The sequence below is a fragment of the Leptidea sinapis genome, chromosome 44 (genome assembly GCF_905404315.1).
Source record: "Leptidea sinapis chromosome 44, ilLepSina1.1, whole genome shotgun sequence".
NCBI lineage: Eukaryota > Metazoa > Arthropoda > Insecta > Lepidoptera > Pieridae > Leptidea > Leptidea sinapis.
Window position 1 is genome coordinate 3,079,890 of NC_066308.1, and position 72,089 is coordinate 3,151,978.

Below are 72,089 nucleotides of genomic sequence, written 5' to 3' on the forward strand. Positions count from 1 at the left end.
CGCACTGTGGAGGACCGCCACACATCCAGATGGTGGGGATGATATCCTAACTTGTGGCGACTCGTACGCTCGTATGTCCTCCTATTGCATAAATAATAAAAAAATTACGCATGGACGAGCCATCGTTCCCTTCGCACATATTTGAGGGAAAGAGACGACCCGGCACACGACGCCACCGCAAGCAATGCCATTTCAGTGAGCATGACGAACCATGTTATAACATACCTTCACATAATTACTAAAAAATTACAAAACTAATGCTCACAAACAAACAATTACAGTGGATTTCATATAAACCACAAGAATATATTCATATATTATATAAAATTCATGATACATTCATAAGATTATACCGATTTATGGCATTTAATAATAATAATAAAATATTTTATTTGCAGCTAAAAATGTGTAATTAACAAAAGTAAACTTATCAAAACAAAATATATTACAGGTTAAAATTAAAATGAAACTTAAACATAATAAAAATAAAAGAAGCTCAAACATCAGCTGCAAATAGGCACAAGCTCGGCATATGCTGACACACATCATGTATGTCCCTCGCCGATCTTCCACTTGAGCCATTCTGTGACCTTGAAGCTGTCCCAATACGTATGTACGCTATGAGTTTTATAATTTTTAAATTTGTTGTGAATTATACTTTTTATTTATTTCACACACATAGCAACTATCATTACAGGTATTACCTAATGCAACAGTTACAAACAAACAAGAATAACAAACACAGCAAACAACAATCAAATCAAACTAAAACTAATCATACAATCAAACTACATTACATTACAAATAATATATCACACCAGAAATAGAAAAAACTTAAACATACTACTATTTACCATAACATACTACATATAACAATACCCTTGTGAGTTCACTCCACGTACACTCAAAAATGTCCACTTTGTTGTGGAGTTCATTTATATGGCGAAGGGCTCTAGTTAAAGGCGACTTTGCCAACACATTTGTTCTCGCCATCGGAATGGATAGTAGTGGCGGATGGAGGCAACTCCACACGTACCGGTCCGGCACACGAAGACTCAAGCAGCACAGAACTTTCGGGTTGTGCTCCTTCCCGCGCAACAACTTCACCACATACGTTGCTAGAAAAAAATCCCTACGGACGCTCAACTCAGTATACCCAACCATACCCAGCACAAACAGTGTCGGATACATAAGTGGGTAAAATGGGTATACTCCATATAACTTGAAGTATAGGTGCCTAACGAATTTGTTTTGGACACGCTCTAACATCAACCTGTACTTGTCCTCATAAGGGCCCCATATCGCCGAGTTGTTGTACTCCAAACGACTCCTTACTAGTGCATTATAAAGTACCTTGACGGTTGTGACATTAGTGAACTCTTTAGAGTGTCTCAAAACAAACCCTAAATTTCTATAGGCCTTTTTGCAGGTTTTAATTATATGCTCTCTAAACATCAAGTCCGATGTAAACAAGACACCCAGATCCTGTATCTGCTTCACGCGCTGCACTGTATCCGTGCCTATCTTGTAGTTATACAATATACGTTTTGATTTGCGACTTTCTCGGTGTAGGTGTGGTTGCTTGCTCTGTGGTACTCAAGCGTCCTGAAGCGTCAACCAACTGTCACCTATACACTGTCAACTGTCAAAATAATTACAGGACTTCTAGAGCCACATTATATCAACAAACAATTGTCAACTAATATTTATGTTGCGCTTATTAACAATTACTGTACGCTGGGGTGCCCACCCATTTTGTCAAAAACTTTTATACAATGCTATCGTTCGTAGTCATTTTGATTACGGTAGCTTTCTACTTGAGCCGTGTAGCAAAATAGCCTTATCCTAAAAATCCAGTCCAAATGCTTACGAATCATAACTGGTGCTATGAAATGTTCTCCCGTCAACGCTCTCCAAGTGGAGTGTGTAGACCCACCTCTTCACCTTCGCCGTCAGTACCTAGCCGATAGATTCTTAACTAAAGTAATCCAATTTAGCGCACACCCCCTACTTGATATTATGCACTCTTTGTCTCTAACTATTCAAACTTTTTTATATTGGTCTCATAAAGATCCACCTCCGTTAATTAATTCTTATACTAAATTTAAAGCCTTTCTAGTTCCCATTTACCAATCAGCCTTATGCCCTTAGTCTTTGAAGTAGAATATCAGTCTCTCATTTTCCAACCTAAAATTTTCTTTGACTTTGGAATTACTAAACACTGCCCTGAAGCCAATAGAAAATTTAATTCCATTCTATCTTCTGATTGGTCTGATTGGGTGACGTTGTACACGGACGCATCCAAATTATCCAACAATAGCTGGGTCGGGTCTGCAGTTTGGATCCCTAAGTTCCGTATAATTTTAAATTACAAAAGTCCCCCGCAGAATTCCATCTTTACTGGCGAATCAATTGCCCTGTCAGAGGCGGTGTCATATGTTGAATCACATAAGATCAACAAGGCTTTAATCTTGTCTGACTCATTACGCTGCTTGTTGGAACTAACAAAAAATCCTTTAAAATCTTCAAACAACTTCACAATTAATTTAAGAACAAAGGCATCCCTGTACAGATGTCACATAATGGGAATAGAAGTTGCATTAGCTTGGATACCTAGTCATCTAGGGATAACTGGCAATGAAATTGCAGACTCGTGCGCTAAAGACGCGATTCAGTCTGGAACATTAAAATTTAATTACTGTTTTCCTCGAGATCTACGCGCTATGTCTAAACACTTTCTGGTTGATTCATGGAATGCTTTATGGCAAATCACAAAACAAACTAAAGGTAAATTTTATGGTTCTATCCAACCCTTTATCCCCTCTAAGCCCTGGTTCTTTCCTCAAAAAAAAAACAAAATAAACTTTTCACTTTTGTCATCATACGACTTCGCTTGGGATTTGTCTGTTCCCCAGTATTTTTGGCCAAGATCCGGGTAAGGGACCATTCTATACGTGAATGTGGCCTTGAGGAAGGTACTCTTGAACATATTTTTTTCTATTGCCCTAAATTGTCAATTCCTTTATATGACCTTCTACCGAAGGATATCCCTCGCCCCATCAACATTCCTTTTCTTCTTACTTTATGCCATTCCCCTTTCATAAAGATTCTTTACAAATTTATCTCCCGCAATAATATTAAATTGTAATTTCTTCCTCCATACTTTCTTCGCTTCTATTAGGCACATATTCCCACTTACATTCACACATTTCTCCCTTAAACTTAGATTAGATACTAACAAGGTAGTTAATATTGTTGTGTTATGGGTGTTTATTACTAACCGTACTAACTCTTGTTGCCTATTCTTCAGCTCACAAAAAAACCACAGCTATATCAACCGATCATTTCCTTTTAAATCAGCTCTTTATATACTTCAATCAGCTAAATTAAAATAAAAAATCTCTCCACCTTGACGTGGCCGAATCGTCGACATTCAGTCGACGGAGCCAGTTATATATAAAAAAAACAATTACTGTCAACTAATATTTAAGTTATTCATTTTATATTGTGCATTAGGCTTACAATTTTGAACTAAAAAATACCTACGACATTATATTAAGGAGTTATAAAGGTTTTGTATTCTCCTGTTTTCTCCAAGAAAATTGACCCAACTAAAAAATTTTGATCAAATATTTTCATGAAGAACGAGTCAATGTCCAAACGTTTTCTTTTTAACCGACTTCAAAAAAGAGGAGGTTCTCAATTCGATCAGTTTTTTTCCGTATGTACACCGATTACTCGGAGATTTATGATCCTATTTACGTAATTCGTCCCATAAAATTTTATTTAGTTTGGCCAAGTAGTTTTTTATTTTATGAAAATTTTTGTCTACCTGGATGATATAATTGTTTTTGTGTATGGCTTTTTTAGGATTTTTCATTGTTTTGTTGATAGATGTTGATGATATATTATTATTATTATTAACTGACACTAAAAAGTAAAAAAAACTACATTTAAAAACCGACTTCAAGAACTGATAAGTATCAAATAACTAAAAATGTAATATAATACACCTCTTATGCAAACCTTTACCTTTAATATTAATAACATACTATTATTTATATGTGCTACCTATTGATAGCTTTGGAGTTGTTTTTTTAAACGTAGTTTTTTTTTAACTTGAAACCTTTCCATAATGTTTCATATACGTCTGATTACGGCGGTATAAAAGTGGCATTTAATACGATGTTTGAAGAGTTATATTTTCTTATGTCGTTAGTTGATAGAAATAAGGAAAACGCAGGGACGTAGCATAGCATATTAAGATGCTGTGACAAAAATCACTGCCCTCCAGGGAAAAAAAGGATAACGTTTGTATGGAATAGCGCTGCTAGCGCCACCTCTTAAACTAAGTATCACTTGTGTTAGGCGTCCCAAGAAGCAAACGTTTTTATACGCTTTATATTAGCTTCATTTGTATGTTTGTATGTATGTTTGTAACTGACTCCTTTAGACGCGATTTTGACCCACTTTAACCCGTTAGGAGTCCCTAAGTCATATTGAAGCAATTCGCGTTTCGCGCCATTTGCCGTGAGTCATATTGAACCATGACGACCTCAGTCGGTTTTAAGCCTAATTTCGATATCTGGAAGTTCTATTTACGTTTGAACTTATAACGATATGAAGGCGGACAGTTATAGGTACAATGTGCTACAGTCACAGTTTCAAGTGGTTGGCGTCGTTTCTCAATTTCGAACCCGAAGCGTCAGTCATTCTCGAGCGCCGAACTGAACGGTGGTGCGATCACTGTTTAAATTGTTTTTGTGGTTTTCAAGAGTAATTCCCAATATTTAGTAAGTAACTATTTTTATATTACATATAGATTATATATCCAAGACATTTACATAATTATAATAGTATAATATAGAGAATTTCTTGATAAAATCTCCAGTGAAAATAGCATCTATTCAAATTGAATAACGGCTAAAGATAGACTATGAATTTTGTCTGTTCATTTATAGTGTTTATTTACTTTGAAACATGTTGAAATATATCTTTATTTACTTGACAAATTATCGTTAAATATGTTTCAGTTGTTATTTTGTCCCAATATATCCTAGTTTGACATAAAATCTATTCTAAACACGGGGCCTCCCAAAATCAACGCACACATTCAAATCGCTATCTTCTATGTGTGCGTGTCGGAAGGGAGTGGGGCTTAGTCTGGGTGCTACATTTTTGATCTGAAATATTTGATAGTAAATTATATTTTATATCTGAAATGTTTGATGGTAAATTATCACCGCAGTCCCTATTCACTTGCATCCGAGGAACCACAGGAGCGTTACCGATCCTATAAAGCGTCGAATAAACGTATTTTATAAGTTATAATTATTTTATATATCTGAAATGTTTGATGGTAAACTATCACCGTAGGCCCTATTCTCTTGCAACATCCGAGGAACCACAGGAGCGTTAGCGATCCTATAAAGCGTCGAATAAACGTATAATATAATTTAATTAAAACGATGGTGTAGTATTACTGACTTAAAAGAAAAAGGAGGTTGCCATTATTTTATTATTCTTTTATTTTACGTTTTCCACAGACATGTCCGAAGGAAATCTAGTATTTTCCTATGAAACAAGCCCGCAGGGGACTCTCCACCAAATTGGGAGCCCACGGAGAATTTCACGGATGACATCAGTGCAGGTCCAAGTGTAAGTCTAGTTTCTGTTTTTATTTTTATAATATAAAACGTATACAAACTCACTATAACGAGAATCTTGTTTCAAAATAAAATTTCTTTCGAATTTTCCGATTTTAGGACTGTAATCTAATGATGATATTTGTATTATTTTTGTTGACGAAATTTGGTAAATGAAAATAAGCGGTGTTGAAATACAGCGGTGCAAGAACAACGCCGCCAAGATAAGCGATAAGTAGAAACTCGAAACCCTTCAATTGTTCTAACTGTGGGTCCTAACATCTGCGCCGCGCCGGCGAAATAAATTATGCTGTGAACACTGCTTATTTGAAATCACTTTTTGTAGTTGTAAATATCTAAATAAATACAATTTTTATGTTGCGTTACGTTTGAGTATTTTTATTGCATCACTTTGCATATATGACACATTTGTGAAAATCTATAAATAATTATTGAAAAGTTTACCTTTGTCTTCTTGGCACTTCTTCTCTCGAAATAAGTTTTTAAGAAATAAGTTGCGATACTTAGTCAAATGACAGATTAATATCTAAGATAATTTACTCATAAAACCATTAAATGTATATGTATCTGTTTCAAATTTTTTTTATTCTGTATCTCTGTGTCTAGCGATATCTGTATGTATGTAGCGATACTGAGTCACATAAACTGTAAATAAAATAGTTTTTTTTTGTGATTTAATTTTAATTAATTATCATCCTAATAAAATTGTACAAATATTATTATACTTGTTTTTATACTTATCCGTTACCTACTGAAACGTCCGCGCAACTAGAGCGGCTTTTTTCTTTAGACAGTCAAACGTCCAGGCAACCAGAGTGGCCCAGTCGACTTGCGTATTTATTTTGTGTTTTAATCTGTGGTATGAGTGAATTAGCTTGTCAAATACGATACTATAAGACTCTATGGTAAGTAATTGTGATAGGCTTATCTTTAAATATCAGGTATCCGAGCAAAAATTTAAAAAAATAATTTATTGAAAACGCTTTGCGGGCGGAATTTTTTTTTTTGGCGGGAACGAGTGAACGAAGGAAGGCGCGCTTATACAAAAAAAAATTGTTTAAATTATTGTTCATTGTGCATATATTTTTCATACTTGTAAATTGTTTATCCTGGTTTATAAATATTCGATTTTTGTATATATAAATTGTTAAGTGCGCTTCCCCATCGCCATGGGGAAGCGTACAGGTAAAAGGCCGAAGAACGGCCAGAGCGACGCAGAACCAGCAGACGAACTTCCCCTATCCGAATCCTCGGTATCTGACGCGGAGGTGACTGAACGTCTCATTGTAAGAAGAAAGGATAAAGAGAAGTATACCCCTTATAGAGCGACAAATTATTATAGGTTGTACGACGAAAATTCAAATAAGAAGGAATTTATTGTATTTCTCAATCGCAAGCAGGGTGAAGTCAAAATATCAGACAAGGACAGGTTGGGTCTGTCAAATGGAATCAGGAGGCATTGCGTATCGGGTGTGTTGCACCTGAGGTCCGTTAATGCTTTTAAAGTTGGTGTTACCTTTGACCTGCCTAACAATGCGAATGTATTTTTAAAAAATGAAAAGTTACTTAGCGAGTTGGAGATGGTTGCCTCAATTCCGGCTTCTGAAACGGAGGTCACTGGAGTTCTTACTTCTGTTCCCACTGATTACTCCAACAAAAAAATTCATCAATTAATTGCATCGAGTAAAAAAGTTATTGCTGTGAGAAGGTTCATGCGGCGAGTAAAGGACCCACAGGGTGTTGTCTCCTTTGTTCCAACGCAAACTGTTGCAGTCACATTTGCATCAACGTTGTTACCTGAGTATGTAACACTTGATCACTGGAGGCATGAGGTTAATGTATATGTACCCCCTATTAAACAGTGTCTACGCTGTATGAAATTTGGCCATATTGCTAAATTTTGTAGAAACAATGAAGTTTGTTCCATATGTTCTGACAATCACAATTTTAAAATGTGTCCAAAAACTTTAACAAAATGTGCCAACTGTGGTGGAGATCACATAGCTATCTCATCTACCTGTCCTCTGAAAAAACAAAAAATTGAAGAAAACAAAGTGAAGTCCCGTAGTGTTAGATACTCAGATCTCTTCAATGAATCTGCTTTCCCTCAATTAAACTCCAAGTATATTGACACACACCTGAGCAATCTTATAAAATCTGACAAATTTATGAACCTCTTGGTTGAAGCAGTTTTACAAATTTGTACGAATAAAGATAAGTTAACTATAAATTCAAATAGTATTAAGGAAATTCTGAGTAACACTTTTAGAAAAAAGACATCTAGTTAATTGTTATTATGGATACATTGAATATAGTGCAGTGGAACGCTCAAAGTATTATTAGTAATAGGCTTATTTTTACAAGGTTTTTATATGAAAATCATATTCATATTGCTATAATTTCGGAAACTTGGTTAAAACCACATCAGTATTTTTTAATAAAAGGCTATAACACAATAAGGAATGATTGTGGTAATAAACACAATGGTGTAGCAATTTTTATTCATAATAATATCACATTTTCTAACATAAATACATATTTTGATAGTGCTCTACAAAATGTTTGCATTAAAATTAAAATTAATAACAAAGAACTGAGTATTGTAAGTTTTTACAGTCCTTCCAATTCAAATCCTCCATTTAATAAAAACAATTTAAACAGTTTAATTAAGTCCATTCCAGAGCCAATGATATTTGCAGGTGATTTCAATGCTCATCACATGTTGTGGGGATGTGTTGATACATTGCCTCGAGGTAAAGATGTTTTAGAGGTTATAGATGAGAATGGTCTTGTTATTCTGAATAATGGTCAAGCTACCACAATAGGATCTCCATCTTGGCGTCCTAATGCTCTTGACTTGACTTTGGTAACTCCATCATTGGCTCTTTTATGTGACTGGTCAGTTATTGACAGTCCTCTGGGCAGTAGTTATCATCTCCCTGTAATAATAAAAATGGCAGTAAGTAGTGATAGTAGTAGTTTGCAAAACACATTATGTAATAATCTACATTTGCCCACTTACCCTAATTATAAGCAGGTGAATTGGAATATGTATAGTAACTTAGTTGTTTCTTATTTGGATGATGTTAAATTTGACACTTTATCTTCAATAGATGCTTTTAATTCCTTTTGTAATATTTTACTTTCTGCTGCCAAGCAGTCAATCCCTAGCTGTCTGTTTTCCAAAAGTTCTAATAGTAATAATGTTACTAGTTCTTGTTCACAAAAATCTTTTAAATATCCTTGGTTGCCTTGGTGGAATCAGAGGTGTACAGAAGCAGTTTTAAATGCTAAAAATGGTTACATTAATTTTAAAAACAACTCCACTGATGAAAATTATGTGGAGTTTAAGAGATTGCGGGCTTTAAAAAAACTTATCTTAAAAAGTGAAAGAAGAAATAGCTGGATAGGCTTGTGCAATTCATTTAATCGTTGTACTCCTTTGTCTTCAATTTGGAAATACATGCGCAAATTTAACAAAACTTACATTCCTGACAGTGTGTTGAATGATAGTTGGATTCCAGATTTTCTACAAAAGTATACTTCTGACTTTGTATCAAATGAGTTAACTAACTATGTAAATGTTGTTAATGATAGTAATAAATATTTGATAGAGCCTTTTTCTTTACAAGAACTAAAATCCGCTTTATATACTAGAAGAGATACATCTTTCGGTCTTGATACCATTCCATATATTTTACTCAAAAAACTTAATTGCCACAGTCTCAACATCTTTTTAAATAATCTTAATCGCCTATGGAAGGAGAATACTATTCCTGCAGAATGGAAAACAGACTGTTTAATCCCAGTTTTAAAGCCAGACAAAAATAAAATGTTACCTGACTCTTATAGACCTATAGCTCTCACGTCTTGTGTTGGGAAGATATTTGAGCAGCTTCTAAAACAACGTCTCGAGTTCTTTATAGAACAAAATTGTCTTTTGCCTAATAATCAGTTTGGTTTTCGCAAAGGTCGGTCTTCTAGGGAGAGTATAGCGCAGTTACAGCTTGATGCGCATCAATGTTTAGCAAGTAATCAGTATCTTTTGTCTGTATTTTTTGACATCTCAGGTGCCTTCAATAGTGTAAATATTGCCGTGCTTTGTGACGAGTTATCAATGTTAGGGATACCAGGTAAAATAATAAATTGGATGCAATCCTTTTTGACTGACAGAAAAGTATATGTAAAATTTAATAAACATTTGTATGGACCAAGACTTTCTTCTCTAGGTGTTTGTCAGGGGGGAATATTGTCTCCTTTAATTTTTATTATGTACATAAGACGATTGAACCTTATTTTGGGGCCAAATATAGTAAACCTACAGTATGCAGATGACTTAGTCGTCTATGTATCGGGAGTTGATCTGATTAATTTAGCCGCTACTATTAATAAAGCACTTGTAAATTTATATCAATACTTTTCTTATCTTAATTTAAATGTAAATCCAACCAAATCAAAAGTCTTTGTGATTGGTCGTAAACGCATCATATTGCCTCCCATTTTATACAATGGCATTCCACTGCCTATTTCATGTGACATAAAATTTCTAGGTGTAACATTTACTCCAAAACTGTCTTGGATAAAATATACAGATAGTGTTATAATTAAAGCGAATAAAGCTTATAATGTATTAAAATCTTTGTGTGCAACGTCGTGGGGAGCGGACCCTAAAATATTGTTAATTTTGTATAAATCGCTTATTCGTAGTCATTTTGAATATGGCTTTCATTGTTTCGCCGCAGACAGCAAAATTGTTAATAGTCTGGATAAAATACAAAATAAATGTATGCGTACAATATTGGGTGCACTTAAAACTAGCCTAATAGCTGCTATGCAAATCGAGGCCAACCTTCCTCCTTTGTGTATTAGATTTAGTTATCTTAAAGAAAGATTTATTTTAAAGCTCTATAGCTTGCCGACGAACAATCTTCTTAAGAATCTTATTGCTTATCAATCGTCTTCATTTCAGAGACAGTTGTTTATCTTGCAAGATTTTTCTTCATTTTTTAAATTTCTACAAGATTTAAATATTCATCGGAATAATGATATACTTCCCTGCCATGCAGGTTCTTTTCGATGTAAATATTCTGCAATTAATGTGGTAATAGATCCAAATTTAACTTCAAAAGAGGAGGTTCATGTATTATTGTCAGAATGGTCTAATTATAAATTTATTTATACGGATGGCGCAAAAAACAATAATAATGTTTCTTTTGCAATCTACCTTCCTGAAATTAGGAAGGGTATTGGCTTTAAGATTAATAGATATGCCAGTATTTTTACTGCTGAAGCCGTCGCTATTCTTTTTGCTTTAAAGCATATTAAGAAACAAAATCAACTTATTAAGAAGTGGGTAATAGTTAGTGATAGTATGAGTGTGTTAAAAAGTTTGTCAAATAACAAAATGAGTGCTAACATCAATTACATCATTTTTGCTATAAAGGAATTGTGGTTCGAACTATGTTTAATCGATATTAAAGTGGATTTCGTTTGGGTCCCGTCCCATATAGGAGTAGCAGGAAACGAAAGCGCTGATTTTCTAGCTAGAACTATCATTAATATATCCGATCTATCCCTATATCCTGATTGCAAAGATCTAGACATTAACATACCATATACAGATATAATAATTAATCTAAAACAGCGTATGACTCTTCTTTGGGGAAGATATTGGTACAATTGTACAGAAGTTGAAAATAAGGCTCATTCGTATACTTTGTTAGATAATCCCGTTAATAGCACACCCTGGTTTTGTAAGTTTAAAAATAACGCTCACAGAAAGTTCTATACTACAATAACACGAATGCGTATTGGTCACTATCGATTGAATTTTCATCTTCATCGCAAAAAAATTGTCTCCTCTCCTTTTTGTGACCATTGTAATAAGCAACAAGATCAGTCTCTGGATCACATCTTTTTTGATTGTTCGTCCTTTGGCATACAGCGCCTTGTGCTGATGGATGAGCTACTGGAAATATATGGTGCACCCAATATAATCCCGCTCTCAGTAATAGATCTATTAAAGGACACATCAACTTATATGTCCTTGTATAAATTTGTATGTAGTACTGTAAATACATTGTAATTTGTAGATACATACGTTGTAAATTTGTTTATAATTATGTAAATACGTTATAACTCGTACATATACAACTAGTAATAGCATAGCGCAATTCGCGAACTGAACAGATAATGTAAATAGGTAGGTATTATTCTAAAAAGTTATGCAAACTACACTGGATTTGACTTTAAGAAAAGGGGAAAATTATTAGAGACTATATTACTGGATTTGGACTTACTAAAAGGAAAATATGGAAAATATTCTTTAGAGAATTATACATTAACGGAAATGGTAAAATAACTGATGACTTTAAGACTGGATTGGATTTGATGAAAGAAACTACTATAAATATTCGCTATCGAATATACATAATTGGAAAAGGAAAATGGAAATAATGTAAGATGAAATGAGAAAACTGGATTGGACTTTTTGTAAAACAAAATAGTGAAAATAATAAATACCAAAGAAATGAAAATACTAACGACAAGGCAGTAAGGCCCCTGGCTATAGCCTGTTCGAAAGAACGAATTAATTTAAAAAAAAAAAAAATTGCGGGCGGAATTGTCAATTGTGTGTCAAGTGGTTTGTTATTGTTTTGTGCATCATGTAAGTGTGATATTTTAATTACTTATTATATGTGTTTTATATATGAAATTAATCCTCATGATATCTAGTTTCCGAATTTATATATAAAGTACTTATGTAATTCCTCTTGCGACAGTAAATCGACAAGTTATCACAGTATGACCGATACAGTATTGTTTTAATATCAAACTTTTATTGTAATCCAATTAATTATCAATAACTAATTGCTTTTAATAGGGACAACATATCATAAATAAAATGTTTATAATATTCTACAATCTGGATGTATTGAGACAACCAAGTATTTCATGTTTTACTTGTGCATTCCGCAGATAAATTGTACGTATGTACACAACGGCCATTTTATCGTTGAAATAAGGGTTCGTACAAACTAAAATCTGGTTTGGTGCATGTATTATTTAGTCAGATAAGGTCTTTTTATTTTATATGGTGTGGACCCTTTTCATTATATTGCTTCATCTTATTTTAATTATTTTGCATAACAGATTTTTTTACACTATTGGTTTACTTTAAAACAAAATCAAATTATCATATAAAAATAAATATGCATGAACTAACACTATTCGACATGTTTAAAATTTAACATATTTTGATACAAGCGTGCTTTTATTAAAAGCATGAGCTTATTAATTATATTTATAAGTAAGAATTTAATTTCAGTATTAAAATTTTAGGTCTGAGACTCAAAATAATTATGGTGGTGGGCAATGTACCAGCGGCGAAGCGTCGCAGTTTCAACCGTGAGTATTCCATATAAAAATTATTTGTAAGTAAATATAAAATATCCTTAATTCAATTTGACATAGTTGTTTATAAGATTTTTTTATGGAAGAGGAGGACAAACGAGCCTACGGGTCACCTACTGATCACCGCTGCGCACACATGCACACGAGAGAGAGCGTTGCCGGCCTTTTAAAAAGCTGTAGTCGTGAACGCTGCCGATTTTGAAGGATTTATGTCATATAGTCTGAGAAACAATGCTCAAGGAAATCATTCCACAGCTTGGTCGTACGTGGAGATAACGCCACACATCCCGATGGTGGGGATGATATCATAATTTGTGGCGTATCTTGCGAATATATATATAAAGAAATAACATAAGTGTGTTGGTATTATTAAGAATTAGAAATATTATTTATTAGCGTGCTCTATTATCTATCAACTAAACAAACTGACAAAAATTCAACAACTATAATAATTCCTCTCGCTTACATACTCGATATGTTTAATCGTAAGATTATAACCCAATGCGCTTATTTTACAACTTTTAAAGGACGAGCTTATGATGAAAGTATATTTAATATTGTGTAGATCAAGTAACGATGAGGCTTCTCGAGGACGTGGTAGAGGAAGTGGCCGTGGGAGAAGACAATTGTACGTTTCATTTTTGTAATCTTCAACTTATATTAATACATTATTGTTAAAATGAATGTTTTACGGCGATACCATTGTATTTTTAGGGACTCAAAAGATGAAATTCTAAAGAAGATTCAATCTGAAAAAAAAATTATGCAGCGCCGAATTGATGCTTTACAGGCTGAGTCGCGTCAAGAGTTGATGGCTCGTAAGCGGAAGTCTCAATTGGAGCGCATGCTTCTACCGGACGCACCCCCGCGTAATCGGCGAACAAAGTAAGTATTATTTTGAAACCAATGTTTCATATAAAACATTTATCTACTTATATAACTCACACGTTTTGTATATTATGTAGTCCAAGTAAAGTTAAAGTACATTTGTTTTATTTTCTAGGTATAACAATTATTTGCATTGTCGAAGTATGAGGGTTTTTATCTGTATAAGTATGATTTTTATTTTATAGAAAAGCATCTCCCGAGCGGTCTCCTTGTTTGCTGATGCGTCCTGCGGAAGCACATACATCGACGTCGGGTGTAACGCGATCTAGTGGTACAAAATATTATTATCATTGTCATATTATCAACTAAATAATTACTTTTGTTTTATCTATGTGGGTTGTTACAGATATTCATTCTGCGGAACCAGAGCCATCAACTTCTGGTATTTCATCTTCAGTCGGTAAGATTTTTAATGAAAATTAAGGTAGATCATGTTAAAAATGATTTCATTCATCATTCTATATTATGTTTATTTGTTGCAGTGGTTTCTGCAGAAAATTGTTGGTTGGACGACGAGGGTACGTTATATGTCCATTTTGCCATACATTTCCTCAAGTATACTATTAACAGAGTTATATTTAAATTATTTTTTAATTTTAAAATATTTATTTTCGTTAGATATTGGTGCTGAAGTTGTTATTGGTAAGCCAGCAACTTCTGTGCCTTCAACATCTGCACGGGAAGTTAGTAAGTATAAATTGCCGAAGTTACTCTGCTTGCCATAATGGTTCGGGCTTATTTTCGTGTTTGTTTTAGGTTACAATGACAAAAATTTTGATTCTGTGGTGGAGGAATGGTTGCAGCTGACTAACTTAAGTGATGACGATGACGACTTTAGTACCAACTTACTTGACGACCCTGACTTCATAACTAATAGACGTAACGCCTTGACTGAACCCGCCTGTCTTAGTGACTTGAGCGCTTTCCAAGCGGAAGTTTTATGGACTGAAGATGAGAGAGATGACCGGGCAATACGCGACATTGTACCAGACGACTGTTACTTGTTGGACTGGAACAAAGACAGACAGGTTTTTAAAGGACAACAAGAAGTGTTTACCGCGACATACGGGCCCACTTTTCAGATTACTGACCTGACTCGACCTATTGACATTTTTTAAAGATGTTTGACGATGACTTCTTAGACCTTTTGTGCATTGAGACGAACAGGTACGCTGTGCAGAAGATAGCTTTGTTGCGCGAGCAGAATAAGTTATCGACTCACTCACGACTTCAACGTTGGACTCCTACAAATAGAGACGAAGTCATTAGCTTTTTAGCAATAATAATCTTGCAAGGCTTATATCCCTTACCAGAGGAAGAGGGCTATTTTGGATTTAATGGTTTTGGCACTGTGGCATTCATTGGCAAAATTATGTCTTTCAATAGATTCTTATTGCTAAAGTCAATGCTTCATTTTGTTGACAACGAGACTTTACAGGACACGACAAAAATCTGTCAAATACGGCCTGTTGTAGACTACTTTAACAAAAAGTTTTCCGGCTTGTACATGCCTTCACAAGAGATAGCTATTGACGAATCACTTCTCAAATGGCACGGCCGACTGAGCTTTGCCCAAAAAATTTCATCAAAGGCTGCGAAAGTTGGGGTCAAAACCTATGAGTTGTGTGAATCTTCCAGTAGCTATCTCTGGAAGTTCTTTGTGTATACCGGAAAAGACACATCTACAAATACTGCTGACAACCACATACAAATTAACAATGAGGAACTGACAATTGACAGAGCTGGTGATGACGAGACTAATGAGAGGCCTGAAAGTGACAGATCCACTGTTTTAACCGACAGAATCGACAAACAATAGACTGACCGTCCAACTAACGCTACTGCAAAAATTGTATACACTTTGATCGAACCACTGCTTAACCGCGGACATACATTAGTGATGGATAATTTTTATAATAGTCCATTACTGTTGCGATGTCTGAAGAAACAAAAGACTGACTGTTACGGGACATTACGACTGAACAGATAATTTGTACCTGAGACAATGAAGACACTTACTAAGACTGATCTTCGACATGGTGAAGCAGTGGCGTCGTACTGTTCTGATTTGTCAGTTTTGGTATGGCGAGATGCTAACCTCGTTAGTATGATCTCGACATTCCATAACCTTCAAATTGGTACTACTTACAAATATAACCGACTGACTTATAAAGCCAGTGTTGTACTCGACTATAACAAAACTATGGGAGGAATAGACAGAAAGGATCTATTTCTGTCTGCTCGACACGACTAAGAAATAGAGTCTGGTACAAAAAACTCTTCCGCCGATTGTACAGTTCTGCACTTTTTAACTGCTTTGTGATATTTTCTGGGGTAAACCAAAAAATATCACATCGCAAGTTCAGGACTGTATTGGCAGAAGAATTACTACTACGACACCGACAAATAGACTTGACGACTGAATGCCGACTTTTTAGTGTTGGGAGACATACTGGACAGGTTACACCGACGGCGCGACGTAATATACGACACAAGACGCAATCTAGACCGACAGTTGACAGCAACCATTTCCCAATACGGACAGGATCAAAATACACAGTTTGCGTCATGTGTCCAAAAAAGTCGAGGACTATTTGGAAATGTGAAGATGTAATGTAATAAGTAATGATATAACAGACTGGGAATGAAGCTTTTTAATTATAAATGTTTATTGTACGATATTACATTGTTATCCATATTTATATAAAAAAAAATAAAAAGCCTGCTGAGTTTCTTTCGCCCGTTCTACTCAGGTCTGAGGCAGTATGTTTTGAATGGGTCATAGTTTTTAACGTTCAATAATTGATTTTGAGTCCTATTTTGAATAAAAATATTCTAATTTAAATTTTAAACCACACAAATTCCAACAGTGTTAACATACATCCTCTCGGTTTGAAAGAGACTATTATTAAAATAGCTGTATTCTTACATATTATATTCATATACACATATACGCAGAAGTGGAAATTTCGTTATTTTCTTCCCAGTTATTTGAAGAGATTTATTTTATTTTTGACTGATTACTTCGACATCGACTAAAAGACTTGACGACTGAATGCAAACTGTAGAGTGCCACGATAAGTACTGAAGACGTTTCAACTTTGGTTCCACTTGAGTTATGACTGACATAACCTTAGCCGATAGTTGACAGCAACCACTTACTTCCCAAGTTTAGCTCGCGCTTTGTGTAATGTGTATATGAAAATTATATAAATCCAACAATATTACATACTGAGAAATACTGAATTTAATAGCATTCTTTTTGAATTTGGTTAACAAGAAACGAAACAACGAAAGAGATACATATATACATACATTATATTATATGTAGAAATGAAATTATGTGTAAGTAAAATTATAGAATATACGAAATTTGTACATTTCCAACAATATTAGATAACTAAGATTCTATTTGATAACTTTTTCTTTAACTATATTATAATTATAATTCTATAAATAAGTCTTTTTAAATGTAATAAATAAATTATACTCATTAAAATTCTTTCATTTCTGCTTTCCCTAATGTATTAAATTATTAAACATACTATTATTATTGCATATTAAATAAAATAAAAATATTATTTTATTGTGTGTTCATACGTATGAAACGTATGTAGTAAGCCTAAATGCGGCCAACAGGCGGCCATTTTGCAATATATTTGCCGACGGCCTTGTTAATGAAATTGTTGATGAATTGTTGGTGCTATATTTTAGTTTAAAGCAACAATCCCGTGAGTCGAAGTAATGACATATTAATATCAAAAATAGGTTATATAGTCTATTTTAAAAAGAAACAAGTTTTATTAATATACGCGCTAATATTAAACATAAAAACTTAATATTATGAAAATTTTATCGCATTTCTACCTATAATCTCGAGTTTTAACTTTTTATTTCAATAACTTGGGTTCAAAAACATAATTTAATTATTATACATGTTGATTTTCAATACTTTTAACTACCTGAATGTATTTTTTATATAGCCATAGGTGCAGTCGTTATGTAATTATATCGCTTTTAATAATGATGAATCTTTCGCTCGCCGTCGGATAATCTTTATCGCGTCATCGGGACGTTTCACTACCTGCCAGCTGTCATTGGTCGGACGTTGCAATGGGTAAGCTCAATTCAGACAAAATTTTATTGATAATTAACATGACACTAGGTAGAATGCATTCAAAAATCGCGCAAATCGAGCAACCCGTATAGGGCCGTGTAAATACACGGCAGCTCACAGGTCAAGTCCGCGAATTCCTGTCGGCGCAAGTAGTTTTCAATATTTTTTTTTATAACTTTTTGTTCTATGGTGTATATATATTATACATAATTGAAAAGCTTATTTCATTGCTTTTTCGAACATAGTATTTTTTAACAGAAAACATTAGAGAGTAGATTATCACGACATAATATGAAGAATAAAAATCCTCAAATTTATGTCGTGAATTTCCTACTTTATGAAACATTTTGCTTCATAAGGTATAAGGTTTTATATTTTATACAAAGTATTATTTATTCATAAAAACTAGATTAAATTTCCTATCGTACAGTATAAAAATTTGAAGTATAGATTCTAAACATCTATTCATAAGAGGGTTCTGAAAGTACGGTCATCAACGCGTGAAATATCGTGAATGAATGAATATCTCAAATTATTACTCCCAAGACATGTATATTTTAGTTTTGTATTAGATAGAAAAATAAAAAGGATTATATAACCACAATTACTAATAAATAAAACCAATTTTTTTCATTAAAAATACTCATTTATTCTAAAATATAATTGTTTTTCAACTTTTTGTCGAAAGAAAGGTCTGTGTAAAATAAAAAAATATCACAAATAAAATAGATTGCACACATTATTATTGATTGTTTCAATAGCTTTCAGAAAAAATGCAATAAAATTACTCTAACTATAAGCATTATTTTGCTATAGCTAAAACAATACGCATAGACACGCGCTCGCTCGCGCCAAACTCGCCCGGTATATAAGCGACATTCAACTTTTAGTGGGCTCGTCTTATAACAGGTTAAATGGCCAGATTTCATTCAAATTTAGATTTATCGAGAACGGATGACAATACACTAATTTGATAATATTATTCCATTATTCAATTTGCAAAATAATATTTTTGCCAATTTATATAATTTTATCTACAGTCGATAAGGCAGGAATTGATGTTAAAGTACTTAATAGTTTTAAAAATACGCTTTTATAGAAAATTTTACAAAAAAATGAAAAATAAATAAAAGTTAAAAAAAAACTAAAAAACACGCTTTATATAAAATTCAACTAAAAAAAATTGAAAATAGTTTAAAAAATATATATTTTATTGTAAAAAAAAGCGTGGGGTGGTTTTTAAGATATTATTAAAATAGTAATTCTTTTAAACCCCCACGCGTTTTTTTGTAATGACATCTTATTAATAAAATTCAATAAAATATATATATATTTATATTTTTTTACACTATTTTCAATTTAAATTTATTATTTTGATGAATATAGTATACAAACTTTGTTTTACATCAAAGTTTTATATATTCCTAGGACCGTTTCCTTATAATAAACTAAACGCAATAGAATCATCTTTCCCCTAAATTACATTAATTTTAAAAAGGCTCTTCATGAAGCACTTCAAAATATGTCTATGCAAATACAGAAAAATTATTAATAGCGTTAAAATAATAATTATCTATATTTTATTTATTAACAGTTAACAGTCATTACATTGAAGACATTATTTACTTATATAATTAACCTGTACATTAATTTATACCTCTTTACTTTATTAAGTTTCTCTTTTTTGTGATTATGTAGTTTTAATATAAGCTCTTTACGCCTGAAACACAGGTTTACATAATTCAGGTACAGTGTTAACTAGCTTCTAAGTGAGACTTGTATTATTATTCATATTTTGTAATTTAATAATCTTTTAATAAATAAATTGAAAATTAAAAATAATATGTAAATTTCTTTCGATGATCATCCCACTCTTAATATTATGTTACTTTATTTATTAATACGGCCTTACTCACGTATTTTTATTTATTTATTTGTCGGTGTCGGTGCCGACTAGTTTCGGGCCATTCGGAGGTCCTTCATCAGGGATGAGACTAGGTCTTGCTGATGATGACGTAGTGGACATTGTGAGTACATTCTGTGCACCCGTGGACACCAATAGTGATACAGTGTCAGTGATACCGTGCTGGTTATAACCGGCGCACCCCGCGCTCCCCGCATCCCTCGACCTGTCCAGCCACGCGCTACAAGCCCGCAGTAAGAGGTGGGACGTTATCGCGAACCCTCCACACTCACCCTGATGAAGGACTTCCGAATGGCACGAAACTAGTCGGTTCCGACACCGACAAATACGTGAGTAAAGCCGTATTAATAAATAATTTAATAAAAACTCACGAGAGTTTTACTTGCATCATCGTTTCATAAAACCACACAATTTCTTTTTTTTAAGCACCTACGTAGAGTAAACATTATAATTCTATCCACATAGAAGCGCGGGGTGTCTGTAATCTCAACTGAAAGGAGATCAATTCACCCCATTGTATTGCAACACACGTGTGAAGTAAGCTTTGATAAATATATCGTGAAAATTTATTGCCAAAGGTAACTTTTGTCGCATTTCATCAGTTGAGTACGGTATTCTATGTATATAAATCTAATGCCTGTAACTGTGCATTTACACTCGAAGTACGTGGCCAGCGCGAATGACAATAACTAGTCGGTACGAACATAAGAATATAAATATTAAAAGACAATATGAATAAATAAGGTAATGATACCTCCGGGTAAAAATCAAGAGAGTTGTTTAATACATTACTAGCCCAAAACAACATGATATTCCGACACTACATACAGATAGTACTAGCTTTTACCCGTGACTTCGTCCACGTTGAATACTTACTTACTTAACGTTACTTTGGGCATTTTTTACCTCTTAGAATGCTTTCCAAATAATACACATTCAAACTGCTCTTTTCGCAGTGTTCTTCTATGATACAGCGCATATCCCTTGTCATTGTGGACAGTCTCTTTAACAGTATTACCCTGTGAACTTTAATCTCCGATTTCATCCCAATCAAGTTTCAAAAAAAAGTGTCATGATTTTATCTTCGATAATGACGAATTTCCATAAAAACTGCCATCCCCTATGTTTCGGCCGTTTAGTTTTTACTTACACAATCCTAGAAGGATTCCTTAAGCCTAAGTGGAGGCCTCCTCCTCCTCCTCCTTACGTCGCGACGTAAAAAGGAACGTCAATTAGAAGTTGGAGCGCACGCGTACGTTACTTGACAAAGACGTTTTGGGTGCATATTTGACACTTAAAATTCCTCTGATGAACGTTTAAGACGCAAAAACGTGTGCTGTGATAAATTTTGAGTAATTTGGTGTATTAATGTGGGTTTGGTGATCTTTTTTTATTCGTAAAATAGTGCTACAGTACAAAACGCGACGTATTTTGTACGATTCGCCTGCCTGGCGTAGTAACCGAGGCCCCGGAAGTTGAAGAAAGCTGTACTTAAGAACACTTCAAGTAAGTGCCTCCATTCTTCTTTAGTGAAGAGATGATTTCGGGGTTGTGCTGGGAATGACGAAACGGCCAATACTGGATAAGGAAATAAAAATCGTAATTGTAGAAAATACGGACTTCCTCAAATTGCAATACCCACCCGCTTAAGAGCCTAGAATTCATCTGGAGCTCAGTATGCCCACAATAAGTGGCGCGTACACCCTATCTCACTCAACACTACCATTACATTTTTTGCAATAGAAGGTACTCTATGTCCTTTTTCAAGCTCTAGTCTCTGTATCAAAATTTTATCAAAATCGGTTGGATGGTTTTTGGCGTGAAAGCGTAACAAACTAACTTACATTCACATTTATAATACTAGTAGGGATTGTGCGGAGGAGATACGTCATTCAAGGTATTGAATTAGGTAATTATTTAGCAAGTGATATTGTCAATTCAACAACTACTGTGGGTAATTTTGAAAAGGAACCAATATATATGTCAGTGTAGCCACATTATCGCGACAAGGCGAAGATTAACAATGGCTTCTGACACCACAGAACACTGTCGAATTTTTTTTAACTTAACTTCTAAATGTGGTAAAGTTGTTTTCGTTGTTATTAATAATATTTTTATTTCAGCATAATTTTTGGTTTTTTTTTTGCATTCTTATGCAAAAATGTTATGTTATTCAAGTTATTTAACTTATATATAGTTATATTGTATGATATTTAATGTTGTTTCAGTAGTCAAGAAGATAGAAAACTGAGTTATTAATATTTTAAGCTAAAGCTCATTTCTGAAAGTGGTTTCGCCTAGAGCAGAGAACCAGGTCAACAGAATATGTAGCACATTAGACGGCACCTATTGCTACGTGCATGTCTTCACCGGGTTTGAATTGCTTCCTTCAAAAAGGTCTTTCTTTTTTCTCTATTTCGCCTTAGTTTTTATACGCTTTTTATTAGCTTCACCTGTATGTATGTTTATTTGTAAACGACTCATTTGGGCGCGATTTCACCCACTTTAAACGGCCAGATTTCGTTCAAAATTCGTAGATTTATCGAGTACCGATGACAATACATTAATTTGATAAAATCATTCCATTTTTCAGTTTGCAAAAGAAGATTTTTGTTAATTTTTATAATTTTTTCAATCTATCGTCGATAAGGCAGGAATTGATGTTCATTTTAAATGTCAACCATTATCTCTTCAACTAAAGCGTGTTTTTTTAGTTTTTTAAACTATTTTTATTTTATATATTACATTCCGCTGACAGGTATATTTATATTTGTTATTTTTTAATATATTGTTAGAGCCATAACAATTTTTCTCGATACAAAATAAAAACAAAGTTAACCTTTGTTTTTTACAGATTTTAATTCAAATTCAAATATTTTAATAATAATTAATTAATTAATAATTTTAATATGTGGTTATACGACTACTTTGATGTTACCAAAAAATAACGAAATATTTGAGATTAAAATTAGTTTCAACTGTATCTTACTAATACTTAACATGAAAATATTTCTTATATTGTGTGTACGTTACTCGTACACTGGAGTACTTATTTAAAATGATAATACCGAATAAATTGTCGAATCGGTTTAATGTAAGTACTGATTAATTACAATAGACGTTTGATATAAAAAAGGATGCGAGCAACAACTGTTACGAGTCTATAAAATCAATCTGACAGATGCAACCACAAAATTGTGGGTAATGTTAGAAAGTATTGACGTGTTTCGAAGTACCACCGTGCACGTTTTTAGACGCCTGAACATTGTGTTATATGGCGCTTACGTTAAATGTATTTGGATGCTTTTGTAAGTAGGAATTAGGTGTCACATGGCTTAGGTAAGCTGACTCTGTTTCGATCTAGAATAATTAAATAAATAAAAGTAATACAATAAACAGAGATAACTAACTTGTTAAAGAAAACTTTATGATACATCAATGTCAAAAATAGTTTATACTTACATTTTATGATTTTTTCCTCTATTGTTTCAAGTGGGCATGGTAATGTCACTGCCAAGGCTGGCCAAAAGAAATAGGGTTAAAGATGATCCTTAAAGGCTGGCAATGCTCCTGTGATTCTTCTGGTATTGCAAGAGAAGCTGGGCGGCGGTAATCACTTAACACCAGGTGACCGGTACGCTCGTTTGTCCTCCTTTTCCATAAAAATAAGATGCTAGAAAGCTGAATTTTGAAAGCGACCTGTAAAAATTTTCAAATTAATATTCGATATTGGCTTGATATTAATTCACTTTTTAACTTTAACTAGGTTATCCAAGGATTACAATAATGCAACAAATTTCGCATTCTTTGTTAAAGTCAGCGTTAACATTAAATTTTACTTAAATCTTAACTATAACCACTGGACACGTAAAGAAGGCCATGTTCGTCCTTACCCCGTTAGATTCATTTATATTTGAATTTACATAACTTTCTAAGTTGTTTTTCAACTTCAGTCATCTGTGGCCATGCGTGCAGCAAAGTAAGCAATATTTGGGAATAAATAAATTATTAAGATATAACTGTTTTCATTATTAATAACTGTATTAATGTTTTATTTAAATTGGTACCTAAAATAGTCGCATAAGAAATTTTGAGATAAGTATAAATATTAAAATATTATTTATCTTAGCAGTATAACAGATTTGTTCAACTCACAGGTGCACAAACATCTCGGAAAATTTTAAAATATCATTAGGTATAAAACCTAGATAAGGAAACCTACTAAGAAAATGAAAAATTTATATCGAGCTGCCGGCGCGGTGACTTCGATATAACGAGATATTGATTATGCCTACCATAAAAAGTTATTACTTTCGAGAAAAAACTTTCTTATTGTAACGTACTTCTCTTACCAAAAGGACTTTCATGTTGTATATCAAGGGTAACTTATAGTCAATGTCCACCCTACCAAGTAGTACTTAGATAAGTTATATTAAAATAATTTAATTTTCATACAAATTGCCCTAAGCTATATATAATCTGTATGCATAAACATAATATACATAAAAAGTAGGTGGAACAATAAGTAGAAACCACCGTTGACTTTCCCAGAACTACAGCCTGCCTTCTGTTTATTATGTAGAAGCAAAGACATTTTTTATGGAAATAAGGGACAGACGAGCAGGACGTTCAGCTGATAGTAATTGATGCGACCTGCAGTATGCATACAATGCAGTGCCGCTCAGGATTCTTGAAAAACCCAAAAACTCTAAGCAGCACTACAATAATTGCGCTCGTCACCTAGAGACATAAGATGTTAAGTCCCATTTGCCCAGTAATTTCCCTAGCTACGGCGCCCTTCAGACCGAAACACAGTAATGTTTACACATTACTGCTTCACGGCAGAAATAGTCGCCGTTGTGGTACCCATAATCTAGCCAGCTTAACTATGTAAATCACCTCTGATACCAAGCCCATATGTTTTTTTTAGAATAATGTGATATTATTTATACTTTTTAATTTTTTTTTTGTGTAACTTGCAATGAGCGATTCTCTCCTAACTCATATTATCTAAGTCTAGCGGGAGAGTTTCATATATTATTGTAAATGACAGACCACTCACTCCCGTCGCTGACGGTGTTGGTGCGGCGGGAGACAGCAGCGCGCGCGCGGCTAACGCGACCACTGAGCACAGAGAGCACAACGCGAGCGCGAAACAAATTATGCACGCGACCATTACACGTTCTTTTTTCGTCGTGTGACAGTTGGAGTGACAGTTCTAACTTCCCAACTAACTTGATATTAAAATTACTTAAAACAACTTAAACATAAAGAAAACTTGCAAATAGTGAATAGCAACTGGTGAATAGTTAAAAAATCTATTACGTGAAGTGTTATCTTTTTAAAATACTGTGTTTTTGTGTAGTAAACAGTGAATTGGTGGCCGGATTTGGAGTCCGGCACATTTCTTAACTCCCTACAAGTTCTCATTTTTTTTCGTCTCTAGATAGCCCTCTCCTCCTGGGCGGCCGACCATAGATACGGCTGCTTCGTCGCCGGGCTCTCCTTCTTCCTAATCTCCTCTTCTTCTATTGGTCTTCTTTTCTCTGTCTTCGTCACCGTCTTGTTTTACCCCTCCATCACTCTCCTGACACGGTACTAACTTGCGGCCTATCTCATCAGTCTGGAGAAATTCTCCGCAGAGGATACCAAGTCTTCGTAATAAACTGGTCCTGATTTTGTCCTCGTTAGATGGTCCAGCATCTCGCCTCTAGCTTCCTCGTACAAGCTCCAGTCCCACAGCACGTGGTCGCGGTTCTCGTCCGTCATGCCACATGGACAGGTGCCGTCCCTTTTAGCCCCAGGTCCCTAAGCTTGCTGTTGAACTGCCCCTGCCCCGTCAACAGCTGCGACGTGTAATGGTCGGGATGCACCCACGACACCAGGAGTCTTTCCCCGACACATCGGAAGAAGCGTCTGAGTTCGCCTCCTCTCTCCTCGCGTTCCCAACGCTCCTGCCACATGTTCACCACTTCGGAGTGGATGTCCTTCTTTAACGACGCGAGCTCCTGTTTAATCCTATCGCCCCTGGTCGCCTCGATCTTGCCCGCGCGATAAACTTCCAGGTCTGCCGGCAGTACCCCTGCTAAAACTGGCAGTGCGGCCGTACTCGTGGAACGGTATGCCTTGGTAAGCAGCATCAGCGACGTTCGTTGAGTCCTGAGCAACCAACTCGACACCACATGTAAGAATGCCCTGTGATACCAGGTGCTCGCCGCGTAAGTCAGGGTTGCCACGTATGTCCCCCTGTACAAGAGCTTGAGTGCCTTGTACCGTATGTCCCAAGAAGTCGAAGATACCCTTGCCATTTTGCCGAAACACTTCGCGGCTCGCTCCCCGATATCCAAGGCGTGCTCTGCAAAATATGATCCCTTACCATCATGTGTAATACCCAGTATTTTTACGTTGTCGACCGCTGTGATAGATTGCCGGTCCATTCTGATGACCGGCGGTCGCCTGAGAGTGCCCTTTAGCGTTATGGAATTTGTTTTCCTGGGCGAAAAACTCAGCCGATTACTAATCCCCCAGACTGTGATTCTCTCAAGCGCCACCCGGGCATTGGCCTCGATAACCGCACTGGAGTCCGCCTCTATAAGGAGCGTCACGTCGTCCGCATACGCTACCATTCCCACCCCTGTTGGCATGCTCGTTTTCAAAGGTCGTTTAACAACACGTTCCATAGAGTCGGGCCGATTACTGAGCCCTGTGGGCACCCCATAGTCGACGTTTTCCACACTGCGTCGGCTCAAACGAACAAACCTACTCGGTCGGTTAACGAAGTAGGAACACAGACAACGGTATATGTTGGGTGGGCAGCCTCCTTGCTTATACTTCAGCAGTACCATTGGCCACCACGCATTGTCAAAAGCCCCCGATATGTCCAACGTGATCGCGTGTACGTACTTGTGTGTGCTGGTGTTTACTGTTAATTGAATAGCGTTCAGGGCCGTTATCGTAGACCTCCCTTTCATAAAACCATAATGTCCCGTTGATATGCGACTGTACAGACCCGGAGTACATTCGCAAATCAACTGCTCAAGCACCTTATCCAGTACTGACAAGAGGGTGATACGTCTATACGCCTTTGGGTCAGTCACCTTCCCATCACCCTTTGGCAGTACTATCAAACGGCCTTAATTCCATACATCGGGAAACACGCCCTCTTCTATACACTTACCGTACATTACAGTCATCTCGCTCGCGGCCACCTTCCACGCTGCCTTTACTATCCGAGCGGTGATCCCATCTATACCCGGCGCCTTGTTCGGTAGGCTCCGGATAATTTGGCCGATCTGTTCCCTGGTGGGAGGGCCCACCGTTCGACTGGGCACGCATGCTGCCGCCAGGCGCACCTGTGCATGATAGTCGGAGTCAGCCGCCCGATCGTCGTCCGGACACATCACTGCCAGTATCCCTCCCATAGCGCTGTGGATGTCAACAGCGTAGCCTTGCGCAAGCTTCAACCCATTGATGACGTTCTCGGGCGGGCGCAACCTGCCGGTAGCGGCCCGGTACGCCATACCCCACGGATCGTCACATCCACTGTCGGCTAATTTCGAGAAGTGATTGGTCTCCGCTTCCCGCATAGACTTCCTATATATCGGTCGTGCTCGATGGAAGCGTCCTCTGCAGATTTCTTCTGCGAGTCCGCCCGCGCACCGAGACTATTGCCATTCCCGACGCAACCGGTTGTGCTCCCTACGAAGATGATCAAGTTTTCTTGCACACCATTCGTGACCCCGCACCCGATTTTTCCCCTTATCTACACCTAAGCACTCCCCAGCTGTACGATCGAGCGTCGAGACAAACTGCTTGCACAGTTCTTGTGCTGGCTTTCAGTAGTCCAGCCTACCTACACGCCACGAGAGTGTTGTACAAAACCGATCCCAGTCCACACTTCGATCCCGGTACCTCGTTGGCTTTCTCCCTGGTGCCGTGCGGCTGATGGGTCGTCCTTAGCGATGGAGAACGTTATCAGTTGATGGTCACTGGTACTCTCATCCTCCCTGACTTTCCACTGTATTAATGGGACCCCTCTGGTCGTAAGTGTGACATCGATGTTGGAGTACCGTTAATCGTTTTGAAGGTATCCGGTTCCCCCGCCTTATTGTGCACGAGGATTTTTTTTTTTTTTTTGAGAGGAGGAAATACTGTTACGTATTTACGCCCCGGAACGGGGCGTAATATGTCGGACTCGAGTGTCCCATACCGACTAAAACCTCCTCTGTGCTGTTAGCAGCCCTGGCTTTCACAGCGAAGTAGGATGTGGGCCGTGGAGGCCGCAAAGACTACGCAACAACAGTCGCGGGGCGTCTCCTAAGGAGACTCGAACCTCAGACCGGCTGTGTGCTTGTGGGAAGGAGAGAGAATGAAAATGAAAATGAAGATGAAAAGATGAGAAGAACACACTCGCCGGCGAGTGTGGTGATGTTTAGTGTAATGTACGTAAGTGTGTATGTATGTGTTTATGATTGTATGTATGTATGTTTGTATGTGTGTAAGTAGTGTAAATGTTAGTGTGCATGTATGTTTGTGTTTGTGTCTGTTTGTGAAGTGTGTTTGTGGTTGTGTAAGTGGTGTATGTCAGTCCGTCAGTCAGTCCGTGTGTTAGTGAGTGTAGTGAAACGATTACAGGACGAGGACTAACGTCTCGTCGGGTATCAAAACAATGTGTGGTGTATCTAGGGTGCGGGCCGCTGGCCATCGTCAGAGTGACGAGTGCCAGTGGTTTGCGGTGGTTGACCGCGCCTACGCCTGCGAAGGCGGTGTGTGCGTGTCTGCGTCGGTGTTTGTGTGGGTGTCGCGTTCGCGATGGTGATGTCGTCATCCGGGTCTACCGTTACGTGTCTGGGACGTCTTATTGGGTTGAGACTATGGTGAAGGGGGGTGTACCCGCATGCCTTCCTAACCAAGATGTTGGGATGGTTAGGCGCCTTGTCAAGGAAGCTCTAGGTCGCGGTGAAGGTCAACGTTTCGGATGAACCACGGGGCTCCGGTTGCCATGCGCGTGAAATTATTTTGAACTACTTGCAAACGACGTAAGTAGCTCGGTCGGGTGTGCGCGAAAACGACGCTTGCGTATGACAGTATGGGCCGTACGATGGTTTTGTACAGCGTCACTTTGTGTTTGAGCGGAAGTTTGCTTCGCCCACACACAAGTGGATAAAGGCGACTGAGGACAAATCGGGCTCTATTGCATACCGTATCAATATGTTTTTTGAAGTTCATATTGCTGTTGAACGTGACTCCTAAGTATTTGTAATCCTTCACCCACGGTATGGGTGTTTCATACAATTTAATGACGTCGGTCGGTCGTTTTTTAGCGCGGATGCTATTTGCGTTACCGAAGAGTACCGCTGCACTCTTGGTGGGGTTCACTTCAATACGCCATTTTCTGAACCAGTTGCCTAGTTCATCGACGGCGGCTTGAAGCACTTTAATGTTCCTGCTCAAGGTTGAGCGGTTCAATAGAGCGGAGCCAAAGTAGAGTGCCGTATCGTCAGCGTACTGAGCGAGCTGGACATTCGGAAACTTGGGAATGTCGCTCGTGAAGAGCGAGAAAAGAGTGGGAGAGAGGACTGAACCCTGTGGCACGCCAGACCTGATGGGTCTGGGTGAGGATAGGGTGCCCTCTACTCGTTATCGGAAGGAGCGATCAGTAAGGTAGGCTCGTATGATGCGCACGAGCCTGTCTGGCACTCCCAGTTGATACAGCTTGAATATTAAGCCGTTGTGCCATACCTTGTCGAATGCCTTCGCGACATCGAAAAACACGGCTGCCGTGGTAGCGTGAAGTTGACGCCGTACGAGAATGTACTCGGTGAGTCGGTGAGCCTGCTGGGGACACGAGTGAGCGGTTCTGAATCCGAACTGTATGTCAGTGCACGAGGAGCCCCCTCGAAAGTATAAAGCTCTCCATCGCTGTCCTCCTCCTGGTTATCTCTGCGCCTCTTCCCTCGAACTGCTCACGGCGACTGTGCCAGAGCGGCGAGTGGGTATTGGTATCGGCCCCGATGACAACTTGCTTTCCCCGGAGGACTCCAGTACGCGGTCCAAGTGGTGAATGTTGATATCGATGTTCTCGCTGTACTGGAAGTACGCCGATACCACGTAGATGTCGCCGCCGTCCCCCCGGAAGTTACTATGTATAAACAAATAGTAGTAGTATCCAGCAACTTGTAAGCCCGCCGTTTGCGTCATTTCTACTTGGTGCCACGCGTCAAGCGCCACGTCAGCCAGCATCAGCAGAATCTATCATAAGGTATCCGGGGACGTAGCCACGTTAAACGTATCATAGAAGAGACAGTCAAGTAAGAATTTTCCATTTTATTTAACTTTAAATTTTGATTTTTTATCTTGAAATGGAATTATTATATACCACTCAACTTGAGACAAAGGAGAAAATTAAAAGGTTACTGAGTAATTTTAAAAAAGATAGTGCAGAGCGTAAGAATATCGAGTATTGTAGACAGCGTACAGGAATCATTATGGGATGAATGTCAAAAAACCCACGAGATGCATTTACCGTATGAGTCAACAAATCATCAATATTTTATTAGGGAAGAATTCGAAAACATTCACGAGATTTATCTTCGAGCAAAAGAAGCAATAAGTGACCTATATGATAATTTGCCATCCAGAGCCAAAAGCTGGTTAAATAGCAAGTTAGATGACTTATTTCGTAAGCAGGAGGTCAACTTTAAAGCCTTTATGAGAGTCATCAATAATATTGATATAAGTAGTTTAGAGGAGAAGTGGGAATATGAGGACGCCCTTCGTATTCTAAGCAATCGATGGACAGCTGTGGAAAACCTCCATTGGGAAATAGTAGTTGAACTTGAAGAAGAAGATAAGGCTTACGAATTACATTTCACAAAATGTGAAAAAATATTTAAAAACTCAAAAAGGGCCATCAATAAAAAATGTGTGCATCAAATCATAGAGATAAATCAACTCCGCAGATGGATATTCCAACATTCTCGGGCAATTATCATTAATGGGAATCATTTAAGGAACTTTTTAATGAAGCGATACATAAAAACACATCGATATCGAATGCACAAAAAATGCAGTTTTTGAAAGCTAAAGTGACCGGAGAAGTCGAACGCCTCATACAACACTTACTTAGGGTATAAACTGCGTTAAGCGTGCCTCTCGCGTGTCCATACAAAAACGACCCGCGCGTGCCCATGCGCGTGCACACGCTCGTGAGCCCGTCGCGTGATACTTCCGTGCAATGGGGCACGCATGCACGCGACGTGATCACGCATCACGTTGGACGGGTCCACGCGCGAAGCCCGCTAGCGGGTGCACGCGCGTGCTTGTTCAGTTGACAGCGCTATCTCGAACCGACCGCACGCGCGTGCCCGGCCCATAACAAAAAATGACAAATTTTGATACAGAAAGGGTAATTGTTGAAGTTCAGTGTCGTCCTGCCATATGGGACCAATCAAGCGAAATATTTAAAGACCGGGACGCTAAATCAAAAGCATGGCTAGACATTTGTAAAGTACTGTTTGAAAATTTTGATGACTGGAGTGAAGCAGAAAAAAACATACAAGGTAAGTACCTACACTCTTTTTTTATTTTATAATAACGTAGGTTAGGTAAACTATTCTTTGCGCCTAATTTTTATTTTTAATAATCTATGCAATTAGTTATATATAATTAGTTATTTCAATTGTATTTGTGTCAATTAAATGTTTTCAACAATTAATCCAACTATAAAATTAAAACTCGGAATATTTACAATAATTTACCTATGTAAATATAAAATCATGCTTATATTCAAAACTAGTGCAGAGATACTGCGTATTTCTGAACATTGTGAAATTCGTGTGAACAATGTCCCATAATATTGGTATGGTTTTATATAATTATTGCTCGATAAATTCCAAAGTTCTTTCTTTCGGCCACGCGGTCGCCGCCATTTTGCGCGTCACGAGACAACCAGTATGTTCACGACTGCGAGCTTCACACTACTTCACACTATCGGTGTATTTAGGGTTCAAAATCATTTTAGGGCAGAAACAGTGGATCGGTAGGTAAATAAATAAAACAATTATCAACTAAAATATTTATTATATTGGTTTTAGAATTGGGCTAGTAACTTTGTAAAATAAGCGTGCGTTTTGTAGTTTTGTAGGTTTTTCTTTGACATCTCTCAACTTTAGTTTACAACAATCTAAGTTATTTGGTTACATCCTATGATTTTATATAACTAGATTAGTTATACGCCCGCTTTCAAAGGCAAGAGCAATGGAAGGTAATTGCCTACCATGCAGTTAGTCACGCTCCAATCGGTGTCGCGTCTACATGTGTTTGAGTACCAATAATATTTTAGTAAAAAAGATGCCTACTTGTGTTTTTAGACACTGTACAAACTACACATCACTGGATGTGTAATGAAAGAAAAAAAGTTTCATTTTATGCGTAATTACATAACATTTTACCTATTTAATGTAAGAATACTGAATTTCTTATAATTTTCGACTGTCATGGCGGCGCAACTGGTTACATCCGATGAATTTAACAAATAAAATCATTAGGTATAAAATGTCTGCTATGCTGCTGTCAAAATATGCCTGCTATGTTAATAAAAAATGTGTGGTAAAAAACCGTGAAAATTCAATTATTGAATGTACATAAATTATAAAAAAGCCTTCAATAAATACTGCGATCTTGCCATGACAGCTGTCCGTCTGCAACGAAATAATCTGCGAAGCTATCGCGTAATGTATACGAATCTCTGTGGGTATTTCCAATTAACCCCCGAACTGAACGTATATGGTCTGGTATAATGACAATATCATGAAAGTCATTAATTTGACTTCTTGATCTTATAAAATTATGCAAAATACAAATTGTTTTAAGAAAACAAATTGCTTTGTCTTTTCCAACGTTCAATGGACGATGGAGTATGCGAAATTTATTAGCCATGATACCAAATGTACACTCAATATAACGTCGCGCTCTCGTTAACCTATAATTGAATATTTTTTTTTTGTAGTTTAAATCGAGAGCTCGAGCATATGGCCGCATGACATGGCTAGATAACCCAAATGCTTCATCTCCTACAATAATATAGGGCAAAGCTGCGGTTGCAGCAATGTTGGTTGGTTTATCATTGTGTATTACGGGCAATGCTTTGGCAGGAGGAATATCTATTAAGTCATTGTTGATTTGTTCGTACAATCGGCTTTGTGTGAAAATTGCGGAGTCAGATTCTTTACCCTGCACTCCCACGTTTATATAGGTAAACTCATAGTTGGCGTTACACATTGCAAGCAGTACAATAGAATAGTAATGCTTATAGTTGTAATAGAGGGAACCACTATGTGGAGGTCTTATAATGCGTATATGTTTTCCGTCTATTGCACCTATGCAGTTAGGAAACTGGGCTTGCGTTAAAAAACCTTTTTCAGTCTCTACCCATAGCGCACGGGAAAATTTTGGTATACATTCTTCCTTTAACCTTTCAATTATAATTTGACAAACTTCTGTTACTATTTTTCTGACCGTGGTTAGTCCTGTCTGATACGCCAGATGAATATCGACGAAGGTATGTCCACTAACTAAATATCTGTAATAAAATAAAATACCTGTGTTATTGTTTCAGTGAAAAAGCTGCAGCAAAGATGGAAAACTGCAAGAGACACTTATATAAGAGTGAGGTCTACTAAAAAAAAACTTAAATCAGGCTCCGGTTCCAGGGCAAATAAAACATACGTTTACTATAACATGCTGTCATTTTTAGATTCAAACTCGAATACTCAAGGAGAAGAATCGGCAGACAATTTTAATCAGTCAGTAGAGCAAAACGCGTCACCGAGAACTTCACAAAATAATACGATTATTGAAGAAGATTTGATTAATGTACCTAGCACCAGCTCCAGCGTTACCAAAGAAACACGATCTTCCAAGAAACGTAAGTGCGAATCGCCAACTGATTTCGAATTAGAGTTGTTAAATTACGTGAAGAATAACACTGCAGATAATATGGACGAAGACTTGAATTTTTTTAAGTCATTATTACCAACTGTAAAAAAATTGAGTTGCTTTAAAAAATTATTATTTCGTACGAAAGTATTACAAGCTTTAATTGATATTGAAAAAGAAATGATTATTACCATTGATGACCTTTCATTAACGCAAAATACGGTAACGAATGATTTAGAATCCTTAAATGTAAGATCAGATACGAACAATGAATAAATAGGTAACAAGAAAGACTTTGAAGATTTGATTAAGACTGTTTAATTATTAAGAACAAAAGAAAGAGAAGAACATGAAGAACTATTTAAGTTAGTAAAAAGCGCAATTTTATATTTATATTTTTCTGGTCTCATGTGCAATTATTATGATATACAAGGGCATTCGCCAAAAGTTTACAAGCCTTGAGGTGTCATGTTCATAAGGAAAGAAACGGGGTCGATTCGGACACTTTTATCTTAAACCCTATTTTGGGGTCAAATAAAAAAGTGTATCAATAGACCCCTTTTTTACTTAATGGACCTTTTTTTTGAACCTACTCATAACATTGCTCCTTCATATGTCCTCTTCTTAAATTTAATCTTTTATGTAGTAAACTGTGATTATGATTGTGATGATAAATAAGAATTTAAAATAATATTAGTACCCGATCTAGTAATAGAAGGGAATAATTAATAAGGGAAATATTCATATGTAAAAACTTGCAATCAATATGCGTTATTATAATTAAGACATTTAGACTTATTGTACTGTTTTAACTGTTATTGTGTTTTTTTATTTTAAACTTGAACCTGTGATTTTATTAGTGTATTTCAAATGAATAATCAATGACTAATTGTAACGTAGCGTTTATGCAAGACACTGTGATGACTGTTGTGATTAAGTATATAAAAAAATAAGTGAATAAGTAGGTATAGATAAAAAAAAACGAAAAAGATAAAACTGTGTAATTTAGAAATAACAAAATATAATTAATAAATATAAGAAACTGTGATTAATATGATGATTAATAAGTGTGCGGTTATGTGTTTCGGTCCGTGAACCACATCAAGAAAAACATTTTAAGCCATATTCAGGTGTCACTGCCGAAACAATAAGAACTTCTTCTTCTTTCTTGCTTGATGTGGCTAAACAGTAATGTGACTTACATAAATTGGCAAAAAATATGAGTGTTCTAAACTTTTGTTAAATAATGACTGTTTTTTTACATGAATAAAGATGATTATTAATATCGAAATGTCTTTACTTACCGCAATGTCATTGCAAATCGTTCCATTGGTGATACGATTGACGTAGATTTCAATCGTAGATTGTTAGTCTTCAAATAGGGCTCCAGTTTTGAATATAATTCATCATAGACTTGTAATGAAACTTTAAAATATTTGAAAAAAAACCTTTCATTTTTTCTTAATATACCAAACTTCACCACGAATTCCCCGCACAGTAACCTAGATTCAACGAACGGGCTTACTGGCTGGCGTCTTTTTTTGGCAATTCGTCGTCGCCGTCGTCTTGATAAATAATACAACATTAATTTATCCATTATTACTTATTCGACTGTACACCTCCAACGTCAAAATTGTACTGAGAAAACTGCGTACGCGGATGCACGCGCCGATGCCCGCGCATAAGCACGCGAACGTGCTCACGTGCGTGCACCAGAAGCGTGGCCCGCGACGTGCTCACGTGCGTGCACACGCTTAACGCAGTTTATGCCCTTAGTCTGTTGGAACATCCTTAATCATCGATTTGATAACAAAAAGTTAATTTTCATATCTCACGTTAACATATTTATAAATTTGCCTAATATACAGCAGCAATTTCACTTAGCAATCAAGAAATTACATGACGTCACATTGGAAAGCCTCCACGCTATAAGGAACCTAGGTGTTGATATAACTACGTGGGACCCGCTATTGATACATATATTAACACAAAAATTAGACAGTGAAACTTATTCGGAATATATATAGAATCATTGAAAAACTCTAGAGAGCATCCGGTATTACAAGAATTTTTGGATTTTATAGAAAATAAGTTTACATCCCTTGAATCATCCCGACGAAAGCAGGACTCAGAAGCGGAACAAAGATATAAAACATCAAACAATTTATCATCAATTAACAGACGGTCAATGCAGTTTAATTCATATCATTCAAATAGAAATAATTATAACTTGAATAACCCAGCTAAGCGGTCATTGACGCCAATGCATACATCAGCAAATAAATGTCCATTGTTTAATTCTGATCACTCGCTAACTACTCGTAACTGTCAACAATTTATAAAATTACCTATTACGAATAAAATTCAAACTATAAAGCAATTACGTTTTTGCATTAATTGCATTTTTGATCATAATGGTAATAAATGTTTTTCAAATAAACGGTGTCATGTTTGTGCTGGCCCACACCATACATTATTACATTAATGTTTTAATCAGCAAAAACCTAGTGATAATTTTAGAAATAAAAGGTCAATGTTTAGTAACAAAGAAAGCGAAGTATATGACAGCAACAAAAATCAATCTAACGCATCTCAGAAAAAAGTTCTCTTAGCCACTGCATTAGTCAAAGTAACCGCTGAATCAATCATGGCAATCATGCAATGCGAGCCCTGATCGACCAGGTGTCACAGATTAGTATCATTACCGAACGTGCAGTACAACAACTAGGTTTGAGACGACAACAAAGCAAGGGGATCGTCCTTGGAGTAGGAGGATAAGAAAACAACTGTCGGTGAAAGCTTCTGATAAACTGTCAGTATATATACTCCGACTTTACATTCAATGTTAGCCCATTCATTATGACTAACCTTATCAAAAAATTACCTAATCAATCATTTGAAAAACCCTACTGGTCTTAATACATAGAGCACTTAAACTTAGCTGACCCAGTGTTCAACTCCAGTTAAGTTTACTCTATGTGATCATAGATGGCGCTGTATTTTATTGTGCATTAAATGAAACACGCTATCAAGGATTAATCTAACATTACCTACTATGATTATTTTTTATTGATCTGTATTCACATCAATCCTAAACCTTATTGTACCGTATATTTCAACTATCATTAACTCCAATAGAATATATGCAAGTGACCAGTGCCAGTGTTTGTGTATCATTGAACCTTCCCATGTCGTTCATGGTGCTTCGTGCCGGATTAAAATAAGTAAAGTGTTTAGTCGTGTCAAGTGTCTGTGGTGCGGTGAGTACGTGAGTATAAGTGCCCAAAAACTGTAAGTAATTTGAACTCTATTCGCTAGGAAAAAATAACTTAGAAAAATTAACTCGTAAATTTGGACTTGTAATATTTTCAAGAAATAATTTGAACTTAGTAAATTTTCAAGTGTTGCTTAGGACTTAGTAAATTCAGTGCTAAAAGTTAAATACGAGGAATCCATGTCGAAATTTTTTAGGGTAAAAAAGACTTGTAAAATTTTAAGCAGATTTGTGGACTTGTAAAATTTCAAAGTGTTGAACATAGAAACGTTTAATAGTTAAAAGTTTTAATGAATTTTTATTATACGTATTTAGTTTCTCTTTAATAATAAGGAAGGCCTTATTTTACTTCAACGGGATTTGCAATCGAAGATTAATAATGGCATTTCTAATTTTAAGAAAACCCCTAAGTCTAGAATAACTATACCATACGTCGAAACAAGATTAGAAATTTTAGAAAGTTATTGGTCTAAATATGAGGTTAACCATCGCGAGATTCTGTTAGAGGCCGATAAAAAGGGTTTAACAAAGGAACCATATTTTACACAAAATTTATTTGACATTGTGGAAGATAGTTATATAGAATAGAACACTAAAAGAAACTATAGTAAAATTAGTCAGAATCAGCTACACCGAGTTCTAATAATGACACTATACAAATTCAGGAAGGTTCGGCAGCTGTCAAACTACCAAAAATTATATTGCCTCAGTTTTCTGGCAATTATCTGGAGTGGATAACATTTCATGATTTATTTAACACGCTTGTTCACCAAAATCAATCATTAACCGGAGTGCAAAGGTTACATTACCTTAAATCACACCTTATTGGAGAAGCAGAGCAATTACTTCGTCATATACCAATAAGTGAATCCAGTTATGATCAATGTTGGCAACAACTGAAGAAGAGATACAATATTAAGCGGTATATAGCTAATTGCGAATTATCAAGGTTAATGGGGCAAAAATCATTGACAGTGGAGAATTCTAATGGAGTTAAACAAATCTTAGATACTACAAATGAATGTATTCATGCGTTATCAAATATCGGAGTAAATGTTGAGACCTGGGATTTAATTATAGTACATTTAATTTGTGCAAAATTAGATAACGAAACTCGAAGACAATGGGAACACAGATTAAGCGATCAAGCAGACGAGTTACTAACATGGAAACAATTTAGCGGTTTTCTGGAATCACGTTTTAGAGCACTTGAGTTTTTAGAACCGAACACTCAAAATAAAGAAATTAAATTGAAAAGAAAAGAACAAGTTGAGAAAGCTAAAGTTTATTCTATTGCCCGTTTTGTTCTGAAAAGCATATGTTATATCAATGTAAGAATTTCGCTATGGAGAACTGTAATAGCCGGCGTGAATTTGTCCAAAAGAATAAACTATGTTTCAATTGTTTTGGTAACAATCACCCAGTAACGCGTTGTAAAAATCGAATTAGTTGTCGTCGATGTGGCCGTAGACACCACAGTCTATTACACCAAGAGAGTACTTCAGCACCAACTAATGTTAATATATCTAGTAATTTTGCCCACAATCCAAATGTATCCCCTAGTCAAGTAATTTTAGCTACAGCTTTAGATAAGATTAGTCATAAGGGTATTTGTCAGACATTTCGAGCTTTACTGGACCAGGGTTCTCAGGCTTCATTTATTTGGATTGGGATTAAGTAAAAGTTCTATCCAGGGTGTAGTATCGGGTTTAGGAGAACAACTCAAATTAAGCATTAAGCATGCGTTAAAATTTAAATTACAGTCCATTCATACATCATTCAGTTGTGATGTGACAGCTTATGTACTAAAGAATCTTTCTTCTACTATTCCTAGTAATGCTGTTCACTATCATGATTGGCCTGAGTTACATGAGTTATCATTGGCTGATCCACATTATAGAACTCCAAATCGGGTAGATATGCTATTGGGGGCGGATTTATATGGGCTTATACTTTTGGATGGATTGTCTAGAAATCCTTCAGGTACTTTAACGGCACAAAACACTCAACTTGGTTGGATTTTGTCGGGACGTTTAACCATCCAGAATCGTCTAACTAACCTAACAGAATCATTTTAATTTGACAGATTTTAAATTTATTTTTAACAGAATCACCTAACTAACCTAAACAGAATCATTTTAGAAGTGGGAGAGTCACGAAGCCGTCTTTTTACGTCAGCACAATCGGGCGAGACTCGTCCGGGTTAATTACCACACTCGCACAGAATACCGGCGTGAAGTAGCGGCCCCAGTGCCGCTATGTTTCGTATAGGTTAGTGTCGGGGGCCCCCCCCCCCCCCCCTTTTCCCCAACAAAGATTAGAACAACAAGATAGCTCGGGCTGCCCTTCGTATTCTGGGGAGGGCACAGTACCGCGCATGACCAAGGACAAACGAGGCAGTAACACCACGGCACCCCGCTCCACACTCAACGTGGACTTTTGCAATATCAGGGGAATTCACTCCAACTTAAACGCCGTCCACCACCACCACCTTGAGACGGCGAAGCCGGCCTTGTGTTTCCTTACGGAGACGCAGATATTTGGACCTAGCGATAAGTCATATTTAACGTACCCCGGGTACAAAAATGAGCACAATTTTTTGCCTCATGCCGGGGTATGTGTGTACGTCAGGGAGGATATCTGCTGTCGCCGTCTCGGCAATTTTGAGGGTAGGGACCTGTCCACTCTCTGGCTCCGCGTAGATTTAGAGGACCGCGTCCGCATCTATGCGTGTGTCTACAGGTCCCATAGTGGTAACGCAGAAACCGATCATCTCATGGGCTGCGTTCAAGCGGCAATTGACGATGTGCTTGCACAGATCCCCTCCGCTGAAATTGTAGTCTTGGGCGATTTCAACGGGCACAATGCCGAATGGCTTGGATCACGTACCACAGACTACGCAGGGCGATCTGTGCATAATTTTGCATTGGCGTATGGTCTGTCCCAATTGGTTGAGTCGCCAACGCGGCTCCCGGATGTGGATAGCCACATGCCGTCCTTATTGGATCTTCTGCTGACTACACATCCCGATGGTTACCAGGTCTTTGTCGACGCCCCTCTCGGAACGTCCGAGCATTGCCTGGTCAGGAGTGTAGTGCCTATCCGACGCCAACGTCGCAGACCACCAGCGACCCGCCGCGTTTGGCACTACAAGTCAGCAGATTGGGATAGGATGCGTTCCTTTTTTGCATCCTACCCTTGGGGCAGGGTTTGTTTCCCTTCGGATGATCCTAGTGCCTGCGCCGTTGCAGTAGCCGATGTGATACTACAGGGTATGGATATTTTTATACCAAACTCTGTAGTACCGATCGGTGGCAGATCACAGCCCTGGTTCGATGCGTCAGTTAAAGCAGCATCTGACTGCAAAAAACAGGCGTATCGAACTTGGGTTGCGGCGCTGGGCACAAAGGATCCGAACTGCATAGTAACTGACAGTGACAGACTCTCAGCGTGTCATGCGTCGCGATCTCCCTTAGGGCGTCGCAACTATGACCATATCGTGAGAAGTCCGTTCGCGCACTGTATACAATATATCTCAAAGGCATACGGTGCGCGTTGAACGAGTGCCGGACAGGCTCGTGCGCATCATACGAGCCTACCTTACTGATCGCTCCTTCCGATATCGAGTAGAGGGCACCCTATCCCATCAGGTCTGGTGTGCCACAGGGTTCAGTCCTCTCTCCCACTCTTTTCTCGCTCTTCACGAGCGACATTCCCAAGTTTCCGAGTGTGCAGCTCGCTCAGTACGCTGACGATACGGCACTCTACTCTGGCTCCGCTCTTTTGAACCGCTCAACCTTGAGCAAGAACATTAAAGTGCTTCAAGCCACCGTCCCGAACCCCACCAAGAGTGCAGCGGTACTATTCGGTAACGCGAATAGCATCCGCGCTAAAAAACAACCGACCGACGTTACCACAAACACACATACCGTAGGTGAAGGATTACAAATACTTAGGAGTCACGTTCAACAGCAATATGACCTTCAAGAAACATATCGACACTTGTGTGTGGGCGAAGCAAACTTCCGCTCAAACACAAAGTGACGCTGTATAAAACCATCGTACGGCCCATACTTACCCATACATGTCATACGCAAGCGTCGTGTTCGCGCACACCCGACCGAGTTACTAAGGTCGTTCGCAAGTAGTTCAAAATAAATTCACACGCATGGCAACCGGAGCCCCGTGGTTCATCCGAAACGTAGATCTTCACCGCGATCTAGAGCTTCCTACGATACCTCAACATTTTAAAGAGATCTCGCGACGCTTCTTTGACAAGGCGCCTAACCATCCCAACAACTTGGTTAGGAAGGCATGTGGGTACACCCCCCTTCACCATAGTCTCAACCCAATAAGACGTCCCAGGCACGTCACGGTAGACCCTGATGACGACATCACCATCGCGAACGCGACACACACACAAACACCGACACAGACAAGCACAAACCGCCTTCGCAGGCGTAGGCGCGGTCAACCGTCGCAAACCACTGGCACTCGTCACTCTGACGATGGCCAGCGGCCCGCAAACTAGATACACCACACATTCTTTTGATACCCGACGAGACGTTAGTCCTCGTCCTGTAATCGTTTCACTCCACTCACACTCACTCACGGATTGACTGACATACACCACTTACACAATCACAAACACACTTCACAAAGAAACACAAACATACATGCACACATACACTCATAAACACATACATACACACTTACATACATTACACAAAACATCACCACACTCGCCGGCGAGTGTGTTCTACTCATCTTTTCATCCTTCATTTTCATTTTCATTCTCTCTCCTTCCCACAAGCACACAGCCAGTCCGAGGTTCGAAGGTCATAGCTCACTTACACGCCTACGCTCCCACCCGGCAAATAGAATGTGATTCAAATAAGGGCTTTAAAAATCGCTCTTTAGATATATTTTACATTGGCATGATAAATTAGCAGACAGCTCGCTGTCAGACTGCTCGGTAGTTGACGCCTCGCTGGCAGGCGAGCGGTCGGCGCGGTGCCCACGCGCTTACTACTAGCAGTCGCCTCGCCCTCGGCGCTCAGTCACTCAGTATCTACCAAGCAGTCCGCACGCTCGATCTCTTTCAGAGTGTTTTCGCAGGTATTGAACGTATCCATTATGAACAAAGAAAAACTTATAGAAGAAGTGCGAAGGTATCCCTAAATGTATGATGCCAGTGACGCAAAATACGCAGATTCTGTCAAATGGGATCAACCTATATTAGGCTCATATTCTAAAAGGTTACTTGGTCATCAAGTAACGCTTAAGTAGAGATTTTCCATACAAAATCTTTACTTAAGTAACAATCTATGACCAAGTAATGTTTTAGAATATGAGCCTAAGTACAATCTACAGGGTGTAAGGGACAGCCTTCCGATTACGAAAACCACGTGTTCTACTGATCAATAGCAACAACTTTTACTATATGACCAATTTCAAGAAACGAAAATTGTTTTTCACATTTCCATACAAAAGCTGCCAGCCGAATCGGCTGAGCCGATCCAAAAATTTGTATGTTAAAATATTGTCATATCCCGACATGACCCCATGGTAAAAGTTGTTCCTATCGATGAGTAGAACACGTGGTTATCGCAAACAAGTCTGTCCCTTACACGTAGTACTTATACTAAATTTAAAGACGTGGTGGAGATAAAATAGTATTTTTTTATGTTCGATTTTTTTTTAAACATTTTCGCTCCATAACCTTAAAATTATGATTTCTGTCCGTTTGTCCGCTTATAACTCTAGAGGAATTGTTAAACTAAATTAAATGTTAAAAAAATAAATTTTGTTGTAGTCTAAGATATTTATTTTTCATAAAACAAAATTATGATTATATTTTTAAAATGAAGGATAAAAGTTACTCCTCGTTATTAAACATTTTGATGCAGCCACGAAACTTGACCTTCAGGAGATTGAAAGTAAGATGAAAACAAGTCCCGAATATTAAAAGCATTTTCGGCACTGTTCATTCCATTTGCTTGTATTGGTTGCAGTAAACCATTATTATTGTGATGTATTGGTTGCTGTATCTCATGTTGATTTAGATACTCTATTTCATAACTTCGCATAATATTATGTAAAATACATGTCGCTAGTATCAATGTCAACGTGTATTGGGTTCACATTAATACTTTTGTTATAAATTCCAAATTTCTGGTACAATATTCCAAATACATCTTCCACAACTTTGCGTGTTCGTGATAGACGTTCATTGAATATAGTTTGTGCTTCAGATAAGCCACGACTACGAGGGTATGGCCTCATTAAATTTTGCATTAGAAGGAAACGCCTCATCTCCTATGAAAACATGTGGTATAGCTCTGTTACTTTCAGGTAGTGGTTTATCGTTTGGAATATGTAACGAGTTATTTTCAAGACGTTTCGCAAATTTCGAAGATGCAAAAATTCCACCGTCACTATTTCTACCGAAATCACCCATATCAACTACTATAAATCTATATTTATCATCAGCCACAGCCATTAGGACAACAGAAAAGTGCTTTTTATAATTGAAATACAGCGAACCACTATTAGCAAGTGCTATGATGTTGACATGCTTTCCATCTATAGCGCCGATGCAATTTGGAAAATTCCATCTGTCTTGAAATCCTTGAGCTATAGTTTTCCACCGCTCTTCATTTGGCGTTGGAATGAAAATTCCCATTAATTTGTTTATGATTGCGTTACATACTTCTTGTATGATTGATTGGATTGTTGATTCGCCTAATCTAAAGCTTGAACTCAACGTCCTTGCTGTACTCCCCGTGATCATGTATCTGAAACAAAACTTTCTCTATTAATATTTCTAAGCAAAAATAAACACACCTTAGCAGACAGACACCTCTTCACTTCGTTTTTTTCTTTTTCAGAATCAGAGTGCAAGAAAACATGGGCAAACTTAAGAGAAAGCTATAGAAGGGCAGTTGGTAAGAAACGCACAAAAAGTGGTCAGGCTGCTACCTCATCAAAAAAATGGCAATTTGAAGAAGAGATGTCTTTTTTGTTGCCGCATATGAAACAAAGAAAAACGATTTCATCATTAACGGAAGATGATAGTGAAGTTGACGAAAATTTTGATTTTAACGAATTGTTGTCTAATCACGATGATTCTTCCATGTTATCGAATGACCCAGAAGTTAATATTACCAACCGACCAGAATCTTCTTCAACAAATATGTCAGGAAACACTCATTTGTTTCCGCACATACCTAAAAGAAAGCGATTCAAAGAAGAATGTACTCCAGCATCAGCTCAACTTTTACAATATTTACTTAAAGAAAAAGAGACTAATAAGGATGATGAGATCGACATGTTTTTTTCGAGCATTGCAACAACCGAAAAAAAATTTAAATCGTTACAGCCAAGCTTTTCTGAAGTCTAGAATATTCAACATGGTGTCTGAATTTGAATTATAAGAAATCAAGGAACAAACTAATGTCTATGCTTGTTCTTCACGACACAATACTGATAACACTCACAATACAGAACCTTCGACTCATAACACACACAATATAGGATTTTCGGATTATAACATCCGTAATGCAGGCCCTTCCGACTATAGTACCTGCAATCCAGGATCATCAGATTATAACCTCCATAATGCAGGCCCTTCCGGCTATAGTACCTGCAATCCAGGATCTTCAGATTATAACCTCCATAATGCAGGCCCTTCCGGGTATAGTACCCATAATCCAGAATCTTCGGCTTATAACCTCAATAATGAAGGCCCTTCCGACTGTAATACCGGCAATTCAGAGCTGTCAGACAAAAATCCTCCAGTTTTAGAAGAACCGATATTGAACAGTGAATTGCCTAATGCTACTCAGAAAAATGTTTATTAATTTTGAGGTAACATTGTGATCGATAATTTACGGAAATTAGAGACTGATTGTTACTATTTTATTTTTTCAATAAATATGTACAAATTTACAAGAAAAGTTTCTCTTTCACTTACCTTAACGTGACAGCAAATTTTTCTTTTGGTGTTATTGCTTGTCTGAATTTCGTATTCTTCTTTGTGATGTCTTTTTCAATAAATGATAGTATGTAGTCAAATAAGTACCGATTCATTTGAAAGTAAATATAGAATTTTTCTTCGTCATCTAAAAGGTGTCTCTGGATCTGCCAGCATTCTCCTTCTGCATGTCTTGCTTTCAGCATTCTATGCACCCAAAATCTTCGTGTGTTATTTCTTGCGCCTCTCTCTTCATCCTCAAGTGCAATGGCAATAATTGCTAGCTCGCGCGTTGTGATCGGGACATAGTAAAAAAATACGAGTTGCTTCAATGGAAACCGATCGCAAACTGAGTCTAATGTCAATCGCGAAAAGCGAGAGCGGTCGGTGGGTGGACTAGTGCCTGTCTGCTAGCTGTCGCCGCGTGGACTGCTGGGTGCCTGCTAGCTGCCGCCGCGTGGACTGCGAGCAGTCGTCTTAGTATAGGTTTGTGTTGGGTGGGAGCGGAGTTGGAGCAGAGTCGTGTAAGTGTGCTATGACCTCGAGTCTCCTTAGGAGACGCCCCGCGACTGTTGTTGCGTAGTCTTTGCGGCCTCCACCGCCCATGTCCTATGTCGCTGTAAAAGCATGGCTAACAGCATAGAGGAGGTTTAAGTCGGTATGGGGTGTCCGCTTACGCGGACACTCAAGTCCGTAATATTATGCCCCGTTCCGGGGCGTAACTACGTAACTGTATTTCCTCCTCTCAAAAAAAAAAACAGAAAACTAGGTGGACGTGGATTCATAGATATTAAAAAATTACATTACACACAAATACATAACCTTCGAACATACTTCATCGCCAAAGCCAACGATAGCGCCCTACATAACGCATTGTAAAATTACCTGAATCCTTAACACCACTACAGCTAAATTATCATCAATACGATCCTACACTTAAAATTCTTAGTGACGAAAAAAAAATAGAAAATTGGAAAAATAAAGCCCTACACGGGAAATATACCCACCACCACATAGACCAAAGTGCTTCATGCACATGGCTAACTAAAGGAAACCTTTTTGGCGAAACAGAAGGTTTCCTCGTAGCAATACAGGACCAAGTCATAAAAACTCGAAATTATACTAAATATGTACTTAAATAAACAATAGACACAGATAAATGTGGGCTATGCCATCAAACCACTGAAACAATAGATCATCTTACGGGAGGCTGTACCGTATTAGCTAATACACACCGCCATGATAACGTCGCTAAACACATTCATCAACAACTTGCCCTGAAACATAAATTACTCAACACATACACACCATATTATCAATACAAACTAAAAAAAGTTATGGAAAATAGCATCGCCAAATTATACTGGGACATAGATGTAAGGACTGACCGTACTATTCTCAGTAGGTAATAGGCCTGACATTACAGTAACCTTAAAACAGTCCAAAACAACCTACCTGATAGATGTAGCCGTACCCAATACCCACAATCTTAAGCAGAAACACATCGAAAAAATCCAAAAATATATATCAGTTGCAGATGAAATCAAACAAATGTGGCACCAAGAAACTGTCAGAATTATACCCATCATAATTTCGTCAACAGGTGTAATACCAAAATCTTTGAAATCTGCTCTCAAACTTTTAGATCTTCACGAAAATACATATATTCCCGTACAAAAATCAATAATTATAGATACTTGCTCTAAGGTCTGCCGTTTTATGAACCCAACTTCTTTGACAATCCAAGACGAAAATCATACCAATCATCATTCATTAACACATAACTCATCAACACCACATCTTCATACGCAAAACACTTGAACCAAGTTACTTAGCATATGCCCGTACTTAGGTTCAATACCGACCTAAAGTCGAGAACGAAAATCTGTTGAAATAATAATAATAATGAAAATCAAATCCATATTAACATTAGTGAACCAACAAACGATGTAATTCCATGTTCTTCCACTCAAGCAATACCAAACACACAGTACAATCCATCATTAAACACATTCACATATAATACAAACGATAGTCATGATATTATTAAAGAAATACAATGCAATACTAGCATAGATCATTGCCAGCAATTTGAACTAAAATTAGCATCAGAAGAAGAGGTACGTACAATTATTAATAATATTAAAACGAACGCCATGGGAATTGATGCGCTGAACATTGATATGATTATCCTAACCTTAGATGCAACACTCTCCACAATAAACCAAATAGTCAACAAATCTTTATCCCCCATACCTTCCCTACTACTGGAAAAGTGCACTTATAACGCCTATACCCAAAAAAAATACTGTTACAGATTTAAACGATTTGAGACCAATTTCTATTCTACCAGTACTTTCAAAAGTTTTAGAGAAAGTGGTTCTCAACCAAATGACAGTATATTTTGAAAGCCATAATTTAATTCCTGATTATCAGTCTGGGTTTCGTAAAGGTCATGGCACTATTATATTACATATAACCGATGACCTAAGGCCTGAGGCCACAGACATGGGATATACTAATATAATGATACTGCTAGATTACTCCAAAGCATTTGACTGCGTACTCCCAGAACTACTTTTGAATAAACACGAACACAATGGTTTCTCTTTTAACACCTGTCAATGGTTTCGATCCTTTGTATTGAATAGAGAGCAAAGGGTAGTTACTGAGGGAATGGACGAACAGAAGAGGTACTCGACTGCTATGCCAGTACAGAGAGGTGTTCCCCAAGGCTCCTTATTGAGCCCAACCCTATTCTCCATATTTACCTCTGATTTACCTTCACAGATTCATCACTGCAAACACCATCTCTATGCAGATGATACACAATTATACTACTCATTCCTTGCTAAGGACGTAAACGAAGCAATTATTAAAATAAATAGTGATCTCAATAACATTTATACCTGGTCAAAAAACAACTTTTCTCAAGATAAATCCCTCTAAAACACAAATGATCATCATCGGAAATAAACATTAAAAAGAAAGTATGCTGAACTGTCAGAGCAAAATTAAAATAAACAACACTGATATAGCAATAGTCGAGAATGTGCGCAATCTTGGACTTATCTTGGACGGTGAGCAAAAGTATGTGCAACATATAAATAATAAAATAAAGACAGCTTTCTTTAAGTTAAAAACTTTATACAAAATAAGGCCTTATATCAATGAGGAACTTCGTCATCGGTTAACTGAAGCTATCGTGTTATGCCACTTTAATTACTGCAGCAGTACTTTGGTCCAAGACTAAACCAAAATATGGAATCAGCGGGTGCAAAATGCTTGTATACGTTTTTCTTATAATATTCCCAGACGTGAATTCATAACCCCTTATTTAAATAAGAAAAATATACTTAATATGAAAGCTAGAAGAGAACTAAAATACGCATGCTCAATTAAAAAAATAATTTATAGTATAAAGCCAGAATATCTGTTCGAAAAACTGAATTGGATGAAAGATACACGCAATTCTACAAAATATTTACTTAAAGTACCTAGACACAGAGCTTCACACTTTAGAGGTTGTTTTAGATTTATATCAGCAAGTATATGGAATGATCTGCCTCCTCCCTCCGAGGGAAAATGAGTGTATATACATATTTTAAACTCAAGTTTAAAACTGCCTTACTAAAACGACAACTTGCTGGTGAAAATCTAAAACACTCTTGCTTAAAAGATTTAAAACTAAAACACTTTTTTTGAATCTCCATATTATACACACCACACACACACATACACACACAAACAAACAAGACTATAGCAAAGAGTAGGGATAGATACTTATGACTATAGTGTGATATATTCTGAATATGAAATATAAATACATATGTTAGATATAGTAAGAATAAATAGTATGATAGATTTTAAAACATAATTATATGAAACTAAGTATATGTATAATTACAACATTTGAAAGTTTATTTAAAATTTTCTTGATGATCTATATCTGGTGGACGTGGACTCTAATAGTTCCCTAATAACACCTCAGGGAGGGGGGCAGCTGAAAACCAGCGCTGCTTGGAGTAATGCACGCCGAGCAGCAGAAGCTGAGCCGCTACCTTTTGTTTTCATTTTAATTAATTGTAATCTGTACCATGTAAGTTATTCTGTATTTTTTTCTTTGAAAACAATAAATGTGATTTTATTTTATTTTAATACACAATCACTACAAACATTCTCTTATAACACTCAGACATCACTAATATGTCTACACAGACTGAATTTGTTAGACCATAACCCAGGTACGAACACTGAAATAGAATAATTTGTAATAAATTCAAAACAGCACTAACACAATATTCAGGAAGTGGGTCCACCACTTGTCTGACCAAAATTGCCTAAACTTAGATACAATTCTCACCTATTTCAACTAGTCAATATATATTCAATATATGTTTAATAGCGATATCCTGTCCCGATTTATTTCCGACGACACAAAACTAACTGATATACATACGATAGTGTATTACGTAGCCTTAGTTATCTCTGAAGAACTTAACTAAAGATCACAGAATATATTAGAAGCACAAGGCCCAAAGACTGTAATAAACCACCATGGCAAATAAGGTTAGAAAAGGACATAGATAAAACTCAGAGCAGACTGTAGGCGACTCACCCAGTACATCAATAACAATAGATCCCTTAAAATCATTAAGCATGTTAAAGCAATATTTAAAAAAGGAAACACACTAAACACGAAAATAGCAACATTGAACCGGAAGAATTTTTAGACACTTTATAATAAAAATTAGCACTCAAAGCTCATAGACTTAAAAGATACAAAAAGGCACATGAAAGGAAAAATAATAACACAATGTTTAGCACTAATGAAAAAAATTTCTACAGAAACGTACACAAACTAAAAACAGATACAGTAAACAATTCTAATGTGCCCACACAAGAACAACTGGAAACGTTTTGGTCAGAAATCTGGGAACAACATACTTGTTGTACATGTTCTCATCACAATGATAAAGCTGATTGGATTATGCAAGAAGAAAATAAATGGAATGCAATTGAAGAAATGGATTACACAGAAATAGCTGAGACAGACATAATAACATTACAGCCAGATTGCATAACTTTTGGTATAAAAATATATTTTCTTAACATAAAATCATGGCCAAAAATATTACAGATATCATTATTGGTAAACAGAAAATTCCATATTTCATTGCTACTGGAATAACCTATATGCTCCCAAAATCACAGATATCTCCACTCCCTTCACAATACAGACCAATCACATGCCTACACTATATATAAAATCTTAACATCAGCCATAACAACAAAAATCAATAAACATGTTGAAGATTATAGTATAATAGCGGAAGAACAAAAAGGATGCAGGCGAGGCCACATGGGATGTAAGGAACAGTTAATAATTGATTCTACTATTCACAAACATGCGACTTCAAAAAATAGAAACCTACATTTCACATATATAGACTATAAGAAAGCTTTCGATAGTATTCCACATTCTTGGTTGATTAAAATATTACAAATATATTAAATAAACCCAAAAATAATAAACTTATTACACGATATTATGTCTAGATGGAAAACCACACTTTATTTGACTACGAATCGAAAAAACATCATAACTAGAGAAATAGCCATTAGATAGGGTATCTATCAAGGAGATTCCTTGAGTCCTCTGTGGTTTTGCCTCGCCTTAAGCCCCCTGTCACATTTGCTGCGTGATTGTCGTGCAGGATATCGCCTCAAGCACGATATACAAGAAACAATCATCTCATCTCATATATATGCATGATATTAAGTTACATGGAAAAACAGAAATGGAAATGAAAAAATTAATAGATACTACAGTACAATTTAGCAAAGATATTAATATGGAATTTGGTTTGGATAAATGTAGAACACTTCACATAAAACGAGGCAAGATAAGGCCGGGCCATTATGCAGTTAATGATATCGATATAATTAGAGCCATGGAACAAACCGAACTATATAAATACTTAGGATATAACTTTTCAATTCTAATATACTCATTTGGTATCATAAAATGGACAAAAACAGACATAGAACAAATAGAGCGGTCGATTCGCACCACACTAACTAATCACAATAATCTACACCCAAAATCTGCAATAGAAAGACTAACTATCAAAAGAGAATATGGAGGAAGAGGCCTCATTGATTTGAATCATCTCTGTCAAAAACAAGTCGGCAATTTAAAAGATTTTTTCCACTTAAAATCACAGACTAGCGAAATACATATAGCCATTGTTAAAAATGATACTAACCTTACTCCACTTAATTTACACGAAGACATAAGCTCTCAAAACACTCAAAGTAACGATCCCCAAATACAAAAACAAGACAGCTGCAAGCGAAAAGTGTTACACGGCCGCCATCCTCACGACCTAGAACAACCCCACATAAACACCGCCGCCTCAATCAAATGGCTCAAAATAGGAAACCTATTCCCAGAATCCGAAGGATTTATAAAAGCGATAGAGGACCAAATAGTCAACACCAAATACTACAGAAAAAAACTACAAGAAATTCATGATCAAAGACCCCTCAATATCAAACGATAAATGCCGCAAATGCCATGTTCAACCAGAGACGATCCAACATATTACTGGAGCATGTACAACACTCACACAAACATATTACACGCATAGACATAACCAAGTAGTCAACATCATTTACCAAAAGTTAGCACTCAAACATAAACTCATACAAAACACAAACACACCTTATTACAAATATAAACCACAAACAGTTTTAGAAAACGATACATATAAACTTTATTTTGATCGCGCCATACTTACAGACAGAACCATTCACTAATAGACCGGATATGACGCTCAAAGATCAATTAAATAAAATAACCTAACTGATAGACATTGCTGTTCCAAACACTCATAACTTACAAAAAACAATTTCTGAAAAAATTAACAAATATACTGAACTGAAGGATAAAGTGGCTAGGATCTGGAACCAAAATAAAGTATACGTAATTCCAATAGTCCTTTCTACCACAGGTGTTATCCCAAACCATCTGTTACATAGTCTCAAACTACTAGAATTAAAGGATACTCTTTCAATCACTTAACAAAAAGCCGCTATCCTTAACACATGCCGAATCGTAAGAAAGTTCTTACAAATTGACGAACACGACATTCCACCCGAAACATAAATTTAATACGCCACACGCTGCATTTACTTGCTTTCGACCCGTAAATGCAGAAAACCAGGGAAAGGCTAAGAAAAAATATAAAAATAAAAAATAATAATGATAAATAATAATATTGTGATTTATAATAATGAGAAATCGCTTGACGCGTCCGTCACGACGAAATCATGATAATATAATTTATTATATTATTATATTATATTATTATGTATTTATTATTATAATATGTTGGTGGTTGGCTGTTGTTTGTTTGTTTGCACACAACTCTGCTCGGCAACGATGCGTCCTCGGACGAATCACCTGGCGTAGGGCTGAGTCCCAACAGATCGCAGCACGACGCTGCTCTACCGAGCACAACACCCCGCCAGGAACGTAAGTCGTTTACAGACTATTCCGAGCCCCGACATCGAACCGAGGTATATTCGAAACTTCGACGCCGTGGTGCACGTGTTAATACCGCTCGCACCGTTCGTCGCGTTGCAAACGGGCTTCGACGTCGCGTCTTACTAATAAAACGCGACCAGTAAAGTCACATTGTTTAGAGCCTCCCGACACTCGGGGCTCCACAGTGAGTATATCCTTGCCGGATTCGGCTAGGATGGCTTCGGCCTTAGAGGCGTTCAGGCATAATCCTGCGGATGGTAGCTTCGCACCACCGTCCGCTCGGCCGAGTGCATGAACCAAATGTCCGAAACTGCGGTTCCTCTCGTACTGAGTAGTATTACTATCGCAACGATACGCCATCAGGAGGGTAAAACTAACCTGTCTCACGACGGTCTAAACCCAGCTCACGTTCACTTTTAATGGGTGAACAATCCAACGCTTGGCGAAATTTGCTTCGCAATAATAGGAAGAGCCGACATCGAAAGATGGAAAGTTTTAGTTTGCAGTCATCTTACCTATTTTCATTGGTAAAAGTGTTACCTAAAAAAAGATGCTCTTTTCTCACTGATCGCCGACAAACTGAGTCGAGACGCTCCAATACCCGGGTGTATACTGTTCCAAATTCCAATGGATTGTCTACTACGGTATGTAAAGAATTCTTGAAGAAAGTATTTGCAGTATCTGATGGAAGAATAACCAGAGTTTTAAAAACGAAATTGTCCATTCCTACACCACCTATTGTTTAAAGGGGAAAGCATGTTCCTGTCAATAATACAACTGAAGAAAAGGTTCAAAAAGTAAAAACATTTATTGATAAATTCCCTAAGTATGAATCACACTACACAAGAGTATGAACAGAAAATTCTTAGCTCCAGATCTAAAGTTTACCAAAAATGTATTCCATGTACTGTGATGATACTTCAGAGTCAGAAAATGTATCAGATTTTATGTTCAGGAAATTTTTTAATGAACAATTTAATTTATCATTCCATGCACCTATATCCGATTTATGCAAGAAATGTGACAATCTGAAGATTAAGATAGATGCAGCTCATTCACAAGAAGAAAAAAACCAGCTTGAGTTACAAAAAAAGATACACCTCTCAAAAGCTGACTCTGCTAAAGATTATTACAAGAAAGATAAAAACCTTGCTAAAGAAGACTCCGATGTCGCTGTGATTGTATTCGACCTAATGAAAACATTGCCTACTCCAGTAGTGTCAACGGGTGCGTGTTATAAAAGGCAGCTGTGGACGTATGTACTAGGCATACATGATGCTGCAAATGACAACGCAACTATGTGTGTATAGGATGAAACAGTAGCCTCAAGAGGACCACAAGAAGAAGGATCTTGTTTATTGCGATATATTAAAGAAGTTATCAAGACCAAGAGGTTAATTTTATATTGTCCCGGGCCAGAACCGCAACATAAAAATGCCCACTCTTTGTCAATATATCACTAGTCATCCAGACTATGTTGTGGAAAATATAGACCATAAATTATTGGCAGTGGTCATTCTTATTTGGCGAGTGATCAGGACTTCGGATTGATATAAAAAAGAAAAAATATTTTAAGAATATTTTCATACCTGATGATTGGATTGAAGTTATAAAGGCTGCAAGAAAGAAAAATCCCTTTAAAATTATAAAAATGACTGTAGGGACACACGTATGCAAATATGCTTAAGGCAGCATTTTGTTTATGTATGCGTGTCCACACTGTGTTCCCATCAATTATATTTTATTTTATATTCAGTAGCGGTCTGTAACTCATGTAGTTCGGTTCACTTATAATAATTAATGCAATGAAGTAATATACATATTGAAGAAGCTATATTGAATTTTATTGAAGACAACACTTCCGCCTGCTAATAGGACCCTACTCTACATTGGTGACCCCGACAAAAGAACACATCTTAGAATAACAGTGAACACAGTATTTAATAAAAGTGAATTGAAGAAAATTTGAATATGACAACACCTAACCTTGGAGCAATGCCACCCGCGGAAGTCTTCGCGATCACAGTGTCCTCGAGAATCCCAGATTTTTGGATGGATCAGCCAAAAGTTTGGTTTTACAGAGTGGAAGCAATTTTGGCTCCACAAAAATTAAGCGATGAGAATAAATTCGATCGTCATATCAAAACTACCTAAAGAAGTTATTGTGCAGATAACAGATTTTTTAGAAAAACCGCCGGACACCGAAAAATTCATTAAACTCAAAAATAAATTATTAACATTATTCGAAGATTCAAAACATACACAAATAGAAAAACTAATAGGAGAGATGGAATTGGGTGACCAGAAACCCTCCCAGCTACTCCATAGAATGCGTGATTTGGCAAGAGATAAAATACCGGACGACACTCTGCGAGTTTTGTGGCAAGGTCATCTGCTACCTACGATTAAGGCCGTACAGGTGGTGGCAGAAACAAAGGACTTAAGACGTCGTCCCGGTGCACCCGACTGGTTGTGCAGCTACCACTTCAGGTACCGACAGCGTGCTCATAAGTGCATTCCGCCGTGCGCATGGAAGAGAAGCCCCAGCCCCAGTTCAGCAGCTACCCAGCCGGAAAACTAGCGCGGGAGGTGCAGATGAAGGCGGAGGTCTGTACCATTACACCCTGCAGCCGTCTTATGGTAACAGATTTAAATTCTAATTTAAGATTTTTAGTTGATACCGGTGCCAATGTGTCTGTCTTACCAGTGTCCAAAAACCCTTTTACTAAATTACTGCAATCAGATTTTAAGTTATATGCTACTAACGGTACAGAAATTGCAACTTATGGCGTCAAATCTCTAGTATTAAATCTTAATTTAAGAATTGGAATTAATTTTAGCAGATGTTAAACAGCCAATTTTAGGCGCGGATTTTTTAACGCATCATAAGCTCTTAGTCGATTTGTACAGAAAAAAATTAATTCAAATTCAAATATTTTTATTTAAAATAGGATTTATAATCACTTATTGAACGTCAAAATCTACCACCCATTCAAAAGAGACTGCCTCAGGCCTGAGAAGAATGGGCGCAAGAAACTCAGCGGGCTTTTTTTTATATAAAATATGGATTACAATGTAATATCGTGCAATAAACATTAATAATTAAAGAGCCTGAGGGTGTTCGCTTTAATCCCAGTCCGTGGTGTCATTAAGAAAATCGTTTATGCTTTAATAACCTTTCCCACACAAACGTTTTTTAACAATTCTTTTAAATTTCGTAACACATTTGTTTTGTACATTTTCTGGGATCATATTGTAGAAGCATATACATCGCCCAACAAAAGACTTACTAACTCGACCCAACCGAGTAGTAGGCATAACAAGTTTATGTTTGCTCCTCGTGTTAACATTATGAATGTCACAGTTTCTAGAAAATTCCTCAATGTGCTTATGAACATACAAAACATTATCAAAAATGTATTGAGAAGCAACAGTCAAAATGTTTATTTCTTTAAATTTTTCTCATAATGATTCTTTAGGTCCTAGGTTATAAATCGCGCGAATAGCCCTCTTCTGCAGCACAAAGATAGTATTAATATCGGCCGCACTGCCCCATAACAATATACCATAGGACATAATACTATGAAAATAACTAAAGTATACTAATCTCGCCGTATCTATGTCAGTTAACCGTCTGATTTTCTTAACCGCATATGCTGCAGAACTAAGCCTATTCGCCAATCCTTCAATATGGGGGCCCCACTGCAATTTGGAATCAAGAGTAATGCCAAGAAATATAGCAGATTCCACTGGTTTTACCACCTCTCCATTTAATAAAATATTCGCATCTACATTTTTGACATTTGGCGCGGTGAATTTAATATATTTGGTTTTATGATTATTTAACAATAAGTTATTGGCGCTAAACCAGTACACGATGTCAGATAGAGCATTGTTTACTTCGTCATATAAAACTTGGCTTCGTTTCACTTTGAATATAAGTGAAGTGTCATCCGCAAACAATACCACCTTGTGTTTTTTTTCTACAAGGTTAGGTAGATCATTTATATAAATTAGGAAGAGGAAGGGTCCAAGAATAGACCCTTGTGGTACCCCCATACCGAGAGGAGTCCCAGGAGATCTCCTGCCATTCACCTCGACCCTCTGAATCCTATTATTTAAATATGAGATCAGAAGATCGAGTGCAGATCCTCTTATACCATAGTGGCATAGCTTCCTGACCAGCATTGAATGTTGAACACAATCAAAAGCCTTAGATAAATCACAGAAGATACTAAGTGCATTCTGTGATTCCTCCCAGGCCTCAAAAATATTCCTGATGAGTTCAACACCTGCATCCGTAGTCGAGCGTCCCCTAGTAAAGCCAAATTGTTTTATATGAAGTAACTTATAAGTGTTAAAGTGAGTAAGCATTTGGCTTAAAATAATTTTTTCAAAAAATTTAGTAAGGGTCGGCAACACCGAAACAGGGCGATAATTATTCGGGTCAGAAATGAGTCCCGATTTGAATATTGGTGTAATTTTACTATACTTCAGAAGGTCAGGAAACACGCCATGTTCAATACAGCTATTAAAAACTAGTGCTAGATATGGTGCTATGACGTCAATAACAGAACTTATTATTTTTACAGATATGCCCCATATATCAGCAGTTTTTTTCATTTCTAAGGATCTGAAAGTTTTAATTATTTCTGCTGGGCTAACAACACTGAATTTGAAATTTTGTTTACATTCCTTAACATTTTCCAAAAGAAGTGACTCGGCAACACTGGTGGAGGAGACAAGGGTGCTTGAGATGGAAACTGGAGTGTCAGAAAAAAATTTCTCAAAAGCAGAAGCTACTTCCTGCTCAGAGTGGATTTTTGTATTCTTTATTATTAGATTATATATTAGATCAAACTACTGATTTGTATGTGTTAGCCTCCATAATTAAGTGTACACATCATTCGCTGAATTCTGTTTGTGAAAATCATCCATATTACAATTCATTATGTATGTATCCTAACATTATTAAACCGATGTCCTTTAAGGAAATTACACCGCATAATGTTTTACATTATATCGAGACGAGCGGTCCACCTGTTCATGCTCGAGCTAGACCGTTGCCGCCGAATAGATATAAAAAGGTGAAGGAAGAGTTTAGAATAATGCAAGAATTAGGTATCTGTAGGCCGTCTAAAAGCGCTTGGGCCAGTCCCCTTCATGTCGTTGTAAACAAGAACGGCAAACTTAGGCCATGTGGCGACTATCGACTGCTTAACGCGATTACGAAGCCCGATAGATATCCAGTTCCTCGATTACACGATTTTACTTTTATATTGGCCAATAAGAAAATATTTTCAAAATTAGACGTTAATAGACCCTACCATTGTGTTTCTGTTGCCCCTTGCGATATAGAAAAAACTGCAATTATTACCCCGTTTGGACTTTTCGAATTTCCCCGAATGACTTTTGGATTAAGAAACGCAGCACAAACGTTTCAACGCTTCATGAACAACACGGCTTTACAAGGTTTAGATTTTTTATTTAATTATTTGGATGACGTAATAATTGCCAGCGAAAATGAGACCTTACATCAAGCACAATTAAAGTTAGTATTCGAACGTTTTAATACCTATGGCATATCTGTAAACTTGAGCAAATGTAGCTTCGGACAGTCGCGTATAGAATTCTTAGGCCACGAAGTAAGTGCAGATGGTATTAAACCGCTTAAAGATAAGGTAGAGGTCATTTTAAATTATCCTAAGCCCGTAACAGTATCAGGCTTAAGACGTTTTTTGGGGATGATAAATTTTTATAGACCTCATTTACCTCATTTGGCTTCACATCAATGCGAACTCAATAAATATTTAGTAAACGCTAAGAAAAATGATAAATCGAAAATCATTTGGAATGCCGACAGTGATAATGCTTTTGTGCAATGTAAGATAGGTCTTCAAAATGCCGTCACATTGTCATATCCACTCTTAGATGTACCCCTTGCCTTGATGACGGACGCTTCTAATACCTGCATGGGTGCTGATCTTCAACAGCGAGTTAAAGGTAAGTGGATACCCTTAGGATATTTTTCCAAAAAGTTTTCTCCTACCGAACAAAAATACTCTACATACGATAGGGAGTTGTTAGCGATTTTTCAGGCCATAAAGTATTTTAGAAAATTGTTTGAAGGCCATCCTTTAACAGTATTTACAGATCATAAGCCCTTGTGTCATGCATTTTCTAAAATAGGTAACGATAGTAAAGAAACGCCTAGACGGACGCGACAATTACTTTTTATAAGTGAATTCACGGTCGACATACAGCATATTAGCGGTAAAGATACCTTATCACGTGTAGAAACAATTGTGTGCCCGACTGTACTCGACTTCAACGAACTTGCTGACGCGCAAGTGACAGACGAGTACATGATTAATATGATGCAACGTGGGAATAGCGACGATAATGTTAAGTTTAAGAAAATGTATTTACACACTTGTAAAAAAGGAGTTTACTGCGAAGTTTCGAGCAATGTTATTAGGCCTTATATAACTGATCATTTTAGAAAAATTGCTTTTAATAGTGTTCATAGTTTAAGTCATCCAGGTATACGTACGACCCAAAAGATGGTCTCAAAACAATTTTTTTGGCGTGGTATGAATATAGATGTAGGGAAATGGACTAAAGCGTGTATTCAATGTCAAAGATCGAAGATTTCTCGTCACGTTGTTTCGGATATCGGAAAATTCCCCGAAGTTTCTCGATTTGAGCACATACATGTGGATTTAGTTGGTCCCTTGCCGACATCTCCACAGGGATACAGATATTTAATCACAATTATAGACAGACGTACACGCTGGCCCGAAGAATTTCCCGTAAAAGAAATTACTGCCGATATAGTTGCTAAGTATATTTATGAAAGTTGGATAGTTAGATATGGTTGTCCCATTCGTATAACTAGTGACCAAGGACGACAGTTTGAATCAAATTGATTTTTAAAGCTAATGTCCTTTTTAGGTATTCATAAGAGCCGTACCACGCCTTACCACCCGCAAAGTAATGGTGCGGTGGAAAGGTGGCATAGATCATTGAAGGCAGCCCTAATGGCACGAATACTTGATAGTAATAGGTCGTGGATTGAAGAGTTGCCCACGGTTATGTTAGGGTTGAGAGCAGCGGTTCGGACTGACAGTGGTGTTAGTGCCGCAGAATTGGCCTTCGGTAAAACTTTACGTTTGCCTGGCGAATTTTACGATGGTTCTACGATAGACCGTGACGTAAGTGATCCTTATAGTTTAGTAAGTAAAATCCATGAGACTATCTCTCAATATCGCCCGACGAGAGATAAACTAATACAAAAAAAGTGTTCGTATATTCGGATTTACAAAATAGTAGTCACGTTTTTATTAGAGATGACGTAGTACATAGATCACTTAAGCCACCGTACGATGGTCCATATCTAGTTTTAGAACGTAGTCCGAGAGTCTTTAAAATTCAACTTCCAGGTCGAGTCACACGCATTTCAATATTATTAGAGTTATTAGATTTTGATTATTAGATTTTAACGTGAGGTAGAAGCAGTTCAGTTATAGTTTTTTTTTAATATATTAATATGGGCAATTATCAAACTAAAGAAAAAACTGGTGGAGTTACTAATGTACAAATTGATTCAAGGAAGATAGACGACCATGTCTATGCTATGGTTATTGTTGTAATAGTGTTAGCAGTGATCGTGATCACCATGGTTTTGTTGGGTTTGCGCGGTTTTTGCCACCGCCGTATCAGATCTTGGCTCCGCCGTGAAGTAGACATGGCCAACCAGGCTCGTGCAGAGTCTAACGGACAAATTGGCCAGCCTGCGCCGAGTGCTGCAGGATATGTGTAGAATTAGATTTATATTTTGTGATGTTTTTTGTAAAAAATATAATATTTTTAAACTAACCAGTGAATATATCACCTAGTAATAATTGTGTGTAAATGTTACAGCTTAAAAATGTATTTTTATCTTTTCGTTTTTTATTTTCATTATTGTATTTGTACCATGAATTACTTACTTACGTACCATGAATTAGTTACTTTGTTTTTTTTGTAAAAGGGGGGAATAGTGTAGGGACACACGTATGCAAATATGCTTAAGGCAGCATTTTGTTTATGTATGCGTGTCCACACTGTGTTCCCATCAATTATATTTTATTTTATATTCAGTAGCGGTCTGTAACTCATGTAGTTCGGTTCACTTATAATAATTAATGCAATGAAGTAATATACATATTGAAGAAGCTATATTGAATTTTATTGAAGACAACACTTCCGCCTGTTAATAGGACCCTACTCTACAATGACCAAAAAAAATTTCTATTCGACTAAAAAACTGGAAAATAATATTACCAATCGCAAAGACACTGCAGAAAAATCAAAAGTAAAGCGGAGTATACAGTCTCGAATTTTAGAAAAAAAAAACATATAAATGACCAATACTTCCCTACACCTCCCGCCTTGGTGAGCACTGTTTAAATTTCATAGTATTATATAAAAGAGCTCGTATTTCTTTTTCTTCCTTATATATTTACACACAATATATGTTTTTTATTATTTTTGTTATTGTCATCGTTTATTTTTAGTAACATTTTTTGTAAATCCATTTTTGTATAAAATTTATTTTAGTTAAATTGTATTTTGTTTTTAAAATATGTCAGTTGTGCTCATAATGTATGGACACAACTATAACTGAATGGACTCCAGTTTTGGAAGACCATTGTCACATTAAGTTTTGCTTTTGTTTCTTTTGTATTAAGTTATGTATTAGATTAAGCATATATTGTGTCCTCATAAACTTTTTTGTGTGAATGTGTCAGTATTTCTTCCAAAATAAATTCATTTTCATTTCAATTCAATATTTAAACATAGTATGAAAACATTAAATTTTATTGTTGTAGACAAAAATAAAATTTCATGTGCAAAATTTTCTAAATTATACCGGGAAAGAACTCAGCTAAAATTACAGACTGAAGAACACACTGTATAGATTTGGAAAATATTAAAAGGGATTATAAGGAAAGTGTGAGCTATCTTCAGTCTGAGTTATTAACCTTATGTAAAAATCTGGATCATGTGTCCCAGCAATATGAGGTTTCTCAAAAAGACATAGCTGGACACATATCGGCTATGGATGAATTGATTGAGTTAAGTACTTATAACACAAAGTGTTTCAATTCAATCTCTAAAATGTATAATAATTGCAACTGTCAGTTTTCTCCAGGCCTTTCTGGCAAAAAGAGTAACTATCTATTTCTCAGTCTGTGGGCGCTCACACTTCTCCGGGTATTGTAAACCAACCACCACAAATACATTCTTCCCAGAAGAAACATATAAAGATCTACAGTGATGATCTGGGGAGACATATGGGGTTGATTTTTCATAAAATAAGTAAGGGGCAGTCAGTAACCAATACTTGCATGCCAGGGGCAAATTATTAAACGAATTTTAAGTGATACTCACTGCTCAAATACTTCTCTTTTTGTAATGATTGGGAGAAGAGATAATTTAATTAAAAAATCTACAAAAACTGTACAGTGAATTAAATAGCTTAAAAATAGCTAATCTTATAATGTACAAATTACCATATATGCCTGATTTGCCACAGGAAAACAAAATACAATACAATTTAAACAATTTCTTAACCCTATTGTCTCATTCTCATTATTTGACATGTAATGATAATTTATTATCTAATAAAAGACAGATAGTAGACATTAATAATATAATTAATTATAAAAAATGTAAGGTATTGACATCTGATGGGTTTTACACCTATCTAATTTCTATAAAAGACAGATAGCAAAATCGCTATCATATTATTTATACTATAACACAGCCAACTATTTGGCAACCCCTGCTTCTTTTGAGCAGTTTAGTTGTAAGTCGATAAACACTGCTTCTATTGAGCAGTGTGATAACTTTGTGGACTCCGCTTCTATTGAGTAGAGTAATAATTTAATAACCACTGCTTCTATTGCGCAGTGTACTAATTTAAGCAAAGATTTGGAATATTTTCCAAAAAAATAAACAATAAGACAATAGGGGACTCCTCTAGCAGTGTAAAAACACAATGCAAACAACAAAACAAGTACCAGAATAAGTAATAATTGTCAAATTGCAAACCTGATGCACCAAAACATGCAAGGATTATTAGGTAAAGAACTTGAACTGGAGTTATTTATGAATCATAAAGATATACATATTTTATGTTCAACAGGGCACTGGCACAGAAAATATGAGCTTATCTTTAACTTCAGTGGTCAACAGGTGGCAAGTGCGTTTAGCAGAGAAAAAGCTACACGTGGCGGCTATCTTGTAAGTACCTGTTTTATTCTTTTAAGTAAATTATTTAAATTCAAAGAACGAGAAGATATTGTGGGCCTCTCTGTTGAACGTACAATTGAAAAAGCCTAGGCAGAGCTCAGGCGCGCCATTGTTGTTAGTATATACAGACCCCCAGATGCAGTATATGAATTATTTGAAAGTGTATTGGAGGAGGTTTTATAAAATTATCTGAGTCTAAGAAGTATATCATGATATGTGGTGATTTTAATATTAATTTATTAGAAAAATCCACGACCAGTGTTAGATTCAGATCTTTATTGAAATCAAATGATTTAACCAATATTTTATTAGAGCCTACTAGAGTAACTGGCACTTCCAAAAGCTGTATTGATAACATATTTACCAATTATAAACCCATTTCTCAACAAACTGAGTTTAGACCACTTTTGTCAGTTAGCCTCTTTTAATATTGAGGTCAATAAATGTACTAAAATTAAAAAGTTTACGTTTGTTCCTGTGAATACTAGGCGAATGGAGAAATATAGAGGCAATGTGTCAGTTAAACTCTCAAATTTGGATTTATTCAAATATAACATTAATCCCAATGAAATATATGATATGTTATTTAAAATAATTAAAACAGAGTTTGCTTCTATATTTACTTCTAAGATAGTCAAACCAGGTGGTCTCCTGTCATTTAATGATTGGGCAATAGCTAGGGCATTCATAGGAGCAGACTTGACAGATGACTTGGAATGTTATTAACTGGGAATCTGGAAGATTGAAAGACCACAACATTGAATACAATCTATCAATAAACAATACAATAATTCAATCTCAGCAGGAAGTTACTACTGCTTTTGAGAATTTTTTTCTGAGATTCCAGTTTCTATCACAAACATTCTTGTCTCCTCCACCAGTGTTGCTGAGTCACTTCTTCTGGAAAATGATATAGAATGTCAACAAAGTATCAATTTTAGTTTTGTTATCTACTTTGTTAAATCGGAACGAGGCCGAGGCCAGATGCTGGCTGTGTTCATAGTCTATATATCAATATGATGAACTCCTTCTTCATGAAGCCAGAACAACGCAAATGGTCTTGGATCAGCCTTGATGGTGTCACCAAAAATGAGATTGACTTCATCTATGCCCTGTGCTTCCCCGGGGCGTAAAAAGAATAGGGTAGTCCCAGGCCCTAGGGTGTCGTAAGAGGCGACTACGGGCTTATTGAAAGTGGGAGAGTCACGCTACCGTCTTTTGACGTCAGCACAATCGGGCCAGACTCGTCCGGGTTACTTACCACACTCGCACAGAATACCGGCGTGAAGTAGCGGCCTAGTGTCGCTATGTTTCGCACAGGTTAGTGTCGAGGACCGGAGGCCATTCCGTTTGCGAAGTGGATCAGGCAAGCCACTTGTGTGGAAAGATGGCGCTATCTCGGAGTTGACTTCACCCCGGCTGGATCAGTGATGTTAAAGTAGGACATAAAAAAGGCCTTATACAATATCTCATAGGCCCCTCTTAAGCCGTAACAGCGACTCGAAATCTTAAGAGAACACCTGTTGCCCAGATTCCTACACGGTCTCGTGCTTGGGAAGGTGACGACGACAGGCTGAGGATGCTCGACATCAAAATCCGGAAGGCGAGTCGGTCATGGCTAAAGCTATCGGATATTACCACGCGTCTGTTAATGACGGCGGTCTAGGCGAGCCCTCCTTCCGTTCGGTGTTTCCCGATCTCATTGTACGTAGGTACGGTAGGTTGGGGGCGTCGGATTGGGGCGCTGCCGCAGCCGTCGCTAAATCCAAAAGGGTCATTAACAAGATGCGATGGGCAAAGAAGCTGTTATCTAAGTTGTCAACGGTTTGCCCGAAAACAGTCCAAAGGTCTATCTCTCTGTTTTGGAAGCAAAAAGGCCACGAACTACGTAAGTCGTCGCGGGTTAAAGGATCCACCCGCTGGATTCGTGCGAAGTGCGACCAAATTACCGGCCGCGATTACGTGGACTTTATGAAGTGCCACATCAACGCATTACTGTCCCGAATAAGAACGAGCAGGGGACGCAGAACAGATAAATCGGAGCCCGAGTTGAACTGCCGTGCAGGCGGCTGGTCAGGGAGACGACGGCTCACATAAAAAGATGTTTTCAAACACATGGCGGCCGAGTTGAACGAAACAACAGGGTAGTGAAGATACAGTAGTGTCCTCGGGGATCCATAATGATTACAAGTAATCCTTTTATGAAAACTTATGATCAAAATGAATTGAACTAATAATTTGTTCAACCAAATGATGCAAAAAACCACCCTTCCATTGCTACAAAAAAGTCAAGAAAAACAAAGTTGAAGTGGTCATTCTGTCAAACTGACATTGTGTTTTAATTGGCGTGTGTTACTTGTGGTTTGTGAAAAGAATTTAATTACTTACGATGAGTATTTTTACTTGATTTTTTGTTATTATCAAGATAAGTAAACTACTAAAACGTGGGAATGAAGTTTTTACCGTGAAATACTATATTTGACCTTTTCTGAACCCGATAAAGCCGGCGGTATATTTTGGCGCTCGCTTTACCGGCTGACGTAATAGTTTTACCTTCAAATTCGATATTTTTTGGCTGTTTTATGATTCTAAACAAGATCAAAATGATCATTTACGTTAAGATCAAAGTAATTACCAGCAGGGATGATGAAAATATAAGCAAATAAAGTCAAATTTTGAAATCCAAATGTCGAGTGTTCATGGAGGTTGGGTTAGGCTAGGTGCACACCGAGATCGCGCGTTCCGTAATCCCGTTTTATTTTCTACGCAATTTTAAATGTTACTTTGGCCTACAAAAATTGCTTCTGAATGGTTTTTTAAATATTTCGGTTCATGGTACAGTTAAGGCTAGGTGCACACGGAGTGACAGCGCGTTCTGGACCGGAATTTTTAAATAAATTTCCGGAAATAATTGTTATTATTAAATGTTATTTTTTGTGAATATGAAATACTTGCTGGTTTTTGTTTTTTCTTCTCAGTGGAGCATGTGCATTTATTTTTTCGCTGCTTGTTGCATGTGACGCAGAAATGGCAAGCATTGGTGGTACCAGAATGAGGGCGACAAGAGGACGTGGATCTAGGCGTCGAGGTGGTGGTAGGGGTGGTGGTAAGCCACACTGTGCCCGATCTTTGCCTTTTTCAGAGTAAACTTAATGCTTAATACTAAACAATATTTTACTTGTAAGTACCTTCCGACATTCATTAAAATATTTTATATTTTAGTCTTGAAGATGCAGAGGTTAAGGCACTGCAGGCAGTGGAGCCTACTCCAGGCCCGTCTAGAGGTCTACCACGGTAAAATCTACATAAATAACCTTCATTATATCAAATTGTTCAAGCAGCATTCATTCGTTCATTCAATTCCGGGTTTCAGGCCTACTTCATTGGTAGACTAGTTGAAAGCCGCTAAGGTAGCGAGACTTCAGGACTCAAAAAATGCAAAAAAACTTACGAATGAACAGAAGGAGCTGGGGAGGCTACGGGACCTGAAGCAGGTCGGAAATTTTAAAATGCCTAGTGCTCCAGAGCCACAGTAAGTAAAGTCAGAAATAAATTCAATGTTTTAACTGCTCGTACTCTCGTTAGGTTGTTAGTGTCGAACATATTCATGGTATCCGGTAAGCATTTCTTTTATTTATTTACAGAAGATGAAAAGGCAAGGGAAGGGGAAAAGGCAAGCAGGGTAGTGAAGACTCGCGGGTGTGGAGTCCATGCCCACTTTTGCCCGGGATGCCGACAGTCCCTCCTCCTCGTACACCTCAGCCGTGGGAATTGCAACGGCAAAGTTCGAATGGTATGTGTATAATACCGTATTAGTAATATTTACGTACTTTGTTCATCTGTTTATCTACACCCATGCCTTAAATCCTCTATTAAAGATTCTGAAACAGTTAGCTTATTGCCAACATTAAAACACCCAATGTTCTAATAACCATTACATCACCCAAAAGAGTGTTGTAATGTTGTACTGAATTTCATAACAACACTCCTATGTTTTTTTTATCCCTTCCTGCGCAAGGAATTTCAACATACAGCCACATTCTTATTGCTTGTATCTGCATGAATTTCAAAAAAAGAACATTTTCGTTTACGTGGGCTCCACACTCCCAGAACGTCGCACGCCGTAAAAAAAAGTAGGTTATTCGAATCCCCGCCATTTTTCTTCGATATTTTTATTGTTTTGTTTACAAATGTAAATGAGCAATGAGCGATTCATTTTAAACGCTGCAAAAGAACATAATATTCGAGTGAATTTTAATTATTGCTCTATACAAAATGTAAATTACTACTAAAATAAATAATTGTTCCATTAATACTTATTTTATTTTATATATAATCAGTAATGAATGATATTAGGTTACTACTAGGACTGTTGTTTTAATGTTAGCAGTAAGCTAACTGTTCCAGAATCTTTTAGAGGATTCATATTCTGGGTGTAGATAAAGGTCTTATATGCAACTGTTGATAATTAGGTATTAAAACACTCATGTGATACTATTATCACACTCGGCTTCGCCTCGTGAGATAAATCCACATTCGTGTTTTAATACCCCTTATTACACAACAGTTGCAAAAATAACTATAAAATCACACTTGCAACAAAACTTACGATTCGCAACCGAGTTAAACTCAATCATTTTCAAAGTTAGGGATTTTATGTTGTATTCATTCTCTCAAGTATATATCCTCGTTGTTATATTCCAGATATCACCGCGGAGCCGGAGGATGATGATGTCATCGAGGGCACACCTTCCGACTCCATTATCCCGCCGCGGCATGTCACAGGTAAGGCTGGCTAACAGTTTAAAAAAGGCATAAAAGGCATTTATTTTCTTAAAATTGATTCCTTTAGAATTATTTTTGATGTCATTTCTTATACTACTAGATACTACTACCGCTTCGGAAACAAATGGCGCTGTGAGAGAGAAGAAGCGGCGCAAGAAACTCTCCCTCTCTCTTTATTATTCGCAACCGAGTTAAACTCAATCATGTTCAAAGTTAGGGATTTTATATTGTATTCATTCATATATCCTCGTTGTTATATTCCAGATTACTAATTAATTTAAAATCTCTGTTATTTTAAAATAATAATCAAGTTTGCCTGTTTTGTTTTACATCACATTTGTATCACTGTGTTGGGGGAGGAACTGACTCCCAACACACGGCTAACGCTAGATTGGGAGTCAGGGCTTTACCAAGAATTGATGCAAAGTGTTTTTTTTTTTCAATAAAGATTTGATTTATTTATTAATTTTTTTATTAGAAATCACCGCGGAGACGGAGGATGATGATGTCATCGAGAGCACACCTCCCGACTCCATAATCCCGCCGCGGAATGTCACAGGTAAGGCTAAGTTTATTATTCGCAACCGAGTTAAACTCAATCATGTTCAAAGTTAGGGATTTTATGTTGTATTCATTCTCTCAAGTATAGATCCTCCTTGTTATATTTCAGATATCACCGCGCAACTGGAGATGTGCCCTCCCCTACTAACGGCAGTCCCTTTTGCAGAGACCACACCTCGAGCGAAGTAGGTGATTCTGTTTCTGCAACAGACGAATGTGGCCGATTCTAAAAAAAAATAAACAAAATTTACAAATTCTACCATTTTAATTGACAGAAAACGCAAGATCCAATTTTCGCCCTCAACGGGGATCATCCAGGTTCTTGTACCGCCTCAGAACATCGTGCCGACAGAAATAGAACTCCTGGGCTTTACACCTTGTTAGTATCATATAGTTATTTTGTTTTTTACTTTTGACTTATTTCACTAAAATTAATAAATGTTTCAGCTGGTTGCGCGGAATATATGTATTTATATTATATATATTTATTTCCTATTATCCTACTCCTCCTTCAGTATCCTCTTTACCGCTTCTATATTCCATTTCCTAATGGCAGCGTACAAGGCCACAGAGATGGCGCTAGTCGTTCGCAAAAGCCTTCAAATCCGCTAATTACGCGAGGTGAATCGAAGGACGATCATTATGGCTTTCGAAGTGCCGCTGAGTGACACCGCTGCGCCGCCGCACGCATTATATTGAGATTCGCGCAATCACCGCACTAACTGTCACTAACACTAACTATGTGTCAAGTTTAAGTCATAGTGTTACCTACTTGGAGATCAGCTGGAGACAGAACGAGCTCATCAAATAAGGTAGGTACGCTGCCTTCCTTCCACCATATTACAATATAATCCTAATTTAAGTATATAGTTATTTCCTACTTCCTTAATTTGAACCAGCGCATACAGTCCACTAAATTCCGCAACACCATTTTTTTTCTGGTCCTGAATCGCCCCGGATCGTTACTTAATTAAATACTTAAATTCTCAAAAGTAATAGGTTAATATATTGTTCGCGAGTGATCGGTATTTTAACCTACATAGTTGTTGAAACCCGCTATAATCTAATACAATTAAGTATACGCTTCTCGTTTCGTAGGAATATAATCCGCTTTAATACAATAGGTATTTAATTCGCTTCTCATTTAGTAAATATTTAACCCGCTTAATGTTAAAGTATTAATTAAGACATCGTTTTCGTCTTAATATAACCGCATTGTCGAAGTAGGTATAAAGTCTCGCCACACGCTGTGAAATACCTACCTACACTCCGCTTCAACAAATAATTCTTTAATATTAAGTTTAAATCATAGCTAAGACACCTGTAGGCTTGGCCTGTAGGTAATTATATTGTCGTATTGTTCTTATCGCTAAGCAATCTACGATTGTTGAATGCATGACCAGTCTAGTACTGACCCGTAGCTTCGTATAGATACTCGACGTCGGTAGATCATCTGTAAGTGGTCATTCGTTCTGACTTATACTGTAGGTACTTAGTTAACATTGAATATTAGTTAACGAGTTATGATAGATTGCTCATCCTTTATTGATATTTGTATTGTTTACTTAATTGTATTAAACTTTAATATTATTTAGTTTGTTCACTTACGCATTTGTTTACATATATATACTTACAAATTTAAAATGGCTAGTGAAAATAAATTGTTGCTTTTACACGCTAAGAAGAATGTAATGTTTTCTCGAGTTCAACAATTAGCAGAGAGGGCTAAAGATTTATCAGCACAATCCGCGAAAGAATGTTTTTTAGCTGATATTGAAACCGTAGATCGTTTGCGATTGGATTTCGAGAACATTTTAGATGAAATTAATTTATTGGAAATGACTATAAACCCCAAGTACACAATTAACATACAACCATTGTGTGCTTTCGAAGATTTGTATAGTCGTGTCAAACATACCGCGAGAATTATTTCATCGGAAATGCAAGACTTGTCGACAGTGTGTCGCGATCACCCAAAATTACCGCCTATTCAGTTGTCAGTTTAACGGTGATGTTAAAAATTGCCCACTATTTTACTCTGCTTTCAAAAACACTGTTCATGATAACCGCACTCTCACTGACTCCGAGAAATTACATTACTTGTTAGGTAGATTAGATTCAAAAGTAATATCGGTGTTTGCTGGTGTGTCAGCCACTGCCGAGAATTATGGCATTATTCTTCAAACTTTGATAGACAAATACGAAGACAATCGTTCGCTCGCTTCCGCTTATTTAGATCAAATATTCGCATTTAAACCTTTAACTTCTGTTAGTATTACAGGTCTTGAACAGTTTCTTGATAAGTTCGCTACTTCTGTTTCGGCGTTAAATAACTTGAAGTACAATCAACTCGCTGATTTTATATTTTTGTATACCGCATTGAAGAGACTCGATCCGGAGACCGCTCGCGCTTTCGAGGTACAAAATCGTGGATCTGAAATTCCATCGTTTGAAAGCTTAGTTTCATTTGTTCGCGATCACGCTAAAATATTGCAGCGCACTTCAAACAGTGATTCATTAATTAAGAATCGCTCGCGTAGCGATGCGACTGTAAAACAAAATAAGGCTACTCACACATATGTCAATACTAGTGATTCCTCATCGCGCGCTTGTTCACTGTGTAAGTCGTACCATGAACAATTGTACAAATGTACTAAGTTTCAAGAGATGAACCCCACGGAGCGATTTAAATTCGTAAAATTAAATTCTTTGTGTATAAACTGCTTGAGTTCACGTCACCTCGCTTTGAAATGTAACTCTGGATCGCTCTGTCGCAAGTGTCAAGGAAGACACCACACGCTGTTGCATTTCGAAACTAATCGTTATGTAGCTCCCGCGAAAGTCAGCCACACAGCGTCATCGTCATCAAATTTAGGCGTCGACCAATCGAACACACATCGCTCCAACGCTAAAGATGTGACATTGTGCACTTTTTTGAATAGAGTTCATTCCGCTCCGCGTACTCATAGTACAGTATTATTAGCTACCGCACGCGTCGTTGTATTTGACTCTCACGGCAGGGAACATAGTGCTCGCGCTTTACTCGATAGTGCTTTACAAAGCAATTTTATTAGTCGCAGTTTGTGTCAACGATTGGGTTTGAAACCAAACCAGAAGCCCAGGTGTTCCGTAGTCAAGGGAATTGGAGGTCTTACTAAATCGATAGACAGTACAGTCATGATTAAATTCTTTTCCAGGTTCAATCTAGGTGTATGCTTCGATATGAACTCATTCGTAGTAGAGTAGATAAGGTAACTGAACGCTTACCTACCGTGTCGGTTAATAATTCAGCCTTAATTAATTTTAATAATTTACCTCTGGCTGACGATAGTTACTCTATTCCAGGAGACATTGATTTGCTAGTTGGAGCTTCAGTCTTTCCTCACCTTCTTTTGTCCCACAAGGTTCAAGGTCAGCCTGATTCCCCTTCACCCGTGCTCTAGAAACAGTTCTAGGTTATGTCATCGTCGGTTCTGCCCCTGCTTGTATTGATAATTGCTTGTCAGTATCGAATTGTTGCTCAGAAGATCCGCTTGATGCTGCCGTACGGAAATTTTGGCAGATAGAAGAGATAAACGCTCCGCATCCAATGTGCCCAGATGACGCGGCATGTGAAGAAATTTATAGTAAAACTACTACCCGCCAGGCAGACGGTCGTTACGAAGTCGCACTACCATTCAAAGGAGATGTTTTGTCA

The 72,089-nt window shown here is 37.1% G+C and overlaps 3 protein-coding genes, 1 long non-coding RNA gene and 1 pseudogene across 6 annotated transcripts; 3 read left to right on the forward strand and 2 right to left on the reverse strand.

The window, feature by feature from the left end:
• Positions 1-4,681: 4,681 nt before the first annotated feature.
• On the forward strand, positions 4,682-17,466 carry LOC126977179 (uncharacterized). Of its 3 annotated transcripts, none has more exons than XM_050825893.1 (10): positions 4,682-4,793; positions 5,547-5,658; positions 13,008-13,073; positions 13,645-13,707; positions 13,794-13,964; positions 14,153-14,238; positions 14,314-14,367; positions 14,450-14,485; positions 14,586-14,654; positions 14,724-17,466. In XM_050825893.1, exons 2-10 carry the CDS (start codon positions 5,549-5,551, stop codon positions 15,083-15,085), a joined length of 1,017 nt encoding a protein of 338 aa, XP_050681850.1. In that variant the 5' UTR covers positions 4,682-4,793; positions 5,547-5,548; the 3' UTR covers positions 15,086-17,466. The 3 variants fall into 3 exon arrangements, 2 of the variants coding, with proteins under 2 accessions (XP_050681850.1, XP_050681851.1); XR_007732157.1 differs by lacking the exons at positions 4,682-4,793; positions 5,547-5,658 and adding exons at positions 11,469-12,333; positions 12,645-12,692; XM_050825894.1 differs by lacking the exons at positions 4,682-4,793; positions 5,547-5,658 and adding an exon at positions 11,487-12,333.
• LOC126977185 (uncharacterized) lies at positions 8,151-9,772 on the reverse strand. Its single transcript, XR_007732158.1, has 3 exons — positions 9,506-9,772; positions 8,689-8,956; positions 8,151-8,605 (listed from the first exon to the last, which is right to left on the reverse strand). It is a non-coding gene; the product is annotated as an uncharacterized LOC126977185 (long non-coding RNA).
• Positions 17,467-31,137: 13,671 nt separating the features above from the next.
• LOC126977180 (uncharacterized) lies at positions 31,138-34,711 on the forward strand. Its single transcript, XM_050825895.1, has 2 exons — positions 31,138-31,569; positions 33,627-34,711. Exons 1-2 carry the CDS (start codon positions 31,392-31,394, stop codon positions 34,220-34,222), a joined length of 774 nt encoding a protein of 257 aa, XP_050681852.1. The 5' UTR covers positions 31,138-31,391; the 3' UTR covers positions 34,223-34,711.
• LOC126977176 (uncharacterized) lies at positions 32,070-35,714 on the reverse strand. Its single transcript, XM_050825889.1, has 2 exons — positions 35,251-35,714; positions 32,070-33,590 (listed from the first exon to the last, which is right to left on the reverse strand). The coding sequence occupies exons 1-2, from the start codon at positions 35,541-35,543 to the stop codon at positions 32,672-32,674; spliced, it is 1,212 nt and encodes a 403-aa protein (XP_050681846.1). The 5' UTR covers positions 35,544-35,714; the 3' UTR covers positions 32,070-32,671.
• A 30,383-nt stretch (positions 35,715-66,097) lies between these two features.
• The window catches only part of LOC126977196 (uncharacterized), a 10,409-nt pseudogene continuing 4,417 nt past the window's right edge, over positions 66,098-72,089 (forward strand).

Coding starts and splice junctions, on each gene's coding strand:
- LOC126977179 (XM_050825893.1), top strand. CDS start 5,549: ATGTCCGAAGGAAATCTAGTATTTTCCTATGAAACAAGCCCGCAGGGG. Junction 13,074..13,644: donor GAAGCGTCGCAGTTTCAACC/GTGAGTATTCCA, acceptor AATATTGTGTAG/ATCAAGTAACGATGAGGCTT. Junction 14,239..14,313: donor GGGTGTAACGCGATCTAGTG/GTACAAAATATT, acceptor GGGTTGTTACAG/ATATTCATTCTGCGGAACCA.
- LOC126977180 (XM_050825895.1), top strand. CDS start 31,392: ATGACAAATTTTGATACAGAAAGGGTAATTGTTGAAGTTCAGTGTCGT. Junction 31,570..33,626: donor AGCAGAAAAAAACATACAAG/GTAAGTACCTAC, acceptor TTATTGTTTCAG/TGAAAAAGCTGCAGCAAAGA.
- LOC126977176 (XM_050825889.1), bottom strand. CDS start 35,543: ATGGATAAATTAATGTTGTATTATTTATCAAGACGACGGCGACGACGA. Junction 33,591..35,250: donor CGATTTGCAATGACATTGCG/GTAAGTAAAGAC, acceptor ATTTTATTACAG/ATATTTAGTTAGTGGACATA.